The sequence below is a fragment of the Bubalus kerabau genome, chromosome 6 (assembly GCF_029407905.1).
Source record: "Bubalus kerabau isolate K-KA32 ecotype Philippines breed swamp buffalo chromosome 6, PCC_UOA_SB_1v2, whole genome shotgun sequence".
NCBI classification, from domain to species: domain Eukaryota; kingdom Metazoa; phylum Chordata; class Mammalia; order Artiodactyla; family Bovidae; genus Bubalus; species Bubalus kerabau.
This window is the reverse complement of record NC_073629.1, coordinates 10643452-10715540: the sequence shown is the minus strand read 5'-3', so window position 1 is coordinate 10715540 and position 72089 is coordinate 10643452. Positions and strand designations below refer to the sequence as shown.

The 72089-nt window shown below is 39.7% G+C and overlaps 1 protein-coding gene across 1 annotated transcript; it reads left to right on the top strand.

Annotated features, from left to right (window-relative positions):
- Positions 1-37437: 37437 nt before the first annotated feature.
- On the top strand, positions 37438-71701 carry LOC129655867 (serine/arginine-rich splicing factor 10-like). The gene is made up of 2 exons (XM_055586680.1): positions 37438-37620; positions 69363-71701. Exons 1-2 carry the CDS (start codon positions 37438-37440, stop codon positions 70176-70178), a joined length of 999 nt encoding a protein of 332 aa, XP_055442655.1. The 3' UTR covers positions 70179-71701.
- The last annotated feature ends 388 nt before the right edge of the window (positions 71702-72089 follow it).

The following is a 72089-nucleotide window of genomic DNA, read 5'->3' as shown; positions in this document are numbered from 1 at the left end:
CTTTGCTTCACAATTTTTGTTGAAAGGACATTTTAGGCAATAAATTAAAATAACACTGCATTCTGACTCCCCCACCCCACCCCACCCCCACACACACACAAGTTGCTATTGTTTTCTCTTGTTTGCTTACTAACTTGTCTGAACTAAATGTGTGTAGTCTATCTGCCCAACACCATGTGACAACTTTTTATATTTGTTCTTATATTTTTTCCTTGTTCTATTTTTAAGGCTGACTTCCTAAGGGTTACCCTGTGTCTGAATAGCTTACCATTCAGAAAAATATTGTTCAGGGCTTGTGTCCAAACCCTTGGGCCATTGGGTTTGCTGATGCATCAATGTGTAGGCTGGGGAGCACATTCAAACATCAGAATGTATTCAGATTTTCACTGGCTTTTCCTTTACACTAGGTTCTCTTACATCTTCTCCACGTAAGTGTGCAGGCTTCACTGGCAGAGACATGCAGGCAGTTTGGAACTACTTCAGTTGCTGTTAAATTGAGATATATGCAGACTTTATCAAACCCCCTCTAGAGTCTCACATTCCTGTTTAAATTCCCAGCTGACCTGTTGGTCCATTGGCTGTTCTAAGCAGGAGCACAGACTTAAGCTAGACAAGACAGTCATCCTCCTTGTTTGCTGGCCACTGAGATCACTATCTTAACTTTCAGTGCTTCTATCCAGTGAGTCTCTTCCAGCACTGGAAACCAGGCTTCTGGATTCATGGCCCACCCCACCACTTGCCAAGACATCTGAGAGGGACGAAGATGGGCTGTCTGAGACTGTTACACAGAGCGAAGTCAGAAAGAGAAAAGCAAATATCACATATTAATGCAATCTATTTGCTTTTCTCTTTCTGACTTCGCTCTGTGTAACAGTCTCACACAGCCCATCTTCATCCCTCTCAGATGTCACATATTAATGCAATCTATGGAGAAGGCAATGGCACCCCACTCCAGTACTGTTGCCTGGAAAATCCCATGGATGGAGGAGCCTGGTAGGCTGCAGTCCATGGGGTCGCTAAGAGTCAAGGCACGACTGAGCAACTTCACTTTCACTTTCCACTTTCATGCATTGGACAAGGAAATGGCAACCCACTCCAGTGTTCTTGCCTGGAGAATCCCATGAACGGAGAAGCCTGGTAGGCTGCAGTCCATGGGGTCGCACAGAGTCGGACACGACTGAAGCGACTTAGCAGCGGCAGCAGCAATGCAATCTAATGCAATTAATGGAATATAAAAAAAAATGGTTTGATGGTCTTACTTGGAAAGCAGAAATAGAGATACAGATGTAGAGAACAAATGTATGGATATCAAGAAAGAACGGGGCGGGGGTGCAATGAATTGAGAGACTGGGGTTGACATATATACATTACTGACACTACATAAAAAATAGATAACTAAGGAGAACCTATTGTATAGCTCAAGAAATGCTGTTTAATGGAGAACTCTGCTCAGTGCAATGTGGTGACCTAAATAAAAAGGAAATCCAAAAGGGGATATTTGTATGCATATAGACGATATTAAGAAGAGGTGGCAAGAATACACAGAAGAACTGTACAAAAAAGATCTTCAAGACCAAGATAATAACGATGGTGTGATCACTCACCTAGAGCCAGACATCCTGGAATTTGAGGTCAAGCGAGCCTTAGAAAGCATCACTACAAACAAAGCTAGTGGAGGTGATGGAATTCCAGCTGAGCTATTTCAAATCCTGAAAGATGATGCTGTGAAAGTGCTGCACTCAATATCCCAGCAAATTTGGAAAACTCAGCAGTGGCCACAGGACTGGAAAAGGTCAGTTTTCACTCCAATTCCAAAGAAAGGCAATGCCAAAGAATGCTCAAACTACTGCACAATTGCACTCATCTCACACACTAGTAAAGTAATGCTCAAAATTCTCCAAGCCAGGCTTCAGCAATACGTGAACCATGAAATTCCAGATGTTCAAAGTGGTTTTAGAAAAGGCAGAGGAACCAGAGATCAAATTGCCAACATCCGCTGGATCATCAAAAAAGCAAGAGAGTTCTAGAAAAACATCTATTTCTGCTTTATTGACTATGCCAAAGTCTTTGACTGTGGATCACAATAAACTGTGGAAAATTCTGAAAGAGATGGGAATACCAGACCACCTGACCTGCCTCTTGAGAAATTTGTATGCAAGTCAGGAAGCAACAGTTAGAAGTGGACATGGAACAACAGACTGGTTCCAAACAGGAAAAGAGGTACATCAAGGCTGTATACTGTCACCCTGTTTATTTAACTTATATGCAGAGTACATCATGAGAAACGCTGGGCTGGAAGAAGCACAAGCTGGAATCAAGATTGCCAGGAGAAATATCAATAACCTCAAATATGCAAATGACATCATCCTTATGGCAGAAAGTGAAGAAGAAGTAAAGAACCTCTTGATGAAGGTGAAAGAGGAGAGTGAAAAAGTTGGCTTAAAGCTCAACATTCAGAAAACTAAGATCATGGCATCTGGTCCCATCACTTCATGGCAAATAGATGGGGAAACAGTGGAAACAGTGGCTAACTTTATTTTTCTGGGCTCCAAAATCACTGCAGATGATGATTGCAGCCATGAAATTAAAAGACGCTTACTCCTTGGAAGGAAAGTTATGAACAACCTAGACAGCATATTAAAAACAAGAGACATTACTTTGTCCACAAAGGTCCATCTAGTCAAAGCCATGGTTTTTCCAGTAGTCAAGTATGAATGTGAGAGTTGGACTGTGAAGAAAGCTGAGCGCTGCAGAATTGATGCTTTTGAACTGTGGTGTTGGAGAAGACTCGAGAGTCCATTGGACTGCAAGGAGATCCAACCAGTCCATCTGAAAGGAGATCAGTCCTGGGTGTTCTTTGGTAGGACTGATGTTGAAGCTGAAACTCCAGTACTTTGGCCACCTGATGCAAAGAGCTGAGTCATTGGAAAAGACCTTGATGCTGGGAATGATTGAGGACAGGAGGAGAAGGGGACGACAGAGGATGAGATGGTTGGATGGCATCACCAACTCAATGGACATGGGTTTGGGTGGACTCCAGGAGTTGGTGATGGACAGGGAGGTCTGGTGTGCTGCAGTTCATGTGGTCACAAAGAGTCAGACACGACTGAGCGACTGAACTGAACTGAAAAGTAAGAAGAAATAATAGAACCACAATATGAATTTAACAAATCCATTGTTTATGCATGGACTATGACACAGCTCTCTGAAAACAGTAGATTAATTTTTAAAAAAAAAGATATCAAAGAATTCAATAAAATATAATATTAATCACATATACACATACATGTGCTTGTATATAAGAATATGTGACTATTCACAGGAAACAGACATTTTGACCATGTATCAGCCATAAAGCAAATTTCAACCAGTTCCAGAAAGCTGACATCATGTGTCACATCCACTGACTATAATATAATTAAAATGAAAAGCAAAAGCTAATAAATTAAACTCTCCATTGCCTCCAAAATATTATTTAAAGGAATGGTAATTTAAACAGAATAAATTAGAGTTACACCCAACAACACTTCAGACATGTACAAAAAGTATACACACAAAAATTTTAGTTATAAATGTATTTATTAAAAAGTATTTAAGTTTAAAATAAACAATCCATGCTTTTAATTCAAAAATCAAAGAGACACTGGTGAAGAAAATAAAAGATAACACAAAGAGATGGAGAGATATACCATGTTCTTAGATTGGAAGAATTAATATTGTGAAAGTGACTATACTATCCTAAGCTATCTACAGATTCTGTGCAATCCCTACCAAATTACCAATGGTATTTTTCACAGAACTAGAACAAAAAAATTAACAGTTTGTATGGAAACACAAAAGACTCCAAATAGCTAAAAAAATCTTAAAAAAAATGGAGCTGGAAGAAACAACCTTCCAGTAGTATAGATTTAAGACTATACTACAAAGCTACAGTCATCAAGACAGTATGGGTATGGCACAAAAACAGAAATAGAGATCAATAGAATAAGATTGACAGCCCAAAGATAAACCCATACACTTTTGGGCACCTATCTTTGACAAAGGAGGCAAGAATATACAATGGAGAAAGACAGCCTCTTCAACAAGTGGTGCTGGGAAAACTGGACAGCTGCATGTAAAAGAATGAAAATGGAACACTTGCTAATACCATACACAAACTCAGAATGGATTAAAGACCTAAATGTAAGGCCAGAAACTATAAAATGCTTAGAGGAAAACATAGGCAGAACTGCTGCTGCTGCTGCTGCTAAGTCACTTCAGTCGTGTTCGACTCTGTGCAACCCCGTAGATGGCAGCCCACCAGGCTCCGCCATCCCTGGGATTATCCAGGCAAGAATACTGGAGCAGGTTGCCATTTCCTTCTCCAGTGCATGAAAGTGAAAAGTGAAAGTGAAGTTGCTCAGTCATGTCCAACTCTTCGTGACCCCATGGACTGCAGCCCACCAGGCTTCTCTGTCCGTGAGATTTTCCAGGCAAGACTACTGGAGTGGGGAACCATTGCCTTCTCCACATAGGCAGAACACTCTGACATAAATCACAAGTTCCTCTTTGATCCACCTCCTGAAGGAAATAAAAACAAAAAATAAACACATGGGACCCAGTTAACTTTAAAACTTCTGCACATCAAAGGAAACTATAAACAAGGTGAAAAGGCAACCCTCAGAATGGGAGAAAATAATTGCAAATGAAACAAACAACTGAAAAAGGATTAATCTCTAAAATAAACAAGCAATTCATGAAACTCAAGACTAGAAAAGCAAACAACCCAATCAACAAAATGGTCAGAAGACCTAAAGAAACATTTCCCCAAAGAAAACCTACAGACGACCAACAAACATATGAAGATGCTCACGTGGCTCAATATTAGAGAAATGCAATTCAAAACTACAATGAGGTATCACTTCACACTTGTCAGAATGGCCATCAAATAATCTACAAACAATAAATGCTGGAGAGGGAACCCTCTTGCACTGATGGTAAGAATGTAAATTGATACAGCCCCGGGTTCGATCCCTGGGTGGAGAAGATCTCCTGGAGAAGGAACAGGCAACCCACTCCAGTATTCTTGCCTGGAAAATCCTATGGACAGAGGAGCCTGGTAGGCTACAGTCCATGGGGTCTCAAATAGTCGGACATGACTGAGTGACTTCACTTTCTTTCTTTCACTGTGGAGAACAGTATGGAGGTTCCTTAAAAGTTAGGAATAAACTATGATATTACCCAACAATCCCCCTACTGAGCACATACCCTGAGAAAATCATAGTTGAAAAAGACACATGTAACTCAATGTTCATTGCAGTACTATTTACAATAACCAGAACATGAGGTGGATTTTTGGTAGAGCCATAGATGAATGGATAAAGAAGTTGTGGTATATATACACAATGGAATACTAGTCCAGCCATAAAAAGGAACAAATTTGAGTCAGTTCTAGTGAGATAGATGAACCAGGAGCCTCTTATACAGAGTGAAGTAAGTCAGAAAAACAAATCCCATATATTAACACACATAAGTATGGAATCTAGAAAAAGAGTATTGATGAACCTATTTACAGGGCAGGATAGGGATCCAGACATAGAGAACAGACTTGTAGACACAGCAAGGGAAGGTGAGAGTGGGACAAATTGAGAGAGCAGCACTGAAACAAATATTACCATATGTAAAACAGATCTTACCATATGTAAAGAGATTCACCATATGGAAACACATCTACTTCTGCTTTGACTACACCAAAGCCTTTGGCTGTGTGGATCACAACAAACTGTGGAAAATTCTTCAAGAGATGGGAATACCAGACCACCTTACCTGTCTCCTGAGAAATCTGTATGCAGGTCAAGAAGCAACAGTTAGAACTGAACATGGAATAACAGACTGGTTCCAAATTGGGAAAGGACAATGTGAGGCTGTATACTGTCATCCTGCTTATTTAACTTATATGCAGAGTACATCATGAAAAACACCAGGCTGGATGAAGCACAAGCTAGAATTAAGATTGCCAGGAGAAATATCAATAACCTCAAATATGCAGATGATACCACCCTTATGAGAGAGAGCGAAGAAGAACTCTAGAGCCTCTGGATGAAAGTGAAAGAGGAGAGTGAAAAAGCTGGCCTAAAACTCAACATTCAGAAAATAAAATCATGGCATCCAGTCCCACCACTTCAGGGCAAATGGATGGGGAAACAGTGGAAATAGTGACAGACTTTATTTGGGGGAGGGGGGGCGCTCCAAAATCACTGCAGCCATAAAATTAAAAGACTCTTGCTCCTTGGAAGAAAAGCTGTGACGAACCTAGACAGCATATTAAAAGGCAGACAAAGGTCTATCTAGTGAAAGCGATGGTTTTTCCAGTAGTCATGTATGGATGTGAGAGTTGGACTATAAAGAAAGCAGTGCCAAAGAACTGATGCTTTTGAACTGTGGTGTTGGAGAAGACTCTTAAGAGTCCCTTGGACTGCAAGGAGATCCAACCAGTCCATCCTAAAGGAGATCAGTCCTGAATATTCATAGAAAGGACTGATGTTGAAGCTGAAACTCCAATATTTTGGCCACCTGATTTGAAGAACTGACTCATTGGAAAAGACCCCGATGCTGGGAAAGATTGAAGGCAGGAGGAGAAGGGGCCAACAGAGGATGAGATGGTTGGATGGCATCACCAACTCAATAGACATGAATTTGAGTAAGCTCTGGGAATTGTTGATGGACAGGGAAGCCTGGCATGCTGTAGTCCATGGGGTCTCAAAGAGTTGGACATGACTGAGTGACTGAACTTAATGGGAAGTTGCTGTACACAGAAGGCTAAATGTATAGTTACGCTTGCTTCATGTTGATGTATGGCAGAAATCAGCACAATATTGTAAAGCAATTATCCTCCAATTAAAAATAACTAATTTTTTTAAAAAGATAAAATCATATGCTGGACACACTTTTACTCATATCGAGAAGATTTTGTCCAGATCAGAAATATTATTCATGAGAAAACAAACTATTTTTCACAAATATAAGTATCCCAATAAGATGGGAGCTATTAATAATATATTAATTCAGTTCTTGTCTTTAACAGAGTTGGGAAAATAAAATGTATAGAAGCTTGACCCCCACACACACAAAAAAAATAAAAATTTTTGAAAAGCAAGGAAAATGCAAAAAAAAAAAAAACTCTCACAGAAAATAACATGAAAGTAGTAGTGATGATAAAATCAAATATTATTAAAACAAATAAAACAGACAGAAACTCAGGTATTAAAAGCAAAGGCAGATTACTGAAAAAAACATCAGTAAAGTAGACCATATGTTTGAATCAGAAAAAAAGAAGACATGAATAAACCATAATAGGAATGAGAAAAGAGATAAAACTACAGAGCAAATACTACTATATAAGTTTATACTATACTGACAAAATGAAATCTAAATGAATCGGACAACTTCTAGGAAAATATGAACTTTCAAAACTGGAGAAAGAATAGAAATAAATGTTAAAAGACCAACATTATAGAAGAAATTGAAAAGTCTACAAAGACCCATTCCCTTTAAAATGCACTGGTCCCAGATGGTTTATGGATAAATGCTCGGTTACTGCTAAAAAATAAATCCTTCCCAAAATATGCCAACTGTATCAGACTATAAAAAAAGACAAAAGCTAAATAACTCATTTTATAATGCTAATATAATGATACAAATTCCAGACAAGAAGAGAGTAAGAAAGCTGTACACTGATCTCATGTAAGAATGCAAACATAAAAATTTATATAAATATTAACAAATCAACTTCATCACTACATTGAATGGAAAGTATGTGCATTCCTTATAACCAGACAGCATTTATCCCAAGAATGCAAGAATGTTTTAACAGGAAAAAAACATTAAAATACTCTACCTAATTAAGTGAGCAAAAGAACATATTAAGTGACTATACTGAGAATTTAATAAAACTTAAATCCTCAGTTAAATTAACAAGTTAGCAATAGACAAGAACTTCATTTGAGAAGAATATTTAACAATAAATTTGCAAATATTCTTAACATGGAACAAGCATTACAAGTCAGGAATAAAAGAGATGTCTTCTCTCACACCTACTATTCAAATTATTTAGTGATCTAAGCAATAAACAATAACAAAAACAAATTATAAATATTGGGAAGGAATATACAAAACTAAAATTGTTTGCAAAGGATAGAATTACTTATCCAGAAAATTCGAAACAACCAACTAATAATTAAAAGAGAGTGACAAAATACACAAGTCCCCCCCCAAAAAAATATATTCCAGTTCAAAAGCAACATTAAGATAGTAAGATCTTTAATAACAAAGAGCAAACTACAAAAATAATTATATAGTATAAAAATTAAAATAAAACTGTAGGAACTCACTTTACCAGGTATCAAAACATAAAGTCTATTATCTAGCATAGCATATTACTAGGGCTATAACAGACAGATAGAGCTTGAACACAAGAGATCCAAAAATAAATAAATATAATCTTTGGTAAAGGTTGCATTCAGATTTGTAGGCAAAAAGACACATTGGTCAATAGACAGTATTGACACAATCAGCTACGATTTAGATACAAAATAGTGTCCAAGTTCACAATATTCTCAAAAATAAATTATCCATATAAGCATGCTGCTGCTGAGTCACTTCAATCGTGTCCGACTCTGTGTGACCCCTTAGACGGCAGCCCACTAGGCTCCCCCGTCCCTGGGATTCTCCAGACAAGAACACTGGAGTGGGTTGCCATTTCCTTCTCCACCATATAAGCATAGAAACATTTAAATTATAAAAATATATATGAAACTAGTTTATGATTTGGTTTTCTTAAAAGGTCTAAAAACAGAACTAAAGTTAAAATTTGATATATTTGGCTACAAAGATTTAACTTCTGAAGACATCATTAAAACTTTAAATGACAAGATACAGAGGAGTAGAAAACACTGGCAAAGCCTATAACTTACAATTTGCAACTAAAAATCTAAAAGAGCAATAAGACGGCAAATGAACCAAGAAAAAAAAATGGGGAAAACCTTTATAAGTGCTTTATAAGGAAATACCTTATAAGTATGTACAAAGAGCCATGTACATGGATAGTTGTAAAATTATGAAGGATTGAGACCAACTGTCTCTAAGGAGGAAAATTTCAAAATAGTCATGTATACTACAGAACACTAATACTATAAAAAAAAAAAATACTATAAGGCAATTTTTTAAAGTGAGCTGGCCAAATTTGCATTCTCAGGGGAAGATCTCCAAAATATATTGTTAAGTTTAAGGAAAAAAGAAAAGGTGCTGAAAAATAACTACACTTTTATATATGTTTAAGAGGAGAGAGGATCTGGGAGGATACATACAAAAGTAATAAGATAAAAGTGCCTCTAAAAGGGGTAAAAGGATTAGTAGAGGTCATTAGTGATTTTTGTTCTTGTTTGTTTTTAACTTCACCTATAAATTCATTGTCACCTGAATTGTTGACAATGAAAATGCATTCATTAGCAGCTAAACAACAATCATTTTGTACAATCTTATTAAGAAAATGTTTAAAAAGAAGATACATACCCAGCCCCACATGGCCCAGTTGCAAAGCAAGTAAGCAACATAGCTAAGAGACTGCATATGTGCCTCTCTTTTTCTTGTGAGTTCTTATGAGAATCTGTATTTGTAGGATAAAAATCTGCAGTGACCCTGGGAGAAACTAATGGGCTACTCCTCGTGTTCTCTGGTTTGGCAAATTAGGAGGATATGAAAGTGGGATCAGCCAGAAAATTTTGAACTATGTAATGAGATCATCCTTGGTTAGTCTGCAATGCAGTCCCGTAAGAGTTTCAGAAAGGATCTTCTTGGGAAAGGCCACCTTTGGTTCTGGAGGGGGAAAAAAAACCACTTGAAGGTCCTTTTAACTTTCTGATGTATTTTTAAGCCCCCCATTGAACTTGGAAAAGATGTTGAAATAATCAAATGTATAATGTTTCAGCTGAGCAGGCTGTGCTCTGTAAGGGATGTAAATTGCATGTGTCATTTAACATATCTTTATCTTTGCAGATTGTATTCTAATAGGTAAATTTATCTTCCCTGTGTGTGAGTTTCTTACTGATTTTTGGGAGGTCTGTGTGCAATTTTTCAAGTCCTTACTCACCAATAGAGGAGACTAGAAAAGATATTCACATTTACTGTTTCATCATTGGAGAACAGTGAGAAAAAAAAATTAGGTCAGATTGTTGCCCTGAGTGGACTTATGTCCCTTAAGTGATGTTATTTAAGACAAAATAATCCAGATAATGTCAAAGGGACTTATGTCTGTCTACCACGGGAAGCCTAAGGATAAGGCCACACATCAGAACCTGTGTGTATTTCAGCTTCCCAAAGTAAATGAGCAGCAACACTTACCCTGGCAGGTGGGCAAGTTTTCACAGGTGAATTGGGGCTTCACCTAAAGAGTCAAGTCACTCAGTCGTGTCCAACTCTTTGTGACCCTATAGACTGTAGCCCTCTGGGCTCCTTTGTCCATGGGATTCTCTAGGCAAGAATACTGGAGTGGGTTGACATTTCCTACTCCAAATGTGAAGAGATTTACACCTAAAGAGAGTAGGAAACTATTCCATGTCCTGTGCTTCTGGAAGTTGGCTCCTAGATTAAAAAGGTTTAGGTTCAAAAGTGCACTCATTGAGGTGGAGAGGGAGGGTACTCCTTTAATATGGGCTCAGGGGCATCTACACAGTAGAACCCACAGCCAGGCAAAGACTGGTCCAATAGGGCACACTTATAGAGTAACCTGTGCACCCAGACTCCCAAACTAGGTTCACCTTGGGTCTATTTACCTTCCCTGTATATTTGTTAATCTGTTTTCTTATTCTCTAAGTTTCAGGTTAAAACTGGATATTTCCTTGCATGGAAGGTTTAAGGCAATAGTCAAGAGATTTTGTTTTTCTGGGGCTTGGGAATTGTTTGGATTTTTAGCTTGAAAATCCTCTAACAGAATTTAGAAAAGTCTGCGAACCTTCTCATAATTGCTAACATAACTTCTGGCATATTATAAATATTGCCATTTTTAAATCCAATTGTTATGTAATTTGTTAAATACATTCCACAGAATATTAAGATTTCATATACTTTATCCATTAAAACATTAACAAGCTCTATTTTAACAGTCAAAACTTTATATCATTTCTTTTCCTCCTAGAACTTATATTTTCAACATACTTACCCATAGAAATTTATCATAATGTAAATTTTATGCTTGAAAGTATTTTACTGACCACCTGATCATAATTCTCTGCAACAAAAGTATATTAATAAAAATTCATTTCATTTCCAGTGGCTGTAAGGATCTAAACCCTAGAGTTTCTTCTAATTAGGATATTATGCTAATTTTTATTTGTAGGTGATTTTGATAAGTAATTTCAAATTTCAAATGTATGTTTTGGCAGGGAGTGCATTTCTTAATGAGATCAGATCAGATCAGTCACTCAGTTGTGTCCGACTCTTTGCAACCCCATGAATTGCAGCACGCAGGCCTCCCTGTCCATCACCAACTCCCGAAGTTCACTCAGACTCACGTCCATCGAGTCAGTGATGCCATCCAGCCATCTCATCCTCTGTCTTCCCCTTCTCCTCCTGCCCCCAATTCCTCCCAGCATCAGAGTCTTTTCCAATGAGTCAACTCTTCGCATGAGGTGGCCAAAGTACTGGAATTTCAGCTTTAGCATCAGTCCTTCCAAAGAAATCCCAGGGCTGATCTCCTTCAGAATGGACTGGTTGGATCTCCTTGCAGTCCAAGGGACTCTCAAGAGTCTTCTCCAACACCACAGTTCAAAAGCATCAATTCTTCGGCGCTCAGCCTTCTTCACAGTCCAACTCTCACATCCATACATGACTACTGGAAAAACCATAGCCTTGACTAGACGAACCTTTGTTGGCAAAGTAATGTCTCTGCTTTTGAACATGCTGTCTAGGTTGGTCATAACTTTCCTTCCAAGGAGTAAGCGTCTTTTAATTTCATGGCTGCAGTCACCATCTGTAGTGATTTTGGAGCCCAGAAAAATAAAGTCTGACACTGTTTCCACTGTTTCCCCATCTATTTCCCATGAAGTGGTGGGACCAGATGCCATGATCTTCGTTTTCTGAATGTTGAGCTTAAGCCAACTTTTTCACTCTCCACTTTCACTTTCATCAAGAGGCTTTTGAGTTCCTCTTCACTTTCTGCCATAAGGGTGGTGTCATCTGCATATCTGAGGTTATTGATATTTCTCCCGGCAATCTTGATTCCAGTTTGTGTTTCTTCCAGTCCAGCGTTTCTCATGATGTACTCTGCATAGAAGTTAAATAAACAGGGTGACAATATACAGCCTTGACAAACTCCTTTTCCTATTTGGAACCAGTCTCTTGTTCCATGTCCAGTTCTAACTGTTGCTTCCTGACCTGCATACAAATTTCTCAAGAGGCAGGTCAGGTGGTCTGGTATTCCCATCTCTTTCAGAATTTTCCACAGTTGTAGATGTGGCTTTTTAAAATAAGTTCATATATACATAGATGAACATTTTTCGTTAAAGAGACAATTTATCAATTTTATTTATATATATATATATATATAAGTAGGTGCAAATGCAAGGAGTTTTATTATAATAATGCCCTTCATTTTCTTTCATTCTTTACAAGATACATACAAAAACAATAACCAACAAAAATTAAATCACCTATCCACTGACAACCCCTATAAAGCTTCCTTCAGCTTCAAGGGAAGAAGAATTGAAACTATTTGAGTTGCAAAATGCTTTGCTACCAATCACTGCAGCCATTCACTTTCTCAATACCAGCACCAGCATTCTCAAGCGCCCCCTTGGTGGCTCCCTAGAAGCTTTTCCATCCCAAGCCAATGCTCATAGTAACACCTAGAATGGATGAGACTGATGCCTTTCCTTAACAAAGTGTAAAAGTAGAAGAGTGAAAGGGGTGTTGGAAAAGAGAGTCTAAAGACCACTGGCATATTCTCAGGCAGATCAGTTTTATGAAAGTATACAGAAATTGAGAATCCAGAATCATCATTCCTGTTACTCCTTGGAAGGCCATAATGTACCACCAGGGAAATATTTACCCTAGGTTGAAAACAGGTGGAACAGGTGAAAAGGATAACACCTTGGTCTTGGGATAGATAAATGCTAACTACAGAATGGTTGAGGCACAGATGCCTACCTGAGGTGGCAATGATATTGAGTATATTTGCAGAACTATTTATCATTTAGAGATTCCCAGAAATATTTGGTGATAAAAACCGGGTTTCTTGCAGAATATGTGACAGGATCCCAGAGTATTTCAACGTGTAATGGAAACAACATCTGATTTTTTAAAACAAGAAAAAAGCTGTTCTCCTTATTCTCTCAATTACCCAAAAGCAAGAAGAAAAACAAAATGGCAAACTCTACCTTTGATTAAACCTCAAGATATCTGTAACTGAACACAATATAAGAAGTGTGGCTGCCATATGCAATGAAGATAAACCTGGGGTATAGGAAGATACCAAAGCAAGATGCATGTGGCTTCAAATGAGAAAAAAAGGTAGAGAAAGCATCTTGGAATATACTTAAAAAGGCAAAAGAAGAGAAACACTGAAAGGTATCAGTTCAGTTCAGTTGCTCAGTTGTGTCTGACTCTTTGCAACCCCATGAATTGCAGCACGCCAGGCCTCCCTGTCCATCAGCAACTCCTGGAGTTCACTCAAACTCACGTCCATCGAGTCGGTGATGCCATCCAACCATCTCATCCTCTGTCATCCCCTTCTCCTCTTGCCCCCAATGCCTCTCAGGATCAGAGTCTTTTCCAATGAGTCAACTCTTCGCATGAGGTGGCCAAAGTACAGGAGTGTCAGCTTTAGCATCATTCCTTCCAAAGAATACCCAGGACTAATCTCCTTTAGGATGGACTGGTTGGATCTCCTTGCAGTCCAAGGGACTCTCAAGAGTCTTCTCCAACACCACAGTTCAAAAGCATCAACTCTTCGGCACTCAGCTTTCTTCACAGTCCAACTCTCACATCCATATATGACTACTGGAAAAACCATAGCCTTGACTAGATGGACCTTTGTTGGCAAAGTAATGTCTCTGCTTTTCAATATGCTATCTAAGTTGGTCATAACTTTCCTCCCAAGGAGTAAACGCCTTTTAATTTCGTGGCTGCAATCACCATCTGCAGTGATTTTGGAGCCCAGAAAAATACAGTCTGACACTGTTTCCACTGTTTCCCCATCTATTTCCCATAAAGTGATGAGACCAGATGCCATGATCTTAGTTTTCTGAATGTTGAGCTTTAAGCCAACTTTTTCACTCTCCTCTTTCACTTTCATCAAGAAGCTTTTGAGTTCCTCTTCACTTTCTGCCATAAGGGTGGTGTCATCTGCATATTTGAGGTTATTGAGATTTCTCCCAGCAATCTTGATTCCAGCTTGTGCTTCTTCCAGCCCAGCGTTTCTCATGATGTACTCTTCATATAAATTAAATAAGCAGGGTGACAATATACAGCCTTGACATACTCCTTTTCCTATTTGGAACCAGTCTGTTAAAGGTATACTGTATTTTTAAATAGGAAAACTCAACATGACAATTTCAGCACTTTCATAATCTATATTTTTGTACAATCTTAATGAAACTATGAATATGCCTTAAAATTAGACAAGCTGATCATAATGTTCCTACAGGAGACAACAGAACCAAGAATAATCAAGATTCTATAAAGGGAAAACAATGAGAAAGAAATGCTCTAAGAGATATTTAGCCACATTATAAAGCTAGAGTAATTAAAATGCTGCTGCTGCTAAGTCGCTTCAGTCGTGTTCGACTCTTTGCGACCCCATAGACGGAAGCCCACCAGGCTCCCCCATCCCTGGGATTCTCCAGGCAAGAACACTGGCGTGCCTTGCCATTTTCTTCTCCAATGCATGAAAGTGAAAAGTCAAAGTGAAGTCGCTTAGTCGTGTCCGACTCTTAGCAACCTCATGGACTGCAGCCTACCAGGCTCCTCCATCCATGGGGTTTTCCAAGCAAGAGTACTGGAGTGGGGTGCCATTGCCTTCTCCAGAGTAAATAAAATAGTGTGGTGCTAATACATGAAAAGACAAATCAATGAAACAGATTAGAAAGTCCAGAAAAATCCCATACAGGGATTAAAATAAAAGTTAGTTTTCAATTTGGAGAAAATATGGATTATTCAATAAATGGTGTTGGGACATCTGGATAGTAAGAAGAAAAGAAACATTTGGCTTAATACTGCATACTATATAACAGAAAAAAATCCAAATTGAACAAATATTTAAATTTTAAAACCAAAACCATAAAAGCACTATTTTTTAAAAAATGGAAGAATATTTTTATCATCTCAAAATTAGAAAGGTCTTTCTACAGGTGAAGTCACGAAATAAAATAATGATAAAACTGAACTCTGCAAACATAAATATGCATACATGGAAAAGCCACCATCTATCAAAAGATAACTGACAAACCTGGAGAAGTTATTTCCAACTCACATTGTATTCAAAAGCCTAAGTTCTTTCTTGTATAAGAAACAAAAATGATGTCCAAAGAAACCAAGCATGAACAAAGGCTAGCAAAAGATAATTGTTCACAAAAAGGAAAAATCAAACAACTCTTAAAAATTAAGGGGTATTCGACCTCAGTCTCAATAAAGAAAATGCCAATCAAAACTACAAGCTCTAAGTTTGCACTTGTCACATTCAGTTCAGTTCAGTTCAGTCGCTCAGTCATGTCCGACTCTGTAACCACATGAATCGCAGCACGCCAGGCCTCCCTGTCCATCACCAACTCCCAGAGTTTACCCAAACTCATGTCCATCGAGTCAGTGATGCCATCCAGGCATCGCATCCTCTGTTGTCCCCTTCTCCTCCTGCCCTCAATCCCTCCCAGCATCAGGGTCTTTTCCAATGAGTCAGCTCTTCACATGAGGTGGCCAAAGTATTGGAGTTTCAGCTTCAACATCAGTCCTTTCAATGAACACCCAGGACTGATCTCCTTTAGGATGGACAGGTTGGATCTCCTTGCAGTAAGAGTCTTCTCCTCAAAAGCATCAATTCTTTGGAGCTCAGCTTTCTTCACAGTCCAACTCTCACATCCATACATGACCACTGGAAAAACCATAGCCTTGACTAGACGGACCTTTGACACAATTAGCAATGGGCAAAAACTGGGGTGCACTAGTGATCTTTGAGTTGTCTTCTGACTTCAGTTCCATCCTTCCAGACTCTGGAATGTTGGAGCTGGGGCTGCTCACCACATCACTGCTTTGCTATCTGGCGCCCTGGTAGGCTCTGCCGATAGAAGGTGCTGGAGGGAAAGTAGGGTGGGGAGGCTGAAAGCAGAAGAATAGATTGTCCACCCTCTCGACTTCCTGCTCCTGCCAGTTGGCCCAGCAGCTTTTTTTCACTTGCAGCATTAGTGCTTAATCATCGCAGTAGTTGAATCCAATTTGTGGTTTTTCCATCACTTCAAATATAGCTAATGGGAAGTTGCTGTATAACACAGGGAGCTGAACCCAGTACTCTGTGACAAGATAGAGGGGTGGGATGGGGGCTTCCCAGGTGGCACTAGTGGTAAAGAACCACTCTTCTAATGCAGGAAAGACCTAAGAAATCTAGGTTCAATCTCTGGGGTCGGGAAGATCCCCTGGAGGAGGGCATGGAAACCCATTCCAGTATCCTTGCCTGGAGAATCCCTTGGACAGAGGAGACTGGTGGGCTACAGTCCAAAGAGTCAGACACAACTTGAAATGACTTAGCAACAGGCAGAGGGGGAGGATGGGGTAGAGGGCAAAAGGGAGGTTCAAGAGGGAGGAGACATATGTCCACTTATGGCTGATTTGTGTTGTTGTATGGCAGAAATCAATACAATGTTGTAAAGCAATTATCCTCCAATTAAAAATAAAATAAATTATTTTTAAAGTTGCCGCTTCACCTTTTCTTTCTCAGTGAAGCATCTCTAACCAATTAGTGCTCCCTCAGTTGCAGTTTGGTCAGGTCCCCAGGGTCCTTCCTCCAAGCTCACAGCACCAGCTGAACAATATCCTCCTCCAAAGAGATCTGTATTCAATACTGTGAGGTTCCCTCCTCTAAGCTTCTAAGTTTTAATTATTTCAACCTCTTCACGTGCTCCTCCAGCCTTAGAGATGGCAGCTGCTTTCTACAAGTGCTACTTCTGTGATAATTTAGTATTCTCTCCTTGTCTTAATTCTCTTCTTCACAGCTTTGTACCATGTTAACAATTCTTCACATAAAACTGTTTAAATAATTGGTATGGCATATTATTGAGCTTCCCTGATGGCCCAGAAGTTAAGAATCCTCTGGCCAATGCAGGAGATGTGGGTTCGATCCCTGGGTCAGGAAGAGCCTCTGAACATGGAAATGGCAACCAACTCCAGTATTCTTGCCTGAAGAATCCCATGGACGGAGGAGCCTGGTGGTCTACAGTCCATAGGATCACAAAGTCTGACACAACCAGGCAACTAACACTTTCACTTCATGATTGGATCTTAACTGGTACCATGGCTAAAGGTGTGAGGACATAGGCAGTCTCATACATTATTGGCATTAACTGAAGCGCACAACCACACACACAAGAAAACTGGCAATTTACCATTAATTTCACATCTAGGAATTTATCAGATGTATTCATTTCTGTATGAAATACTGTGTATGAAAGGAAGTTCATTGTAGCTTTGTTCATAAAAGCAAAAGATTAAAGAGAAAAGTGGATCAATAAAGGAATGTTAAATAAATTACAACGTATTCATTAGTGAAACATTTTGCAGAATTTTTTTAACTTTTTACACATATTTCTTGTTTATTTCTTTGTTCCAGTATGACAGTATCAACATAATTGACCCTGAAACTGATATGATATATACTCAATAGTGATCTTTCTTTCATTTGTTCTGGTTAGCAAAGAAGAGGTTCTTTGTTGATGCCTTCCTAACAACCACTCATATCTGGAATTTATGTAAATGGCATGCAGTGATAAAGATTTAAAATAAATGTTGGCAGCCAAAGACACATTTTTTCCCTTCCTTCCTTCTGTCACTCAGCTGCACATCAACTCAGGATACCTAACATATCAAGGATTGTGTTGTTGTAAAAGTAACACCAGCACAAAGAACCTTCTTTCCAAGGTGAGATGTAAGTATTCTAGGGAGATTTCCAGTTAATAACCTCTTGTTTGGGATAGAGTTAGTACTTTCTCTTTAAAAGTGTGTTTTCAGTAGCTCACTAGAAATAATGAGTTCATATTTCAGGCAAGAAATGTATTGTCAAATGTTTGCCATGATATCACTTGTAGACCCTTGATATGAATCCTAGTCTTAGGCTAGCTGGAATCTGGATGGTTTCTAGCATGAGGGAGAATTAAAAATAATTTTTAAAAAGTTCTTTGCTGTATCAATATGGAATGATCTCCAAGAAAATGGTAAATGCAAAACAAAAGTGTAAAACAATGTTTTTGTGTATCTGTTTTCATTTTTTAAATTAAAAAGAATATATGTTTGTGTAGAATAGTTCTAGAAGACACACAAGAAACTGGATACCTAAGGAAGAGGGATGGGAGAGAGACATAAATTTGCTATATACCCTTTCGCACCTCTTGAATTTTGTAATATGTACATATATTGTATATGTATATATATATTAGTATATGTACAATACTAAAAAAAATGTATTCCAAAAATCATTAAAATATAAAATGAGGGGTGGAATACAGAGGATTTTCTGGTTCAAAATTGCCAACCATGCAAAAATATTTATCTACTCTCTCTGTATCTCAAAGCCACATTAGAAAATGCTAAATTCACAACAACGAAGAGAACAGGAGGGAAGCTATTAGCAAGCAAAATATATCTAAACATTTCTGGAAAAGGAAAAAGCAATGAAAGATTCTGAATCTGGGCAAAGGAAACCATAACCTGGAATGTATGAGGGAGGAGAAGGGAGCTAAGGAGACTAGAAGAGGCAAAAGTCTACCCAGGAGAATCTAGAAAGACTCCAGGCTGCCTTCATGGCTCTGGGCAGCACGTGCAGTGGAAACTAGAGCCTGAAAACCGTTAATACTATCATCCACAAGAATCTCTTGCATAATGGTTTGACCAGAATAGTTGGCAGATACGTATGTTACATCCAGGCCAAAAATCATTACATAAACAACGGGCAGTTTTCTAAAAGAAACTCATCAAAATAGAATAAAAGGAGCTAGTCATGGTCCTGAGGTCCCAAAGGTCTAAAAGCCCTTTAGATTGTGTTGCTTGAGAATCCCCGAGCCTAATGACTGGCTCCCCAGTCACCCAAAACAGAAAGCCCACCAATGAATGCACACGCACACACACACACAAACTTTTTCTCTAGTCTTAATTTTTAAATATGATGCATAACAAAGTATCATTTTGTATTTGGGAAAGAATAAAGTATGAAAGAAGAGTGCCATAACAAAAAGTAACTCTGAAAGCAGCACAGATTATTTAGGGGGCAGAAAAGAGAATTTAAAAAGGAAACTAATATTCTCAGACATTATAATCTCATAGAATGAGAAGAGAATCATTGGTTCCCACGTCTGAAGTTCTCTAGATGAAATTGAAAACTGACCCCTGAATACAGAAGGCAAAGAGAGACTGAAGAAAGAGGCAGACCACTCCAGATTGGCAGATGGAAGATTTAGCAAAGAAACTTATGCAGAGGTCTGTTTGGGGCATCCACAAGATGAGTAGATCTCCAGGCCTGCCCACCAGAATCTTGAAAATTTCTATAGATGTCTTAATGGGAGTCAGTTGCATTTCTAGTCCACATGGTCTCAGCAACACATTGCTCTTTCCAGGCATTTCAATCCTTGAAAATGCCCCTAGTGTGGGAATGGTAGGCTGAAGGTACCTTCCAAGGACAAAGGAAGGGTGAGGAGTCTCTGATTGCCTGAAGCCAGCTCCTGGATCAACTGGTGGTCACGATGACCTCCCCCAACATGAGTGTTATGGAAAAGGCGTAATCAGAGAACCCAAAACAAAACACCTAGAAATAAATATATATAATTGCCAAATTGAAAAATATTAACAAAAAATTACAATATAAAGTAAACTCTCTCTGAAAATAGAATCCAAACACAAGGAGACAGAAAATAAATTCATAAAAACATCAACCCAGAAGTTCCACAATCAAACCATTGCAAATTCCTGAAAGAGAAAACACAGAATGGGTAATTATTAAAGAACTAATGTAAGAAATTCCCAGAATTAGGTAAACAACTTTCCAGAGTAAGACAGCACACTAAATGTGTAATACAATAAATGAAGAGAAAAATACCCACATTCAGTCCCACATTCTTCAGAACCCCATGTGTCAAGCTGCTGCTGCTGCTAAGTCGCTTCAGTCGTGTCCGACTCTTTGCGACCCCAAAGATGGCAGCCCACCAGGCTCCCCCGTCCCTGGGATTCTCCAGGCAAGAACACTGGAGTGGGTTGCCATTTCCTTCTCCAATGCATGAAAGTGAAAAGTCAAAGTGAAGTCGCTCAGTCATGTCCGAATCTTCGCGACCCCATGGACTGCAGCCTACCAGACTCCTCCATCCATGGGATTTTCCAGGCAAGAGTACTGGAGTGGGGTGCCATTGCCTTCTCCACCGTGTGTCAAGAGACTAGCCTAAAATTTCCTGAAGGGGAAAAACAGTTCACTCAATAATGAGAAGCAAATTGACATCCGACTTGGCAAATCAACATGTATTTTAAAAGATAAACCTTCCAAAGTAATAAAGCAAAAATATTTTCAATTTAGAATCTGACAGTCAATCTATCAATTCAATATGAGAAAACAGTAATAACTTTTTTTTTCCAGACATGTAAAGACCCAAAACATTTATCTCCCTCATATCATACCCTTTCTTGGGAAACTACCTTAAAACATACTCCAACAATTTAAAAGGTAAACCAAAAAAATATACATATGCAACCAAAAAACTGGGACTCCAACGTAGGAGGGTAACAAGAGAGGAAGACTCCAAGTGACATATTTTCAACGAACCCAAAGAGTAATCAGCTCAGATTAGAGAGGAAAAAAAAAAAAGATAGTTGGCTCCAAAAGAGAGGTATCAATAAACCAGGGTGGTAAGGATAAAAAGATATCTTTGGTTCAACAGTATCATTATGCTACAAAGACAGTCACAATATAAGAAAAAATCAAATAGAAATTCAAAAAAATAAATCTAGAAGGGAAATATACTCATACCATATAATTTGGCTCTGAAGTGAACAATAGTCACAAAATCATAATCATATACGTACTCTTGAGTTTCAGCTTTAAGAATCTATAGACAAAGCTCATAATCTTTATTATGTTAATATACTTTAAGTATTATTAAAATTTAGTGACCTAAAAGTATAGACAATGAAAGTGAAAAGAGGGAAGAAGTAAAAGGAATGTAGGATATTAATTTTTTTATCCTGTAAAATATAAAGTAAGGAGTAAAGAAATAATGATGTATAATATCTCTGCTCACTAGAATTTCTAAGTAAATATTACAAAGTAAATATTACTGTTGGCTAACACTCTACCTAAAATGGTGATGTACCTTCATGTGGGGGAAGTGGTGAATATGTGCAGTCTTGACTCTAAGGGAGTCTATAAATAATGTTTAAAATTGATAAAATAAGAAATAGCAATGCAAGACTTTTATAGACAAATAGAGGCTACCTCCATAAAAACTTAAATAGTCTGAAAAGTTCAAAATGATTGCCTTTGTGGAGTGGAGCTGGATAGAGAATGGTGAGGCAAAAGACCATTGCTTTTCTTTAAAACTCTTCTACACTCTTTTATCTTTTAATTACAAGCATATATTAGTTGGATAAAATGTAAATATATCCAGTAATTTTAAAGGAAGTGTTACTTCACATATTTGTGAGGTTTGGGGCATTAGGGTTTCATATAGATGTGAAAAATGTGAACAGGACTAGTAAATATGTTATGAGATCATTTAAACTGAATTAATAATCTTTCAGACAATCATTTTCTTCAAGGATCGCAGTAAGAAGAATGGATCATTTGATAATTGTATTGAATTTCTTAGCAACTCCCAAATAAAATTGTTCTTTCAATTCCCAAAATGTTAGCGGGTTAAGATAGTGGGAAAAAAAAAAAAACACCGAATAAGATATGAAACCAGGATTTAGGGCCCACATCTGAATCTGACCATACGACTTTTAGAAAAGCCTTTCTCCTTCCTGAGTTTGGTAAGCTTCTCTGCAAAATGAGAAGGTCACTCTAGATTAGTGGATCTCAAAGGAGGTGATATACTATGGGTAAGTGGATAAAAGAGTAAAGGGGTTCCTGAAAAATTCAAAATGCATTCCAGTTTTCATTGCTCTCATTCTTAGCATTTCCTCACAGGCACATCATATCCTTCTACTCATCTGTAACTTACAATGTCTTCTTTGTGTCGCGTGTGCGGCCACATTTACAGCGGGGATTCCTACCACAGTAATCTCCTGTAGGCAGCTGCTTATCTCCTCTGCACTACAGATGTCAGAGAAAGCAACCCCTTGTCAGTATCCCCTCACGTCTTGTCGTGATGCCTCTAGAAACTGCTTCCTTTTTCTCACCATCCTTTGAGTGCCCCTGTGTTTTTCACTGTGGATGGAGCTGAAATGGAATGAGGCGTCTTCCACACTAATATTTATCCCCAGCATTTTGCCTTTCTTGTTCCTTTTCGTCATTTTCTTTTCTTTCGCTCTTCTGTTGCTTCCTACAGCTTGACCCTAGTTCCGCTCTCTCTGGGTCTACTGACAGAAGGTCATCCTGCCCTCGACACCAAGTGTGTATAATTCTATACTCCCTCCTGCAAAAACTAGGAGAATGGCTGTTCCCAGTGTTTTTGTATCTTCTATAAAGCCCCTCTTTTGCAGAGTCATCCTGAGTTCCCTTCCTCAGTTCTGGAAACTCCCCCAGATGTTGATCTCTCCCATTCTCTCAAGAGAGGCCACAGAACACACTCTTTATCTCTCAGGAAAAGCTATATTTAACTTTCTGTCAGAGAAACTGCAGGCTTATTGTTGATGAACACCCTAGACCTGAATCTTAATCCCAAACATTCTTCCAGTGCTGTATTTTCTCTTTTTCAAGCAAAAGGCCTCTATACCATCCTGGGCACAATTTTGAACTTACAATTTTGAGCTAACAATACATAAAATGCCACTATAAGCTAGTGCTCCTGGGGTGCCTTTAGTCCACTTAACATCTCAAGAGAAAAAATACTACTGAAGCCTTACCTCTGATACACGGGATCAGAATCAAAAGATGTTCTAAATAGCAAGCATGAATAAACTCACCTCTATGAAAGAAAAAGAGAAAAAGGTAAAGGAGAAAATAAGTTCTAAGAAAAATACTGAACACAAAAGGCAGAATAAAAGCAAAAAACACACATTTCTAAAAATTTGCACCGAGAATACATTAAACTATTTGATAATAGCCTATTTACCCTCTGATAGAAACAAGAGAAAATTAGGTCCCTAGCTTGATGGACAGAGAAGGCAATGGCACCCCACTCCAGTACTCTTGCCTGGAAAATCCCATGGATGGAGGAGCCTGGTAGGCTGCAGTCCATGGGGTCGAGAAGAGTCGGACATGACTGAGCAACTTCACTTTCACTTTTCACTTTCATGCACTGGAGAAGGAAATGGCAGCCCATTCCAGTGTTCTTGCCTGGAGAATCCCAGGGATGGGGCAGCCTGGTGGGCTGCTGTCTATGGGGTTGCACAGAGTCGGACACGACTGAAGCGACTTAGCAGCAGCAGCAGCAGCAGCTTGATGGAAGGCAATCTTTAAACCTTCCCAAGTTTTCTTCACTTTATTCATGTTTAGACCTCTACTTCCTTTTTTCTCCTAATTATAAACTTTTGTGATTATACCCTATCCTACACTCTACACTTATTTCCCTTTATCTCAGGGAAAGAATCTAGATCAGTGCTATCCAATAAGAGTAGCCACATATGACTATTCAAATTAATTAAAATTAAATAAAATGTAAAATGCAATTCCTCAGTCACACTAAGCCACATTTCAGGGGCTCAGTAACCACATATGTTGAGTGGCTGCCGTACTGGACAGTGTAGATTAAAACTTTTCTATCATTGCAGGGCTTCCCTGGTAGCTCAGTTGGTAAAGAATCTGTCTGCAGTACCAGATTTGATCCCTGGGTGGGGAAGATCCTCTGGAGAAGGAAATGGCAACTTACTCCAGTATTCTTGCCTGGAAAGTCCCACGGACAGAGGAGACTGGCAAGCTACAGTCCATGGGTTTGCAGGGTTGGATACCCCTTAGTGACTAAACCACCACCATAATTGCGGAAAGTTCTACTGAACAGTGCTGGTTTAGAGGAATTTTCATTTAATTCAAGCCTGACTAAAGCCCCTTTGTAATAATGGTATAGAAAGGTAACATTGCCACAGAGGATTTGAAAAATTTGGAGCCAACATGCCTTGCCCTTTTAGATGAGGCAAGTACCAAAAATTTAAAAAAATTTTGGTACTATAAAACAAGATGCAAGCAGTCCACATATAAAAGGAGCACTAACTTGGATTTACACACTTATGGAGACTGTGAGATGGAACAGGAAAACAGTCATTGAAATATTGATAAATAAGTCTGGTATATACGAGCTGAATGGAAGGTATTTGTGTTCTGGATCAGAGTTCTTGGCCTCCTTAATCAAAAGAAATTGATGAGACCAGACAGGGAATTCAGGCAAGGCTTCATTAGAACTCAAACTGCAGCAAAAATAAGTAATAGGTTCCCTTGCTCACTACCCAAGGTGGGAGTATCCTGCTTTTGCTCCCAGCTCCTCAAAAGTGGCAGTTGGGTTTTTGGTCTTTTTGTATCTGATTGGTTATAATTTGCCCCAGTGACACGTGCACAGTTATCTTCAGTCCCTATATAGTTTTGTATTCAATACTTTGTTGCTCATACTGATGTTTGTCCAGGTTTGACACTGCAAAAATGGTCTCAGGTCCCTCAATGAATATTCAGGCTTGATTTCCTTCAGGACTAGTTCTTATCAAAGATCACCCCTCCCCAAAAAAAGTGATCTGCTTCTGCTACAGAATGATGCTCACCTCTATCCCCATAAATTGTCCCTTCTCCACACTCCTCCTCACAATGGGCCTCCCATCCACCCAGAGCCCTGTAATTCTCAAAGGGACCCTCAACTTCCAGATGTGCAGCAAAGCAAGAATGGCCTAGAGATTTGGAAGAGGGCTGCCATCCCACTCAGTGAGTGCTATAGACATCAGTCTTTTCCCTTACAAGGGAGTCTTTTTAGCCTGGGCCCAGGTGTCACAAAGAGGCTGCACCCCCAGGCAGGCAGTGTAGACCTGGACTGAATGATGAAGACCATTGGTTTCTTTTTTTTTTTTTTTTTTTAATTTTAATTGGAGGCTAATTACTTTACAATATTGTGGTGGTTTTTGCCATACATTCACATGAATCAGTCGTGGGTATACATGTGTTCCCCATCCTGAACCCCCCTACGACCTCCCTCCCCATCCCATCCCTCAGGGTCATCCCAGTGCTCCAGCCCTGAGCGCCCTGTCTCATGCATCGAACCTGGACTGGCGATCTATTTCACATATGATAATATACATGTTCCAATGCTATTCTTTCAAATCATCCCTCCCCTCACCTTCTCCCACAGAGTCCAAAAGTCTGTTCTTTACATCTGTGTCTCTTTTGCTGTCTCGCATATAGGGTAATCATTATCATCTTTCTAAATTCCATATATATGCATTAATATACTATATTGGTGTTTTTCTTTCTGATTTACTTCACTCTATATAATAGGCTCCAGTTTCATCCACCTCATTAGAACTGATTCTAAAATATTCCTTTTAATAGCTGAGTAATAGTCCACTATATATATGTACCACATCTTTCTTATCCATTCGTCTGCTGATGGGCATCTAGGTTGCTTCCATGTCCTGGCTATTGTAAACAATGCTGCAATGAACACTGGGGTATAATTGTATCTTGCAATTCCAGTTTCCTAAGTGTGTATGCCCAGCAGTGGGATTTCTGGGTTGTATGGCAGTTCTATTTTCAGTTTTTTAAGGAATCTCCACACTGATCTCCACAGTGGCTGTACTAGTTTGCATTCCCACCAACAGTGTAAGAGTGTTCCCTTTTCTCCACACCCTCTCCAGCATTTATTGTTTGTAGACTTTTTGATAGCAGTGTAGGAACACTGACCAGCATGAGATGGTATCTCATTGTTCTTTTGATTTGCATTTCTCTGATAATGAGTGATGTTGAGCATCTTTTCATGTGTTTGTTAGCTACCTGTATGTCTTCTTTGAAGAAATGTCTGTTTAGTTGTTTGGGCCATTTTTTTAATTGGGTCATTTATTTTTCTGGAATTGAGCTGCAGGAGTTGCTTGTACATTTTTGAGATTAATTCTTTGTCAGTTGCTTCATTTCCTATTATTTTCTCCCACTCTGAAGGCTATCTTTTCACCTTTCTTATAGTTTCCTTCGTTGTGCAAAAGCTTTTAAGTTGAATTAGGTCCCATTTGTTTATTTTTGCTTTTATTTCCATTACTCTGGGAGGTGGGTCATAGAGGATCCTGCTGTGATTTATGTCAAAGAGTGTTTTGTCTATGTTTTCCTCTAGGAATTTTATAGTTTCTGATCTTACATTTAGATCTTTAATCCATTTTGAGTTTATTATTGTGTATGGTGTTAGAAAGTGTTCTAGTTTCATTCTTTTACAAGTGGTAGACCAGTTTTCCCAGCACCACTTATTAAAGAGATTGTCTTTTCTCCTTTGTATATTCTTGCCTCCTTTGTCAAAGATAAGGTGTCCATAGGTGCATAGATTTATCTCTGGGCTTTCTTTTTTGTTCCATTGATCTATATTTCTGTCTTTGTGTCAGTACCATACTCTCTTGATGACTGTAGCTTTGTAGTATAGTCTGAAGTCAGGCAGGTTGATTCCTCCAGTTTCATTCTTCTTTCTCAAGATTGCTTTGGCTATTCAAGGTGTTTTGTATTTCCATACAAATTGTGAAATTATTTGTTCTAGTTGAAGCAATGAAAAATACCATTGGTAGCTTGATAGGGATTGCATTGAATCTGTAGATTGCTTTGGGTAGTATACTCATTTTCACTATATTGATTCTTCTGAGCCATGAACATGGTATATTTCTCCATCTATTTCTGTCATCTTTGATTTCTTTCATTAGTGTTTTATAGTTTTCTATATATAGAGAAGACCATTTGTTTCTTTATCTGTGCTTATCCAGTTACATAGGATTTCTCTCTGTGTGTCATTCTCTCTCTCTGAAAAAAAGAGAGAGAGGGTACAAGTCTCTCAGTCATGTCCAACTCTTTGTGATCCCACGACCTATAGCCCATCATGCTCCTCTGTCCATGGGATTCTCCAGGTGAGAATACTGGAGTGGGTTTTCATTTCCTTCTCTAGGGGTTCTTCCGACCCCAGGAATTGAACCCGGGTCTCTTGTATTACAGACAGATTCTTTACCATCTGAACCACTGAGAAAGCTCTATCTTTCCCTGGAAAACAGAAAAGCCTTTTGTGCCTATGTCTGTGGAAGTAAAAAGAGAAAGAAATAGGAAATTGAATGATCTGAAATTATCACAATATTGTTAATTGGCTACACCCCAATACAGAATAAAAATTTCAAAAGAGAAAAAAAAAGAAATTGAATTACAAAAATAAAAATAAAAAGCAGAAATTGAATCATCTATTATATGTATTAAGGAAAATAATGTAAACTAGAAATTTAGTCCACCTCTTCACCTTGCAATCCTGTGGATGCTCAGCTCCATTCACTCTCTCCTGTGCCCACATAAAGTTTATTGAAGTTATAGCCTGGTGGACCAGAGCTCAGGCATGGGCTGGGTTGCAAACAGACTGCTGGTCAGAGGCCCAGGGCATGGATGAGGACTAGGAAACAGTGAGAGCTTTGCCAGTTTCACTCTTCCTGTTGTTGTTCTGGACAGTGAGGATGTTCATGGCTGAGTTCTCAGAACTTAAATGCCTTAGATAACCTCAACTCCAGGTATTGGCTAATGTGTGAAACACTTTCCAAACCTACCTCTGAAGGCTTTGTTTTGGTGGCAAAGGGAACAGGATCATTCCCAAGTCAGGAAAATGACAAGTTTTCTATTAGAGATTTCAGGCATTTCTGGAGCTTCAATTCTCTATAGTCATGCTTGAAAACACAGGAAAAATTCATTCTATCTGCCAGTTTAAGTGAATCATTCAAAATACAAAAAAGATTTTTAGCACATGTATTATTTAGAGAAATAGGCACTTAGACCAAATATTTATGCTGCCCACTGATTGAAGCCACAAATCTGTCAATTGCTCTGTAATCTAACCACCAGTTAACATTCCCCCTTAAGGCCTACTCAGATCTACCTGGGTCTCTCCAACATGAATGTCTTAGACATACACCAGCTACTATCACTTCCCACCTAGATTTCCAACAATGCTCTTATTGTTCTCAAAGCTACTCGTCCCCCTTGAAAACAGCTTTCACAAAGGAGCTGGAATAATCATTCTAAAACAAAAACATCAATTCTCACAATTAAAACATACTATTAGCTCCCTATATTTTAATTTTCCAGTCACAATAGAAAAATAAGACAAGAAAAAACAAGCTTGGGATGGGTTTTATGTGAGCCAACTCCCTTAACTCTAAGGACCTTAGCATCCGTTGCAAGCTTCTCACCTATTGGAGCTGTGTTTAATCCTCTAACTTCATTTCTGTCCACACCTCACCCTGAACCCTAGCATCCAAGGCTGGTTGATCTTTCAATTCTTAAAACATGCTGGTATCTCTCTTAACCCCAATGTCTGCACATGTTGTTCATCCTTTTCATTTTCCACGTTATTGATTCTGACTCACATCCTCTTTTGACCAGCTAACACTCGCTCTTTTTCCATTTTCAACTTAAATGAAACATCCTCCAAGAATGATTTCTGCACCTCCCAACTCTAAATAAGATGACTCTCCCAAATTTATCAACTGTGTTGTCATTGGCTGTTGATTTGTATGTATTGTTCACTATGACAACGTCCTTGAAAACGGTAGTAAGTCTCTGTCATGTATGCTATTGTCTCAGTGCCTAGTCCAGAGTCTGTAGATAACTGCTGAATAGTTATGTGTCATTCACTGCTGAATAAATAATACAGGGATACCCCCTGAGATATTAATTTGCCATTGCTGATGCTGAATGTGTTCTATTTTAAGTAAGTAGCATAAAGCTTCCTTGTGTCCGATGAAGGTTCATAACAGTGAGCAACCAACGCTGTTGGAGATGATCTCCTATGGAACACATGTTCACCAAAACCCTGAGCTCTTGCATTGCTTATACTGGGAGCTGAGGGAGGCAGACACATGACACATGGAGGCATCCAAGGAGAATGAAGGGAACCCCAGGTTAGAAGGTTAGAGACTGGCAGGCCCAATGTATACCAAGGACCCTGGCTCTGCTATCTGCCAGCTCTCTGTGGAGGGAGCAGAGTCTCTGAGAGGATGTATGCTAAGTGTACATTTAGATCCTTGGGACTCCCACCCTAGACCAAATGCCTGTGATCCATTTGGCAGAAGTAGCAGAGTTGCAGACTTCAAGGAGAGCTTGAACAATGGGCATCTCTGCAGTACTCAGTGGACCTTCCTGACATTTGAGTGTTAATGTAAGACTCTCAGAACCTTTACCTGACCTTGGGTCATTGGAAAGGGAACACCAATAATGACTAAGTTAGAGTGTTCAATAACTCTATGGGACATAAGCCCAGGGACTTACTTAACTTGATTTAAAGCAAATAGAGGTGTGACATTCTTGCTCACCTGAGTTTATTGAATAAGATTTATATTCACAACATAAATGAATGGCTTGATGATTTATACCACCTACATATGATGGATGAAATAAGTAGTCATTCAAACTAACAGTGTCATACCCAAAGAGAAATAAGCCTCACAATGACAAAGTTCTATCAAAGGTGCTTACTACCTGGTTTTATTCTCTCTGAACATCATTATTTTAACCTAAAAAATCTGGATCCATTCTGTCATGCTTTCTCAGTACAAGAATTTCTAAAAGATCTTCAAAAATCTTCAGAAAAATAGCAAATGGATCCACTGAGACTGACTGAACTCACATTCCATGATGAGGAAAAATATGTTTATTGGTTATAACTACTTGGCCTTTCAGGTTAGACCACATGTAATGATTTTTCTCTTTTGTTTCACCTTCTTACTGGAGAATAAGAGAACACTTAATCCATGAAAGATAATCAACTATCATCTGTCCTGGTCACATCTAAATGCTCTTTCTTGAATCCCCTGATATTCCAAAACCTCATACAATTTGATCTACTTAATTTTGATGACTTGATTATCAAGTCTCAGTACGTGCCTATGCACCTGCTCAAAAGAAAGCCTGGGAAGGCTCGTTCTCTATTGATTTATCTGAAACATCTGGCCTTTCCCAGACCTCGTCAATCTGGGAAAGAGAATTGAATCTCATTAACTGAAAGCCTTTCGCAACCCTTTCCCTAACCCCAGAGCTGCTGCTGCTGTTGCTAAGTCACTTCAGTCATGTCCAACTCTGCGTGACCCCATAAACGGAAGCCTACCAGGCTCCCCCGTCCCTGGGATTCTCCAGGCAAGAACACTGGAGTGGGGTGCCATTGCCTTCTCCGAACCCCAGAGCTACACTCAGCTATTTCTGAGGGTCCTAGCAGTGCTTGTAGGAGTTTAGTTCCTTCTTGGACTTCTATGATCATTCATTTTTCGAAAGCTCACCAAACCTCTCTCTCTTGAGTTTTGCTCTCACTGAAAACACTGTCCTCTTTGAGAAGACCAATAAATATTCCAAGGATGCCAGGGCTTCCAAAGCGGCCCTCACCAGGTGCCAAAGCTGGGTGCTCTCTCTTCTGTCCTCAAGACAGCAAAGTTTTGCTATCTTCCCCCATGAAGTAGGGGAAATTGATATCTCCCCAGCTCAACAGAGAACCAAATATGCTTTGATTGTCCCCCATAAGGTTGGACAAAACTATGGCTTATTTGGTTTCTACCTATCACCCCAAATCTCCAAAATGTTCAAGAATGGATCAATGGACCCAATGAGAAAAATAATCTGACATATACACCCATCTCCAGTTATTCTACCATCTCCAGTTGTTCCCCAAATGTCCCAAGCAAATACTGTCTCTTCTCTGTAGGAGCAAAAGTCCTGAGGCAAGTTAACTCCTCCTGGTTCTGTTTCTGTTTTAATAGACACTTCCTAATGCCATTTTACAATCTTTGCTATATACGAAAGCTATAACTTGCTCTAATTTTATAGTAGACCATTTGTTTTTACTTCCCTAGTTCTAATCATCTATCCTTGTCTATTTCTAAACTATAGACACAGAAGCAAGAGTCTCCTCTGACAACCAGAATCCCCTAAGATTTACCAAAACTTTACTTGATATTTGCAGAGTATGTGTGGTTTCTATCGTCTAGCCTTTCTGTGGAAAATTCTAAAGCTGTCGAATGAGTCTTTCTCTTGTAGGTCCTTTATACAAAATTGGACAAAGTGAAGTGATCTAAAAATTACATATCAGTGAGACTTCCTTGGCTGTCCAGTGGTTAAGCTGCCATGCTTCCACGGCAGGGGGCAAGGGTTTGATCCATGGTTGAGAACAGTTCCTGCAAGCCACACTGCCAAAAAAAAACAAATAAATAAATTACATCTCAGAACCTCAAGAGTTTCTCTGTAAATTGATCACAAAATATTGACTCATTTATTTTAAGAAGCCATGTCCTGCTCATTATAACTTTTTCTCAAATATTCCTCACAAGGAAAAAAATGTGTTTGTCCTCAAGTTCTATTCAAAATCTCACCACCCTTGAATACCTTCTTGACCCACATACCATCCACAACTTTTCCCTCCCTCGTTTCAAAAGAAAAATAAATCACTCTGTTAGTTCTTATCTCCTATAGTTCATTATTTACTAATATATTACATTTCTCTTTAGAATATAACTGTTCATGTGTGTTTTCCTCATCTGTAAGCCACAAAGACAGAGGCTACATCATCTTCATTCATTCATTTATTCAGTCATTTATTCATTTATATCTGGTTTCACTATGTGCCAGTCACTGTATCAGGCCTCTATCTCACTAAGAGACATTAAATGACTAGCTTTTGCCTGAGGAAAGAGGAAGAAATGGTCAATTAAGAAATAAATAAGGACTTTCTTGGCGGTACAGTGAATAAGACTCTGCCTGCCAATGCAGAGGATGAAGGTTTGATCCCTGGTCAGGGAAGATTCCACACGCCTTAGAGCAACTGAGCCCATGGGCCACAGCTACTGAGCTCACATGCTGCAACTACTGGAGCCCATCTGCCTAGAGCCTGTGCTCGGCAGCAAGCGACGCCACTACAGTGAGAAGCCTGTGCGCCACAACAAAGAGGAGCCCCTGCTTGCTGCAAGTAGAGAAAGTCCTCGCACAGCAAGGAAGAATAAATAAATAAATAATAATAAATTAATTAAATTTTTTTTAAAAAAAAGAAATAAATAACTTCCCAAAACCTCCAAAAAATGATTTTCCATTCTTGGGTTGCTTCTTCCTAGTGCTTCTGCTGTGACATTTTAAGTTGTTCTACCAGTGTATGACATTTCTCACCTCTTCAAATCACTTAAAGACTACAAAAATATTTTTTAAAGTTATATGCAAGGACACTGGATTTGGTAACTCTAACTCTGGTTCCCTGAAATTCACATTCCTGAGAGGCTCCTTATCATCACTGCCTAATGTTCTCAATTCCCCTCTCTCCACCTTTTGACTGACCCCTCACAATGGTCATAAATCCTTCCCTCAATCATCCATAACAGAACTAAGCCCATACTGTTATATTTAGAAAAACATTACTAAATCCTCAAAGGTAATGCAAAATTACTCAAAGTTCTTCGATCTAGTACCTGGCTATGAACATTCTCAGAGCCTACAGGTTTGGTTTATGCTCCTCAGATGGCCTTAGTCTACTTTTCTTCTGTGATACTGTAATTTATAATAAGAAATATATATTTGGTTTTGTCTCATTTCCTTGGAATTTCTTGAAGGGAGGAATAAAGGTGCCTTTGTTATGTTAATGAGGGGACTTTTGCACCCCACCTAAGGATAGGGGCAGTTTGCCACTGGAGCCAAGGGGATGATTGGAGGGTTGGCACTTCCAGTCCCACACCATGACCTTAGGGGAAGGGAAGGGGGCTTGGGGTTGAGTTCAATCACCAATGGCCAATGATTTAATCAATTATGCCTATGTAATGAAGCCTCCAAAGGAAAAAAAAAAAGGCAGAGGGACTGGGTTCAGAGAGCCTCTGGGTTGGTGAGCATTTAAAGGTTAGGGAGAGGAGGCCCCTGGAGCTCCAGGCTCCTTCCACATACCTTTCCCTATGCATCTCTAACAATGACATCTGAGTTATGTCTTTTCATAATAAGCCAGTGAACTAGTAATGAAAATGTTTCTTTGAGTTCTGTCAACCACTGTAGAAAATTAATTGAATTCAAGGTGCAGGTCATGGGAACCTCTGATTTATAGCCAATTGCTCAGAAGCACAGGTAACAGCCTGAGTTTGTGATTGCCTTCTAAAGGGAGGGAGAGGAAGTCTTACAGAACTGTCTCCCCTAACCTGGAGGATCAGTTGCTTCCTCCAGGTAGGTGAAATTCAGACCTGAGCAGAACTTTTTTGATTTGTGGGACACCCAGCTGGAGTCCTGACCTTTGCTTGTTGGTATGGGGAACACACACACACACACACACACACACACACACACAGAAATATGGTCCAGAAATCCAAAAAGATCTCTCAACTCAAAGGATGCCCCCAGGCAAGAGCCAAGGAATACCCTGACACATTTCTATCTTCTTCCACTCAAGTCTAGGCCCGATGGGCGATGGCCTAACATAAGAATGAGTTCCCTCTCCTTCCTGCTAAGCTCCATCTTCATCTTCCTTTGAATTACGATCATGCCATAATAATCAACACTGGAAACCTCTAGACATTCTGTGGGAGAATCAAGATCCTACTTTTGTCTGGGCCTTATCTATGAACCCAAACTCCCAATATAAGAATAACCCAAGCTTGGGACAAGAAATAAGCACACATTAAGCTATGAAATTAGAAGATGCTTACTCCTTGGAAGGAAAGTTATGACCAACCTAGACAGCATATTAAAAAGCAGAGACATTACTTTATTCACAAAGTCCATCTAGTCAAGGCTATGGTTTTTCCAGTGGTCATGTATGCATGTGAGAGCTGGACTATAAAGAAAGCTGAGTGCAGAAGAATTGATGCTTTTGAACTGTGGTGTTGGAGAAGACTCTTGAGAGTCCCTTGGGCTGCAAGGAGATCCAACCAGTCCATCCTAAAGGAGATCAGTCCTGGGTGTTCATTGGAAGGACTGATGTTGAAGCTGAAACTCCAGTATTTTGGCCACCTTATGTGAAGAGCTGAGTCATTTGAAAAGACCCTGATGCTGGGAAACATTGAGGGCAGGAGGAGAAGGGGATGACAGAGGATGAGATGGTTGGATGGTATCACCGACTCAATGGACATGGGTTTGAGTAGACTCTGGCAGTTGGTGATGGACAGGGAGACCTGGCGTTCTGCGGTTCATTGGATCACAAAGAGTCGGACACAACTGAGCGACTGAACTGAACTGGGGCTTCCCAGGTGGCTCAGTGGAAAATAATCTGCCTGCCAATACAGAAGATAGGAGTTCGATCCCTGGGTTGGGAAGATCTCCTGGAGAAGGAAACGGCAACCCACTCTAATATTCTCACCTGGAGAATCCCATGGACAGAGAAGATTGATGGGCTACAGCCCATGGGGTCAAAAAAGAGTTGGGCATGACTTAGTGACTAGACAACAAAGGATGATGGAGGATATTTTTCTAACACTGTCACCTCCTGAAGGCTGCTTCTCCTTCCCAGTGTGTTATTCTATTTTTCTTCTCTTGTCCATTAATCTTACTTCTTATATGTACCTTGCCCCTTGACTGTGGACTTGCCTCAGACTAGTTTTCTCAGCTTCAGCTTCAGAACACCCAACCCAGAGAACTTGGCTTGTACATGCAACACATGCATATGCGCCCAAACCTTTAAATAGGTAAGAATAAACACATATCCCTCAGGAGCCCCTGGAGTGCATCATAAAACAAGCCTGCTGCAAACATAAAATATACTAGTTTTGTGCTTTATCCTAAAATGAGTGCATATTTGTACTCTAATTTCTATTATATTGATCTTTTTTCATATTCATTTTAGGTTTAAAATTACTCAAAATCACATTAAACAACCCAACCGTGTTCCACCTGTCTTACTGCCCTGCAGGTAAGAAGTTGATGTACTAAGCATGTCACTTTTAATATCTGGACCGAATTGAATTGAACTGGCAGTTGATAAATCAAATTCAGCAACCAGGCAATTGCTTTTGCCTGTCTGGTTATCATAATATTTCAAGAGTCTAGGATCACTCATGTAGATACAAATAGAATCAGCTTTTGGTGGTGGGGGTTATATGAGGAGAGAGGCTCTTTGTTTTAATGTTTGATAATCATGTCTGAGTGATCACACAGATGACATATCAGGAAACTGTCAATAACCCACCAACATGTACAGCTTGTAATTGGTAAAAATTGTGATCAACATATTTTCTTACTGAGAAATTAAGTAGCTTTTGTCATTTGTTCAGTTAAAATACCTGCTGGTCCACCAGACAGTGTATTTTACTATTTCGAGAAAACACTTCCCAAAGGAATGATGTTGTTCCTTATTTTACCACCAAAGTTATCATTTTCATCACACACATGAATAAGGAGTTTCAAATGATTCAGTCTCCACAATCATCTTTCTTTAATCAATCTCAAAAATCATCTTCATTTCAGTATGTTTCTTATATGCCATAAAAACTTTAATAGTTTTGCCTTACACTTATTTATTAAGAGTATTCAGGCTCTTACAAATTGTTGGATAAGTCAAATTTGTAGCCCTTCTATCAATGATTAAGATAAAAATTTAATCAATTCACACTGTCTAGCTACTTATCCATTCTGGAGGGCATCTTTTTTCTGTACAGTTGAGTAATAAATCAATCTTTAATTTATAAACTCTAACCTACATCTTCTCCAAAGAATTTAGTATATAGTATAAATATACATGGCTAGCAGGGAAAAAAAGTACTTTCAAAACTATTTCCTTGTTCATAATAAATTTCCCTTAGAACATAACTTTTATTAAAAACTGAAAATGCAGCTACATTTTTAAAATTTAAGTTAATTATTTGGAGGGATAATTTTTCCCTTACAAAAATTTCTCAAGTACAACAAATGACTGTGTAAAAAATATAATCAAACCTAAATTAAATAAGTTACTTTTAGTGAAATAACTTGAAAGCAAAACTATGCAAACTATTTCAAATTTTTACAGGAAAAAATTATATTTGGGGAGATAAATACATGTGAATATATCCTGAGTTTTAGAATGGAATCTCCAAAAGCTAAGAGTGTGCAGATTTTTAAAGCAGCTACATGCCAATAAAGTTTTTGAAAAAGAATGTGTAGATTTTATCATATAAGAAAAAAACATTTTATTTTCATTCACTGCTGCTGCTAAGTCACTTCAGTCGTGTCCTACCCTGTGCGACCCATAGACGGCAGCCCACCAGGCTCCCTCCTCCCTGGGATTCTCAAAGCAAGAACACTGGAGTGGGTTGCATGAAAGTGAAAAGTGAAAGTGAAGTCGCTCAGTCGTGTCTGACTCTTAGCGACCCCATGGACTGCAGCCTACCAGGCTCCTCCGTCCGTGGGATTTTCCAGGCAAGAGTACTGGAGTGGGGTGCCATTGCTTTCTGCGATTTTCATTCACATTTAAACATAATAAAATCTGAATTTGAATAGGTTTACAAGGGGTAAAGCGTCTGCCTACAATGCTGGAGACCTGGGTTTGATCCCTGGCTCGGGAAGATCCCCTGGAGGAGGAAATGGCAACCCACTCCAGTACTCTTGTCTGGAAAATCCCATGGACACAGGAGCCTAGTAGGCTATAGTCCATGGTGTCGCAAAGAGTCGGACATGACTGAGAGACTTCACTTTCACTTTCACTTTACAAGAACATCCTAAAGCTTTTAATTTGGATGCTCGATGGACATGAGTCTCAGTGAACTCCGGGAGTTGGTGATGGACAGGGAGGCCTGGCGTGCTGCGATTCATGGGGTCGCAAAGAGTCGGACACGACTGAGCGACTGATCTGATCTGATCTGATTCATTCTGACAAGGGGTAGTTTTGCTATCTTTTCTGTTTAGTTCATGTTGAATGTTTATTTCACTTTTTTTTTTTTTTTTTAATGTAGACTTTGATGGCCGCCACTGAGGTGCCCCGGCGCCGCTCCCCGGCCTGCAGCGCCTCCAGCACCATGCGCAGCACTGGAGGGTGGCGGCGTGGCGCCCGGACGGCGCCCCGGGCCAGGCCTGGCTTTTCAGACCCTGACGGCCTGGACGACCCCTCTGCGGAGGCCGAGGAGGCCGAGGAGACCGAGGAGGTAGAGGAAGAGGTGTCACTGGAAGCGACGCTCCCGGGAGCCATTTTGCAGGCAGAAAGGTACAGGCGGCCCCCTCAACTGGCGTCTTTATTTCACTTTTTAAAAAGTAAGATAAAACTTAAATTCATATTACAAAGTAAAAGATGCCATTATGAAAAGGCTACATACTATATGATTCCAAGTATATGATATTCTGGAAAAGGTAAAACTATGAACACAATGGTTGCCAGAGATTGGAATTTGGCAGGGAGGGATGAATAGACAGAGCACAGAGGATTTTTAAGGCAGTGAACTGCTCTCTATGATACTATAATGATGGATACATACATTTATCCAAAGCCAAAGAATGCACACCAAGAGTGAACTTTAATGTAAACTACAGATTTTGAGTGATAGTGAGTGTCAAAGTAGGTTCATCATTTATAACAAAAGTATCACTCCAGTTCAGGATGTTAATAGTGGAGGCAGTTGCTCAGGTGTGCAGGCAGGGGATAAACAGAAACTCCTTGTACTTTCTGCTCAATTTTGCTATGAATCTAAAATTGCTCTAAAAAATAGTTTATTAATCTTTAGAAAGCAGGTTATATTTATTCTAGAAAATGCCAATGATTTTTTTCAACTATCTGCAATTTCTTCCCCTCCAAGAAAACCAATTTGAACATTTTAGTGTGAATCCCTTTTGTATTTTTCTAAGCCTATACACACCTGTGTGTGAATGTATGTGCTTTCCTTATTTAAAAAAATGGGGAAATATGGGTATTGATACTCATACTTTCAAATTAAATGCATGTGTGTGTGTATGTTTATATCAAAATATTGAAAAATACCCCAAAGTAAGCTTTATGCACAATTCCCTTGGTGGGTCCTATGCATTTCTTCAGCTGATATCTCTTTGGAAAGATGAAGTACATACTACATTTCTCAGGCTCCTTTGCGGCTCTGATTCTAGATGTGAATAGGGTTCTACCAGAAGGAAGCCCTTTTCCTCCCTTCTTTCAGATAGATTTTGCTGGCTAATAAAATCATGGAGACATGAGATTTCCTTGGGGACAGGATTCCAGTGCCCACTCTTCAGTGATCTGGGCATGGAGAAACAGCTGCCACTATATCTTGATTCTAACTCTCTGACTCTTGGATGGTAACTGACAATGTTGGAGAGGTTTGTCTAGTTTTTGTTTGTTGGGAGGCTTTCCAATTTTATTGAGTTATATTTGACATACTGTTGTATTAGTCTATGGTGCTCAACATTATGATTTGATATATGTATATACTGAGAAATGATTTCACAATGTTTCGTTAGTAGCCATCACTTCACATAGTTATAATTTTATTTTCTACTCTCTTGTCAACTTTCAAATATATAGTGCAGTATTCTTAAGTATATTTACCATGCTGTACATTACACTGGCTTGAAATTCAACATTAAAAAGACTAAGATCATGGCATCTGGTCCCATCACTTCATGGCAAATAGAAGGGGGAAATGTAGAAGCAATGACAGGTTTTATTTTCCTGGGCTCCAAAATCACTGCTGACAATGACTGCAGCCATGAAATTAAAAGATGCTTACTCCTTGGAAGGAAAGCTATGACAAAGCTAGACAGCATATTAAAGAGCAGAGACATCACTTTGCCAACAAATGTCCATATAGTCAAATCTATGGTTTTTCCAGCAGTCATGTACGAATGTAAGAGTTGGACCATAAAGAAAGTTGAGTGCTGAAGAATTGATGTTTTCAAATTGTGGTGCTGAAGAAGACTCTTGAGAGTCCCTTGGACTGCAAGATCAAACCAGTCAATACTAAAAGAAATCAACCCTGAATATTCATTGGAAGGACTGTTGTTGAAGCTGAAGCTCCAATACTTTGGCCACCTGACGCTACAAACTGACTCATTGGAAAAGACCATGATGCTGGGAAAGACTGAAGGCAAAAGAAGAAGTGCGCAGCAGAGGATGAGATGGTTAGAGAGCATCACTGACTCAATGGACATGAATTCGAGCAAATGCTGAGAGATTGTGGAGAACAGATGAGCCTGGTGTGCTGCAATCCATGGGGTTGCAAAAAGTTGGACACGACTTAGCAACTCAACAACAACAACAACATAACATCCCCAGGACTCAATTATCTTATAACTAGAAGCTTATGCCCTTTGACTACCTTAATCTTTCTCTCAAATTCTCTCAATCACTAGTCTGTTCTGTTTCTCAGTTTGGGGGGTTTTGTTTTTCTTTTTTTAGCCTTCCCATATTAGTGAGATTATACCTTTCTCCTGTCTGATTTCTTTCACTTAGTATAAAGGTCCATCCATGTTGTTTCAGAGGCTTCCCAGGTGGCTTAGCAGGTAAGGAATCCACCTTCAATGCAGGAGACATGGGTTCAGTCCCTAGGTTGGGAAGATCCCCTGGAGGAGGGCATGGCAACCCACTCCAGTATTCTTGCCAGAAGAATCCCGTGGACAGAGGGGGTTGGTGAGGTACGGTCCATGGGGTCACAAAGAGTTGGACAGAACTGAAGCGACTAAGCACACACGTATGTTGTTGCAAATGGCAGGATTCCCTCTTTTGTGGCTGCATAATTTATTTATTTTTATTTATGACTTATTTCCTTTGGATATATAAGCAGAAGTGGAATTGCTGGATCATATGGTAATTCTAGTTTTAGTTTTCTGGGGAACTTCCATACTGTTTTCCAAATGTCTTCACCAATTTACATTCCCACCAACAGCATACAAGCAATCTTAAGCATGTCCTTGCCCACATTTGTTATCTCTTACCTCTTTGGTAATAGACATTCTAACAAATGTCAGGTGGGATTGTGTTCTTGAACTTGGAGTTCCAGCAATGGCCTCAAAGGAGACCCTGAGGTGTCACTTTTTGATTGGTCTAGGAGTCATTCCATTCCCAAGAACCTACTTTTTCAGTTATTCCAATAATTTTGCAAATACTTAATTACCTGTTTTAAATCCTTCCACACTTAAAATATTTAGAATGGTTTCTCTTTACAACATGGAACACTGACTGACATAATCCCAACACCCTAAAATTTTTATAATAAAGTAATAATGGAGAATCCCCACCTTTGCCTATTTATTGCAACATGAACATGTTTCCCAATATCTATCTTTGATCTCTCTATCTGCTTATATACCTATCATCTGTATACCCATATACATGAAAATATTTTTGTGCTGTGAAATGGAATTATGCTGCACATGCTGGTCTATGACATTTTTCCTCCTAAACCCTTTTCCCGAATGTGAATGTATCTCATTCACATTCACATGTGGATATATCTTGTTATTTTTTCATAACTACACAATGTTCTGTAGGATATTTGTAGCATAATTATTCAACCAATCCAAAAATTCCCCCATTGATGAACACATGTGTTTTTCCAAATGTTTGCTGGGAGAATGCTATAATGAATATTTTTGTACATATTTCCTTGGGAGTTTTGATTTTATTGAGGTAGGATAGATTTCTGTAAGCAGAATTAACTCAAAGAATATGAGTATTTCAAAATTTTAACAGATAATGTCAAGTTAAATTCCAATAAACTTCCACAAATGTACACTCCATGCACAAATACATGAAGCTGCTTATATCTACATAACCTAGTTATAACTGGATATTAATGACTTTTTGCCAATCCAATAACATTTAAAAAGTAATGTACTTTTAATGTTTATAAAGTAACATTTTAAAAGTATCATCTCCAAATTTCCTTTCTTGGATTGCAAGTAAGATGGTGTCATTTCACATTTTTACTGGCTGTTTGCAGTGTGTGTGCTGTGACTGTTCTTTCACATGTACCCTTTGCCCAGTGAATTAATGTTCTCATCTATTTGTAAGCACTTTTAGTATATTAAAGATATTATCAAAAAAAAAGATATTGTCCCTTTATGTTCTCTCTCTCTCTCTCTCTCTCTGTCTCTCACACACACAGAGAGAGAGAGAGAGAGAGAGGAAAGAGACTATTCTCCCAGTTTGTTGTTTGATATTTGTTGTTGACTTTTGCTAAAGCAAGTTTTTTTATGTAGCATGGGTTTATTGTGTTGCTCAGAAAAGTCTCCATGGCTTTGATATTTTGCAAATATTTTTACTGTTTGTCTTTTGTTGTTTATAATTAAAAGTTTAACCCACCAAATTTTTAATTGTCTGTATTATATAAAATCAAGATTTAACTTTATTTTAGTTCAGATGGATAGATAACAGTCCCAGCAACAATTACTGTCTAAGCCATCCTTTCCTCAATTGAAATTAATTGCTTAACTCTGCATATACCTGGATCCATCTCCAAGTTTTTATTTGTGTTTCACTGGACTATTTTCCAGTTCCTATTCAAATGCCATACTGATTCATCACACTTTTTATAGATAGTAAGCTCTGGCATCTTTTAAAAAAGAAGTTTCCCTTTACTGGGTATTTTTTTCTTTTTGAAATATTTCTTGCCATTCATAGCATGTTTATTCTTCAAGATCAATTTCAGGTTTATTTTCTTTTATTAAAATAGGCTGGAAAATTACTCAAGTTAAGTTAAATTTATATATTAATTTAGAAATGATTGACATTCTTGGAATGATTGCGATTTTATGATATAAAGTCTCACCATCCAGGAACATGACATGTCTTTTCCTTCAATTGATTCATGTCTTGTCCTTCAATAATAACACTTCTCTTCCTTCATATAGATCTTGTGACTTCTATTGAGGTTCTTCCTAAAGAGATTGACAGTTCTACAGAATATGACAAACTAGCGTGGACTCATGGCTCTTTCCCTTGAACCAAATCTTAGAGAAACCACCAAAGTGAGAGGGAGGTAACTGGATCCCAGTACAAAAATATAATGGGAGAAATTGTTGGGAAGATGACATGACTGAGCCCAAGCATGAAACTGAAGAAGGTCTGAGCCAAAGGAAGCCATGCCCCACAACTTGGGGAGTGATGGGAAGCAGTTGTCTAAAAGGGCCTTTTATTCTCTTTCCCACATTGCCTTGGGAGTGAAAGCAAGTAACTCAGATTGGAACTTGAACTCGACCAAAACCTGTGGTCGTCCAACTGAGATCGCACATGTGGTTTCAGGACTTAATTAAGCTCAGGTTCTTGATGTCTCATTGCAGAAAAAAATCAGTGAGAGCCAAAGTGATATTTAAGAAGTGGGTTTCTTTAGAGAGAAGCACACTCCACGTGCAGAGCATGGGCCATCTCAGAAGGCAAGAGCATCCTTGAAATATGGCGTGGTCAGTTTTTATGGGCTGGGTAATTTCATAGGCAATGAGAGGGAGGATGATTCCAACTATCTGGGGAGAGGGGCATAGATTTCCAGGAATTGGGCTACCACCCACTTTTCCGCCTTTGATGATTGACCTCAGAACTTGTTGCTTGTGAGTGTGTCATTTAGCCTGCTGTTGTGTTACAATGAGCATATAGTGAGGCTCAAGGTCTAGTGAAAGTTGACTTGCCTGCCATCCTAGACCCATTTAGTCTAATAAGTTTATGTCACGCCCTTAGACTATGTCATTCTTTCAAAGGTTGTGCCCTGGCCCCTTCCCCCTGTTTCAGGAGGATTGTTGCCCATTTCTTCACAATGACTTGCTAAAAAGCAGCATCACTAACCCAATACTAATTCCAATGCTAAGTGGCAGGCTCACAGTAGGGTGACTCTAACTGAGTGAAGAGTTGATAACAAGAAGTGCACAGAGTCTGGTCAGTCACTAAGCATTCCTTTCTACATCCTTCCCTCTATCTCACCCTGTGGAAGCATCAGTCACGATAGAGGAAGAGAGCCTCTGGACAGCATAAGTACTTACGGCAGAGATATTAAACAGATAGGGGATGCTGAAGGACAGGGTCCCCTTGTGGGTGGAATGAAGTAAACAGAAAATGGTTGAGATCACATTACAATACTAGAAGCTCTCTACTCTGGAACATATCCCATTTCCACTCTCAACCTCACCAATAGGAGAACAGGGCAGGGCAGAGGATCTTATCCCCTCATGAAAGTACATGTTACCTATCAAGGTAGTTGATAGCTCCCAAAGAATATGAGCTTGCACAGAAAAATGTTAGCAAAATAGACCTGAGACTGTTATACTTAGAAAGGCCTGTTTGCAAGGCTGAACCTTCTCTTTCACCATAAGAAGATGTAAAGGTATTAAAAAAACACACACACATACACACGTAGCAAACATAATACTTAATCATAAATTATTTAAAACATTCCCCTTGAGATTAGGAACAAGAAAATGGATGGTGACAATTATCATTTCTATTCAAGTGTAAGTGTACACTGTCGAATGAAACCAAAAATAATATATGAGTCTATACTGATATAAATAAAGGAATGAATTAATGAAGAGAATGGAGAGTTTTTCCTTTAGAGCAGAATGTCATTAATAAGCTAGAAGGAATGATGGAATTAGAAAATCACCATTTGATAAACTATCACAGTAATAATTAATTCAGCTAAGAAACACTGATAGCTGCTAAAACTAATGAGTGAAAGCTTGATGAGGAAAGGTGTATGTACATACTCTTGATGCATTTCCTCACAACATATCTATTAATTGCAAAGAGAAAAAGAGTAACTTTAGGGACTTCCCTGGTGGCCCAGTGGGTAAGACTCCATGCTCCCAATGCAGGGTGCCTGGGTTCAGTCCCTGGTCAGGGAACTAAGTCCCATATGTGCAGTCAAATAAATAAAAAAATTTTTAAGAGTAATTTAAAATGGAGAAAGCCAAATAAAGCCACTTTAATAAAATGATGAAGTAATGAGACAAATAAAAATGTGTTCCTCAACCAAAATTGAAAAACACACATGTAGCCAGTGTTCACTCAGTTCAGTTCAGTTCAGTCACTCAGTCATGTCCAACTCTTTGCAACCCCATGAACCACAGCACACCAGGCCTCCCTGTCCATCACCAACTCCCAGAGGTTACCCAAACTCATGTCCATTGAGTCGGTGGTGCCATCCAACCATCTCATCCTCTGTCATCCCCTTCTCCTCCTACCTTCAATATGATTGAACATCAGGGTCTTTTCAAATGAGTCAGTTCTTTGCATCAGGTGGCCAAAATATTGGAGTTTCAGCTTCAACATCAGTCCTACCAATGAATACCCAGGACTGATCTCCTTTAGGATGGACTGGTTGGATCTCCTTGCAGTCCAAGGGACTCTCAAGAGTCTTCTCCAACACCACAGTTCAAAAGCATCAATTTTTCTGCACTCAGCTTTCTTTATAGTCCAGCTCTCACATCCATACACGACTACTGGAAAAACCATAGCCTTGACTAGATGGACCTTTGTTGACAAAGTAATGTCTCTGCTTTTGAATATGCTATCTAGGTTGGTCATAACTTTCCTTCCAAGGAGTAAGCGTCTTTTAATTTCATGGCTGCAATCACAATCTGCAGTGATTTTGGAGCCCAGAAAAATAAAGTCTGACACTGTTTCCACTGTTTCCCCATCTACTTGCCATGAAGTGATGGGACCAGATGCCATGATCTTAGTTTTCTGAATGTTGAGCTTTAAGCCAACTTTTTCACTCTCCACTTTCACTTTCATCAAGAGACTCTAGTTCTTCTTCACTTTCTGCCATAAGGGTGGTGTCATCTGCATACCTGAGGTTATTGATATTTCTCCCAGCAATCTTGATTCCAGCTTGTGCTTCTTCCAGCCCAGCGTTTCTCATGATGTACTCTGCATATAAGTTAAATAAGCAGGGTGACAATATACAGCCTTGAAGTACTCCTTTTCCTATTTGGAACCAGTCTGTTGTTCCATGTCCAGTTCTAACTGTTGCTTCCTGACCTGCATACAGAGCCAGGTCAGGTGTAGCTAGGACATGGAAGCAACCTAGACATCCATCATCAGATGAATGGATAAGGACATATATACATACATACAATGGACTATTACTCAGCCATAAAAAAAAAGTATTTGAGTCAGTTCTAATGAGGTGGATGAACCTAGAGCCTATTATATAGAGTGAAGTAATTCAGAAAGAGAAAGACAAATATAGTATATTAATGCCTATATATGGAATCTAAAAAGATGGTACTGATGAACCTATTTACAGGGAAACAACAGTGAAGCAGACATGGAGAACAGACTTATGGACACGGGAAGTGGGGTGAGGGGAGAAGGAGAGGGTGAGATGAATGGAGAAAGTAACACGGAAGCATACACACTGCAATGTGTGAAATAGATAACCAATGGAAATTTGATGTATGACTCGGGAAACTCAAACTGGGGCTCAGTAACAACCTAGATGGATAAGAAGGGATGGGTGGGAGGGAGTTTAAAGAGGGAGGGGACACATGTATACCTATGGCTGACTCATGTTGATGTACAGCAGAGGTCAATACAACATTGTGAAACAATTTTTCTTCAATTATAAATAAGTTTGGAGGAAAAATGTGTTCCTTTTGTTGGAATGCAGTGAGAAGTATAACAGCCTCGGTTCTGAGATATTTCTGCCAAAAATTTATAACCTGAATCTAATCATTAGAAAAGATCATGTAAATCCAAACTGAGGAATATTCTGGCCTATAACCTTTGAGTGTTAAGATTATGAAAAAAATAGGAAACGCTCCAAATATTGAAAGAGACAAACAACATGCAACACTGTTCCTGGATTGTACCCAATTATCTATTGTTAACAGCAGAAAAAGACTGTTACTCATTATCCAATTATACAAAAGGTTAAGTTGCAACTTAGTGCAGATGCCCACTGACAGTGCACCCTGAGGGGAATTTAGGATGGAAAAAACCAAGATGAAGAACTCTGTGCTTTGGATAAACAGGCCCTTATATATTTAGATGAACATCTCAGAAAACATTTCAATGACTACAGATGCTTGCCTCTTTCCAAAAATAGAAAAGTACTAAAAATATGAACTTGAGATATGTGTTCTTTGTGATTAGCAGTAATATTTTACCAAGATGTATCCTTGACTACCTATATTTCCTAGCTAAAAACAAAAAAAAGCACATAGGCTGGCTCCTTCTCTACCTCTTCAGTGCGGTTTCTCAGAGCTACTGAGAGGCTGTCTCCCAGACTGTAGTCCCCAATAAGGCCCCTGAATAAAACTTAACTCATAACTTTTATGTTGTGTGTTTTTCCTTAAGTAAAAACTATACAGGACATGACTGGGAGAATTGGTGAAACTTGAATGGAATCTATAAATTAGATAATAGTAATGCATTGCTGCTGCTGCTAAGTCACTTCAGTCATGTCCGACTCTGTGCGACCCCATAGACAGCAGCCCACCAGGCTCCCCCGTCCCTGGGATTCTCCAGGCAAGAACACTAGAGTGGGTTGCCATTTCCGTCTCCAATGCATGAAAGTGAAAAGTGAAAGTGAAGTCGCTCAGTCGTGTCCGACTCTTAGCGACCCCATGGACTGCAGCCCACCAGGCTCCACATTAGTATTTCCTAATTTTCATGGTTGTATTGTGGTTATGAGACAGGTCTTTGTTTGCCTGAATTACACTTTAAGGGCTCCCTGGTGGCTCAGATCATAAAGAATCTTCCTGCAATGCAGGAGACCTGGATTTAACCCCTGGGTCTGAAATATCCCTTGGAGAAGGGAATGGCTAGCCCCTCTGGTATTCTTGCCTGGAAAATCCCATGGACAGAGGAGCCTGGCTACAGTTCATGGGCTCTTAAAGCGTCAGACACAACTAAATGACTAATATTTTCACTTTCCACTTTCACACTCTAAAGAAAGTGTCCCCAGCTCCCAGGCCACAGACCAGGTCAGTGGCCTATTAGCAACCAGGTCACACAGCAAGAGGTGAGAAGCGGGTAAGTGATCAAAATTTGTATTTACAGCCACTCCCCATCACTAGCATTGCCACCTAATCTCCCACCTCTTTGGAGCGGTTTCTCAGAGCTTTCTGAGATGCTGTCTCTCAGGCTTCAGTCCTGATTTTGCCCCAAATAAAATGTAACTTGCAAGTCTCACGTTGTATATTTTTTTAAAGTCAGTGGAAATTTTTGGAGATTTGAGATGGTCTGCAATTGACAGATTTCTCCTAAAGTTATCTGATCGCTCTACTTTCTATTCCATTCATTCTTAGTAATTTTTAAATTTCCATCTTCTTCCTACTTTATTCTCAGAAGCATACTGTTGAATCAAATGCAGACTCCATGGCCATTCCCTCCCTTCTCTAAGAAGCAAGCTATCACACATTTATAACAGACCATTCTGTGAGCAAAAATACAGTTTTACAATCTCTCACTCTTTTAAGTATTTCTTCATTCTCAGAAGCATCCAAATCATTTCTTCACTGCTGCTACCTCCTCCAGAGTTAGTTAATTCATCAAATATTTATTGACAAAATACTATGACCCATACCATTCTAGAACCTGGGAATTCCTTCTTTGGAAAGAATGATGCCAAAGCTGAAACTCCAGTAATTTGGCCACCTCATGCGAAGAGTTGACTCATTGGAAAAGACTCTGATGCTGGGAGGGATTGGGGGCAGGAGGAGAAGGGGACGACAGAGGGTGAGATGGCTGGATGGCATCACTGACTCGATGGACATAAGTCTGAGTGAACTCCGGGAGTTGGTGATGGACAGGGAGGCCTGGCGTGCTGCGATTCATGGGGTCGCAAAGAGTCAGACACGACTGAGCTGACTGAACTGAACTGAAGAGAAAACATACTCTAATCACCCCTGCCTCCAGACAGGTCATAAATTCTTTCTGTATCTATCGGAGTGTAACCGCAGGCTTATTGATTATTAACTGTTTGAACACCTACCACTTGATAACACTTGAATAATGGGGTTATTTGTGATGGTATTTATGCTTCCTTTGTTTTATGTAAGTCTCAAGGAAATTGGGGTGGTGGGTTTGGATACGTACACATGGGGTATAAAAGATTTTCACAAATGCTGGTCAGGGTCCTTGGCTAAGAGGAGACTCTGCCTTGGGCCAGCCAGTGTAATAAACTGTACTCCACTATCTGCATTGTCCTGAGTTTGTTTCCCGGAACGCATGGCTATAACAGCACCTGGGCAGAGTGCAGCAGGGTAAGGGAACCCGGGAGGACTGCTCTGCCACGTGGCTCACAGTCTTGGGTTTATGGTGATGGGATTAGTTTCCAGGTTGTCTCTGGCCAATCATTCTGACTCAGGGTCCTTCCTGGTGTTACGCACATGGCTCAGCCAACCAGAAGGAATCCAAGAGGACAAATGGACTGGGAGTCTCCTGTCTCCTTTTGATCTTTCCAGGATTCTTCTGATTGATGGTGGCTTGTTAGTTCCATGTTCCTTACCAGGACCTCCTGTTGTAAAATAATTATGCACATGGCTACTGTGATGCCTGACCAGGGTGGATGGTTTCAGTCAGAGATTTCCCCTAAGATGTTTGTGGAAGAAATGAAAAGGAAACATGGCAGGAGGGCTGGGAACCTGGAGCAAGTAAGAGATGTGTGAGGCTGCGACTGAAGGAAACAGAAGTCTGAAATCACAGAGCTTTGAGCACCAGGAAAAGGGTTGTAAATTATTCTAAGTGCAATGGGAAGCCTTTGCAGGTTTTTCCTCTGGAGAGGACTTGTTCTTATTTACATTTGAAAAGATCATTCTCTCAACACCAGCCTGTGTGGCAATGCTTCCTCTTTGAGGCTGACCTCCCATCAAGAGGTCGGAGGACTCTGAATTTGTGAGGTGTAGTTAGTGCTTGCAAAGCCTTGCTCTCACAGGAGGTCAGCTGTGACCCCCTTTCCTCCAGTCCAGCTCCGCCCAGCCACCACCTTCTGAAGATTTAGAGTTTCCAGGCCTGAGTTGACTTGGGCTATTCAATGATACAAAAACCTTTCTTTCCACCTTCTTTTCCTCAGAAGTTTGATCTGATGCTGCTTCCTCTAACATCCCACTTCCTTTCTCTCTGTTCTTTTGAAGCAAGCTGACTGCTGAGCTGTGAAAGGTGAAGCCAACTGCTCACACTAACCCTGCTCCTTTTACTCCCTGTAGAACCAACACAGCAGATCACAGTACCTCCCTTTCCTTTCCCACTTACTTTTGTTTTGACTATAAAATAAAGTCTGTCCTTTAGGTTGATTTCATTCTCCCTGAGTTTCTGATCTCCTAAAAAATCCAACACTTCTGACCACATGTGAAATTCTGAAGCCCCCTCACCCTTCACTGCCACCCACATTCTGTTGCAGGAAGGGGGACTCTTTCCGGGGCCCAAGAGTGGACGCTTGTCTAACACTCAGAAATGAATTGTCCAAGAAGACACTCATGCTCACAATGCAAGAGATTTTATTGGGAAGGGGCACCTGGGCAGAGTGCAGGAGGGTAAGGGAACCTAGGAGGACTACTCTGCCACATGGCGCGCAGTCTCGGGTTTATGGTGATGGGATTCGTTTCTGGGTTTTCTCTGGACGGTCATTCTGACTCAGGGTTCTTCCTGGTGGCTCATGCATCACTCTGCCAGGATAGATTACAGCAAGAAGGATGCTGGGAGGCAGAAGGGCACGTGGAGTCTCCTTTTGACCTTTCCTGAACTCTCCCAGTTAGTGGCTGCTTGTTAGTTCTGTGTTCCTTACTGGGACCTCCTGTGGTAAAATAACTCACAAAAATGGTTACTATGGTGACTGGCCAGGGTGGGCAGTTTCAGTGTGTTTTCCCAAACAATTCCACTGCAGAGCAAACCTATTCCCTATAGCTACAAGCATCTGAAGCAAAGATCTTTCAAAGGTTCCCCTTTTTCCTTAAGTCTGTGATAATTTCCATTTTTTTTCCTCCACCACAAGCTGACAAACTGTTCACAGACTCAGAGTCTTCTTTCTTCTGTATTTATTCAATGATGAATCCCTTCAACCTACTGGATCTCTAATCCAGACCCTGGGCTTTGAAATCCAATTAGAAACTGAGCAGGACCCTATGAAGCTCCTGGCCTTTAAAACAGTTGCTAATCAAGGAAGGGGAAGGCAGAGACAGCAAGGAGCAGCCAAGAAACAATCATGCTGTCTTGGGTCAGGGTCCTAGTTCTGCCTTGAAGGATACATATAACAGTATCTTTGAGCTCTCTGTTGGCTTCCCTGATAGCTCAGTTGGTAAAGAATCCACCTGCAATGCAGGAGACTCCAATTTTGTCGCAGGAAGGGGGACCCCTTCCAGGCCCAAAACTGGGCTCTTGTCTAACACTCGGAAATGAATTGTCCAAGGAGACACATGTGTTGACAAAGCAAGAGATTTTATTGGGAAAGGGCACCCGAGTGGAGAGCAGTAGGGTAAGGGAACCCAGGAGAACTGCTGTGCAGCGTGGCTCGCAGTCTCCGGTTTTATGGTGATGGGATTAGTTTCCAGGTGGTCTTTGGCCAATCATTCTAATTCAGAGTCTTTCCTGGTGGCGCACGCATCACTCAGCCAAGATGGATGCTAGCGAGAGGGATTCTGGGAAGTGGACGGACAACCGGTGTCTCCTTTCAACCTTTCCCAAACTCTTCCAGTTGGTGGTGACTTATTAGTTCCGTATTCCTCATCAGGATCTCCTATCATAAAACAACTCATGCAAATGGTTACTATGGTACCTGGCCAGGGTGGGCGGTTTCAATCAGTGCGCTTCCCCTAACAGTTTGATTCCTGGGTCAGGAAGATCTACTGGAGAAGGGATAGGCTACCCACTCCAGTATTCTTGGGCTTCCCTTGTGGCTCAGCTGGTAAAGAATCCGCCTGCAACGCAGGAGACCTGGGTTGGATACTTGGGTTGGGAAGATCCCCTGGAGAAGGGAAAGGCTACCCACTCCAGTATTCTGGCCTGGAGAATTCCATAGACAGTACAGTCCATGGGGTCGCAAAAAGTTGGACACGACCGAGTGACTTTCACTTTACTTCACTTGAGCTCTCTATAAAACTAAAACCACCAACAAATGGAATATGTTAGCATTATTCATTCTAGAAAATGTCAGAGTTTGCTAACTTCGAGAAGTTCATCAAGAGACCACCTGAAGCCAGATTTTAAAAGTGCAAGTCCTATATACCCTAATCCTTATCAGCAACTCTGCACTTGAACTGTTGCTATAAAACTCACCAAGTCTGCATGAGTTAGGACACACAGTTTTAAGGAGCACAAGCCCACCATGTCCCTCTTTGCCTGGAAAAGCAATAAAGCTATTCTTTTCTACTTCACCCAAAACTCTGTCTCTGAGAGTTAATTCAGTGTTGGACTACAGAGGCCAGATTTGACTGTAACCCTGTCGCTAAAGTTCGCAGACCCTCTCTGCTGTCTTGTGAGAGGTTGTCCATTATTCTGCTCAAGCCTGAAGTCTGCTCAGCCCCACTTCCTACCGTTTGTATATTGTTCATTCACTGTCATGTCTGACTCTCTGAGACCCCATGAATTGCAGCACTCCAGGTTTCCCTGTCCTTCACTATCTTCCTGAGTTTGCTCAAACTCATGCCATTGAGTCAGTGATACCATCCAACCACCTCATTTTCTGTAACCCCCTTCTCCTCCTGCCCTCAATCTTTCCTTTTTCAGGGTCTTTTCCAATGAGTTGGCTCTTTGCATCAGGTGGCCAAAGTATTGGAGCTTCAGCTTCCACATCAGTCCTTCCAATGAATATTCAGGGTTGATTTCCTTTAGGACTGACTGGTTTGATCTCCTATAGATCTGATTATAGGTGTGGAACCACAAAATATAGAGCTATCAGAAGAGAAGCTTCTGTCTGTCTTCATGCTCCTGTTAGAGCTCTGAAAGGAAAATCTCATCTCCCTGTGTGCTCTAAAGGAATTGAGCAATAAACATAGGACTCAGGAGGGATCACAACATCAGCCCTGTGGCTGGTGTTAGGGAAGGGAAACAGTTCCCTCTACCCTTTTAAGTTCTTCTGGCTGGTCTAAAAATTAAATTGGCATGAGAAAAATTAACAGGAGAAAACCAAATTTAATTGTGTATGAATAAAGGTCCCATAAGAAAAATGAGGCACAAGGATTAGTTAGGGAATTGTGGCTTATAAGCCACTGAAAGAAGGAGAATGGGGTAGGAATTTGAGCCTTCAAAGGGGAAAAAGATATTTCACATAGAGATAGAAAAACAAATGTTTGCTATGCCATTCAGAGACAATGGGACACAATGAGGGTTTTGGTCTCCAAGCCCTGCCACGTTCCCCCTACTGAAACAGAAGGGAAGGGGGCAGCACACAATTAAAAGAATAACATAACTTGAGGACATGACATAAACTAATTAGAACCAAATAGGTCCAAGATGGTGGATGAGTCAACTTCCAGTAGACCTTGAGCCTCAGCATACGCTAATTGTAACACGTCAACAAGCTAAGGGACACACTCACCAGCATCACCATCAAAGATCAAAAAGTAGGTGGGGCTCAATTCCTAGAAACCTCTGCCCCTTACCTGAAATAGTTGAGATAATCCTCTCACTCACAAGCCTATGAGATAACCAAGCCCATGAAAACTAATCACACCATATTTCAGGCCCTTTTGCCTTCTGAGATGGCCCACACTCTGCAGAGTTTTTTTCTCTCTAAATAAATCCATTTCTTACATATCACTTTGTTTCTCACTGAATTCTTTCTGTTCTGAGGCACAAAAGAACCTGAGCCTCAGTAAGTCCAGACACCAGGTGAGTGATTCTAATGAAAAGACCATGGGTTCAAGTCCCAATCTAAGATGATGATTTTGGCCATTTTGGCAAGTTATTAAATTTTTCAAGTTTTTCCTATGTATAAATTAAATTTTTGTTTTATTTTCTCCTGTTAATTTGTCTAATGTCAATTTAATTCTTAGGCCAACAAAACAGCCTAGAGGCATGGAGGAAAAATTCTTCCTCCTTAACACAAATATGAAGGATAGGTTTGAAGAAATAAAAGCTCAAAATGTAAGGATGAGGGACACACATAAAAGTAATCTGGGTGATAATAAACAAGAAGAAAAAATAATGGAAATTTCACATAATAAAAACTGGTGATCCTGAAGAATAAAATAGAACAAATTAAACAGAAACAACAACAAAAATGCCTTTTTCAGTTTTTGAATATTCAAACTGAAAGGATTAAAGAATTAAAGATAAATCTAATATTTAATGACCACATCCTGCTGGTGGAAGCAGAATGCTGGAAAAATTCTATTCCTGTATTCTTTAGATAATTTAATAAAACACAATAGATGGGGTTGGTGTGCCTGTGAAAAGGAAATGAAAATATTGGCAGGACTACAGTTAAACACACTCAGTCTTTTAGGAGAAAAGTCAGCCCACTTGCTCTTAAACTATGATTAAAATTCAGTGGCTCTCTACCCCCCCTGAAAGCTGGAATTACTTGAAGAGCTTTAATAAACACTGATGTTTGGGTCCCACACCCGCCTCCCAATTCAGGTTTAATTAGCTTAAGGTATGGCTTGGTAATTCTAATGTGGAACCATGTTTAAGACCCTCTTCTCAGCACTATCCCATGTGCTGACAGAAAAAGAGTGGTGAAAGGAGAAGGAAATACACTCCCCCGGGGCACAAGGGGTCAGTGAAACATCAGAGCCAGAAACACAGGAAATGTAAGGTGTAATCCTCAGAAGGCATCTTCAGGATTAGTGAAAGGGCCTCAGGGCCATAGGTGGCATTTGGCCATAGGTGGCATTTGTCACCATGTTTTTTTTGTTTGTTTGTTTGTTTCACTTGAGCACCTGCCAGTTAAGGATGTTAGGACTGAAGGTCCCACCAGCACAGACACTGCTAATCTCTTCTGGCAACAGCACAAAGTCTTACATGTTCATACCTCAAATGTCTCCCATCAAACACTGGTTTTTATCAAAACCCCCAGTGAACACAGACTGCTCCTTTCCCAGGATGATGCTGTCCTTTGCCCCCAAAGAGGTTCCCTCTTCCAGACTCCTCCTCACCATGGGCTTCCCATCTACCCAGAGCCTTGTGATCTCAGAGGCAAACTCCCAGATCATACAGAAGTGCTTTGGTGCAGGAGAACCCTCAGGAGACTTGAAAAAGATGTCAGCTCCACCCATAATACACTGTACCTGCCAGTCCCTCATTATGTTGAAGAGGAGAATCTCATTATGCTGTTTTCTTGTGGTGTAAGAGAAGAGGCTATAGTTGAAGGTCAGGTCAGTAAAGATGTGCAGGCACATGTGAAGGCCTGGAGTGGTTTAGTTAAGTGTGAAGTCAGTGTCACATAGGAATTATCCGACTTTTGGGGGAACACAAAGTCCTTTGTGTGCATATCTTTAGGGTGAAAAAACGAGAAGGGAAACGTCAACAGTGGAGCTTTGTTAAAAATCAAAATTCAACTGAGTAAATCTAAAGATATAATTGTCATTATTCAGTGATTCATGAACTGGGCAACATCCCATCTAGCTGATAGAAAGGAATTTCAAAGAGCTGTACAAAATTTAAGACTTTTATAGACAGAAAAGAATTGGAAGAGAACTTTTTATCAAAGAGTGGGTTATTTCAGTGGTCTATTTAGCAAAGACCTATGACAAGGTCACCTTCTAATGGGGAAAAAATGGCATCTTATTGGGTAGATTACCTCATTAGAGAGGCCAGGTAATTCCAGACCGACAAGGTAAATGTCACATTTCTGGGAGAGGCTGAAATTACAATTAGAATAGTTATTGCACTTTGACTTGCTAACATGGGGCTTAGCACAAGTGATTCCATTTCCAAACAGTTGTGTCTCTCTCTCTCTCTTATTTTTTCTTAACAGTTCCTCCCTTTTGATCAGCCTGAGATGTCTCCAGCTGGTATGCAGGACCAGAAGTCAAACGGAGCCTTCTGTGACTACGAGATGTGTAACTAAGGTTCAAGTCCCTGGATTTTACCTGCCATTTGGGTAGAGAGAAGGATCATGAGTCCCTTCCAAAGAGATTCAAGGGCAATCTTTTTTCTCAGTGATTCCAAATCAGAATGGGAGAAAATGGAAACATGTCTTTGGAGATTTATAGCCAAATTCATTAGGAAAATAGAAGAATTCGGGACCCAATCCAACTTGTAGATATATAACAAAATCTCAAAGATAATCAACAGGATTAGAACTTAATATCTACAAATGTGCACACATAACTTTTTTCTCTATAATCGTTCCCATTTTTATTTTATAATCATTTTATAATCACCCCCATTTTTAAAAATCAAAGATAACCACAGTGCAACTAATTTATTTGCACTAAATTTGGCCTTTGTTGCTGTTGTTGTTGTTGTTGTTGTTGTTCAGTCACTAAGTCATGTCCAGCTTTCTGAGACCCCATGGATTGCAGCACACCAGGCTTCCCTATCCATCACTATCTCCTGGAGTTTGCTCAAACACATGTCCACTGAGTCAGTGATGCCATCTAACCATCACATCCTCTCCCCTGATTCTCCTCCTGTCCTCAGTCTTTCCTGATTATTTACATAAAGGCAGCAAGGATAGTGATTTACCATGCAAGCTCTTTTGAAGACTGCTCTGTTGAAACCTTGTAAGTAAAATACCAGGCCATTTTCCCAAGGGACTTTATTGACTCCAGAGAGTAAACCTTAATTCCTTAAAACTCATGGTCATCTGAATAGCAAAAGCAATCTTGAGAAAGAACAATGGAGCTGGAGGAATCAACCTCCCTGCCTTCAGACTATACTACAAAGCTACAGCCATCAAGACAGCATGGTAGTGGCACAAAAATAGAAATATAGATCAACGGAACAAGATAGAAAGTCCAGAGATAAATTCATGCCCCTATGGGCACCTTATCTTTGACAAAGGAGGCAAAAATATACAATGGAGAAAAGACAGTCTCTTCAATAAGTGGTGCTGGGAAAACTGGTCAGCTATGTATAAAATCATGAAATTAGAACACTACCTACCTCTATACATAAAAAATAATCTCAAAATGGATTAAAGACTTAAATGTAATGCCAGAAACTATAAAACTAGTAGAGGAAAACAGAGAGAACACTCTTTGACATAAATCACAGCAAGATCTTCTATTACCCACCTCCTAGAGTAATGGGACAGGGGAGCCTGGTGGGCTGCTGTCTATGGGGTCACACAGAGTTGGACACGACTGAAGTGACTTAGCAGCAGTAGCAGCAGAGTAATGGAAATAAAAACAAAAATAAACAAATGGGACCTAACTTAACCCCAAAACTTGCACGATGAAGGAAACTATAAGAAAACTGAAAAGACAATTTTTAGAGTGGGAGAAAATAATAGCAAAGGAAACAACTGACAAAGGATTAACCTTCAAAATATACTAGCAGCTCATGGAGCTCAATACCAGAAAAACAAACAACCCTGTCAAAAAGTGGGAAGATGACCTAAACAGACATTTCACCAAAGAAGACATACAGATGGCTAGTATACACATGAAAAGATATTCAACATCACTCATTATTAGTGATATGCAAATCAAAACTACAATGAGGTATCATCTCACACTGGTCAGAATGTCCATCATCAAAAAGTCTACAAACAATAAACGCTGGAGAGGATGTGGAGTAAAAGGAACCCTGTTGTTCCATTAGTGGGAATATAAATTGATACAGCCACTATACAGAACACTATGGAGATTCCTTTAAAAACTAGGAATAAAACTACTATATGACCCCAAACTCCCACTACTGGGCAGATAGCCTGCAGACACCACAACTGAAAAAGACACATGTACCCCAATGTTCATTGAAATACTGTTTACAATAGCTAAGACACGGAAGCAACCTATATGTCCATCAACAGATGAATGGATAAAGAAGTTACAGTGCATTTACACAATGGATTATTCAGTTCAGTTCAGTTCAGTCACTCAGTCGTGTCTGACTCTTTGCGACCCCATGAATTGCAGCACGCCAGGCCTCCCTGTCCATCACCAACTCCTGGAGTTCACCCAACACACGTCCATCAGGTCGGTGATGCCATCCAGCCATCTCATTCTCTGTTGTCCCCTTTTCCTCCTGCCCCCAATCCCTCCCAGCATCAGAATCTTTTCCAATGAGTCAACTCTTTGCATGAGGTGGCCAAAGTACTGGAGTTTCAGCTTTAGCATCATTCCTTCCAAAGAACACCCAGGACCGATATCCTTTAGAATGGACTGGTTGGATCTTCTTGCAGTCTATGGGACTCTCAAGAGTCTTCTCCAACACCACAATTCAAAAGCATCAATTCTTCAGAGCTCAGCTTTCTTCACAGTCCAACTCTCACATCCATACATGACTACTGGAAAAACCATAGCCTTGACTAGACAGACTTTGTTGGCAAAGTAATGTCTCTGCTTTTGAATATGCTATCTAGGTTGGTCATAACTTTCCTTCCAAGGAGTAAGCGTCTTTTAATTTCATGGCTGCAATCACCATCTGCAGTGATTTTGGACCCCAAAAAAATAAAGCCTGACACTGTTTCCACTGTTTCCCCATCTATTTGCCATGGAGTGATGGGACCAGATGCCATGATCTTCGTTTTCTGAATGTTGAGTTTTAAGCCAACTGTTTCACTCTCCTCTTTCACTTTCATCAAGAGGCTTTTTAGTTCCTCTTCACTTTCTGCCATGAGGGTGGTGTCATCTGCATATCTGAGGTTATTGATATTTCTCCCAGCAATCTTGATTCCAGCTTGTGCTTCTTCCAATTATAATGGATTATTACTCAGCTATAAAAAGGATGCATTTGAGTCAGTTCTAATGAGGGAGATGAGTCTAGAGCCTATTATACAGAGTGAAGTAAGTCAGAAAGAGAAAGACAAATATATTAACACATGTATGTGGACTCTAGAAAGATAATACTGATGATCCTACTTGCAGGGCAGCAAAGGAAAACACAGACATAAAGAACAGAATTTTGGACACAGTGGGGAAGCAGAGGGTGGGGTGATTTGAGAGAGCAGCATTGAAACATATACATTACTATATGTAAATTAGATATCCAGTGGGAATTTGCTATATGATGCAGGGAACCCAAAGCTGGTGCTTTGTGACAACCTAGAGGGGTGGGATGGGGAGGGAGTTGGGAGGGAGGTTTAAGAAGGAGCGGACATATGTGTAGTTACAACTGATTCATGTTGCTGTATGGCAGAAACTATCACATCATTGTGAATTAATTATCTACTAATTAAAAATAAAAATTTAAAAGAAACAGTCATATCCGAGTCTATGCACATCTCCCTCAAATATGACATTTCAGCTAAAACCTTGGTAATATAACCCGTATTTGTAGTTGTGTTACAAATCTGTTACAAGGAGAACAGATTCTTACTAAATTTATGTAAATGACTAACCCTAATGCCATGAAAAGAATATTCAAGAGTTTTGGGGAGGGATCAGGTAGAGAGAAAAAGTAAATGTTTCATCTTTGTTTACAAAGGTATACTTTGCCAAATTGCTTTAAGTCATAGACAGCTTAAGAAAAAAGATTTTCTGAAATTTGGAGAAAAAAATATTAAGGAACCAGCAATATTTCAAACAAAAAAATTATAATCTTCCTCCTTAATCCATTCAATCCTATGTAATTAATATTTGTTTGCTCAAATCCAGCTTTTCCATTAGTTCTGTAAATTTTTACTCAATTCAGTTTTATGATCTTAAAGCTAACAGAAACCTGTACTTGTCAAAGTCCTTTCCACTAATCTTCTTGAAGATGAAGCACATTTGAAGAAATACTTTTGCAAAAGCATCTGAGTAAAACAATAACTGTCTGTAAATGACAAAAAAACTTTAAAATGCCCATCATTAAAAATCTGTTGAGAGCTCATTTTAATGGCATTGACAAGGAAATTTGCATATTTCTGTGATATAAAATGTTTTAAGATAACTGGAGTTAAGACTGATAATCATACCAGAATATGTCAGATTTCTAGGAATTTATCACAATTTTACAAAATTTATAACTTATACAAATACAACATAAAGAAGGCTTAGTACTACTTCTTATTTGACAATGCTTCCAATATGATTTAATATATCAAATAAACCAAATTGTTTAACATTTCCTTTTATACAAAGAGAGAACAAGTGTTTTAAAATTTTGCAGGGAACCTGTAATATCCCAAAGTTAGTTTGAGGTCAAAATGACTTCATTTAGAATTTGACCTGGGGAAAGTTTGTCAAAGAAATCAAAAGATTTTAAAGTCCTTGGTCAAGCAGGATCATAAATCACTGTGAAAAAATACTGTTATCCATTTAACAATAATAGCAGTTAAAGACTTCAAAGGCAAATGCAGGAAGTTAAGTAATGCTAAAGAAAAATGTAGCTCTTTTACTAAAGAAGACTCAGCTTTCTTAACTAATCAAAAGACCCAATAAAGATAGCACAGGGAATTATTCTGATAAGACACAAAATCTTTCTTTTCTAGGCAAATTACTTAAAAGGTCAGAAAAGAAAACTTTTACAATCTCTTATCAAGAGCGGAACAAGAGTTCAATAAAACCTTATTGTTTTCACAGAGGGGGAAAGCACATTCTAACTTTATAACTGCTTTCTTTTGATATTAAAATTTATTCACTAGAATTCATTTCCATCTTAGCCAATCTCAACCATGTATAAAAACCCTTACCAGATTCCTTTTCCACAACCCTTATACAACTTTCTTCTTTATTTATTTTTATTTTTCTTAAGATTTATTTGCTTATTTATTTGGCTGCACCAGGTCTTATTTGTAGTATTCAGACCTTCAATCTTCACTGTGGCTGTGGGATCTAGTTGCCCGACCAGCGATTAAACCTGGGCCGCCTGTATTGGGAGGGCAGAGGCACTCTTACAGCTCTTAATTGCCTGAGCACAGCTTTCAACTGCCTGAGCCATGTTGACCAATTATATGGGGTTTTTTTCTTTTTTGCTTTTATGATTCTCATTAGCAATAGCCTTTACTTACTAGACCCAGTACAGCTTAAGTCGAACTCAGTACAATCTGAAACCCAGTCTAGTTTTTCAGCGGGACCTAGTCCTGCTCCAGCTGTTCACCTGATGTGGAATTTGTGGGGTGGATAAAGAACTGAACCAGCAGGTCCCCAACTATGAATTGCAGACTGAGGTTCCACACAATGGAGAACTTCAGACTGAGCCATCGATCATTCCCAACATGGAATCTGAGGACAGAAACAAGGGCTGAGATTTCAAATCAAATAGGGAACTGACTAGCAAGCCAATTAGACCAGGAGCTTGATACAAAGAGAGCAGAGCTCAGAACTTGCCCAGGGCCCCACTCGAGATGACCAAACCAAAAAAACTCCAAAGAGACCACACCCATGTCTCTTGTTTTGAAAACTCTTGAAAGAAATCTTTGAAGTCTTGTCACTGCCTCCAAATCTGCTAAACTGAGTAAATGGAAAGATCTAATTGGCTTTAATTCAATGATTCATGAAGCAGGCAACCTCCCATCTAACAGAAAGGAATTTCAAAGAGCTTATCCAAATAAAAGCCTTTTTTAGGCAGAAAGCGGTAAGAAGCAGAAGTTTCTAGCAAAGGGTGGATTATTTCAGGCAAGGTCACCTTTCTGTGGGGGAAGGAAGGGTTTTATTGGGTAGATTACCTCATTAATCCTGATCATGTAATTTCAGATTGACTGGTGAAAGGTCACATTTTGGGGAGAGGCTGAAGCTGCAGTTAAGTTAGGTATTAGGTCTTGGTTTGCTGACTTGGGGGTTAACACAACTGACTCCATCTTGGGCCCGTTGTCTCTTTTCTATCTTTGTTAGGCCACAAAGATGCATTCTTTTACTATGTACAGGAGATTGTACTTAAAAACTGCAGCCTGCCTTCTTTGCCACATCACAATCCCTCCCCAATGCTGGCTATTTTCCCTAACTTGGCTTTGCACAGACAGCCCTGATACAAGAGCCCAGCTACCACCTGAAGCAGCACCTACCTACCTGAGAAAAAGCACTAAAGAGGATAATGATGACCAGAAAACATGGTGACAACTTCTCCATGTTCCTTCCTGCAGTCACTGTGCCCAGAATCTGGGTTATCCTCCTGGAAAGAGCAGCATCAGTTGGGCTATCTGGGGCTTGGGTGTCTGAGATCCCTCTGACTCAGGTCTGCCCCCTTTGACTTTATATGTGCAATAGTCAGATTGTCTCAGCTGATGGGTAAAAGATTTTCCAAAACTGCTCCTTAGAACCATAAATCAAAGCTCTAAGGGCAAATAAACCAATACAAATCACAAAACGGGAGACCAACATGGGTTATTTTTTAGCGACTCCATGTAGCCTACTGGAGCTCCAATAGCTCTGCATTGCAGTGTTTTGTGAATTAAAACAGTCACATCTTATGAGTCCATTCTGGAGAAATGTTGCTAAAAATTTGGGGATGGAGGAGATATTTTACTCACAAAGGCGACCACCTAGGATCATGAAAAATTAGAAAACAAAGGCATGTTTAAGGAAACTGTATACATCTACAATCACTAAATAGAATGGATAATTGTTTAAAGTATTGGTTGTGAACTTTATCCTACAACATGCAAAAAATGCTTATAATAGTATAATATGAGAAAAATAACATAAATTTGTTTATATACAATTTTTTAAATGAAGTAACTAGTTCAGAAAAAAATCTAATAGGAATAACCCCCCCACCACCACCAAAAAAAAAAAAAAAAGTGTGTCCTTATCATGGTAATGAAATTATGAAGAATACTTTTCTTTCATTAACATTTTCATAATATAGTTATATTGCTTATAAAATAAAGTGTGTGTGTGTGTGTGTGTGTGTGTGTGCATGCACGGGTGTATGTGTGTAATTAAGAAGCAAGGAAAGAGAGAACAGAATAAAGATAAGTAGCCCATGAAGCTTCAAAAGCTACAGTTTCATTTTATGAATAAGACACCCAGCTTGTGGCTATTTGACTTTAATCCAAAAACATTATAATTTCACATAAAAAGAATCTTAAGTGTATTCATCATGAGTTTTCCCATTGTAGTCAATAAGAATGGCAAACCACTTCAGTATTCTTGCCTTGAGAAACCCATGAACAGTATGAAAAGCCAAAAAGATATGAAACTGCAAGGTGAACTCCCGAGGTCAGTAGGTGCCCAATATGCTACTGGAGAAAAGTGAAGAAATAACTCTAGAACGAATGAAGAGATGGAGCCGAAGTGAAAACAAAGCCCAGTTGTGGATGTGACTGGTGATGGAAGTAAAGTCCAATGCTGTAAAGAGCACTGTTGCATAGGAACCTGGAATGTTAGGTCCATGATCAAGGCAAATTAGAAGTGGACAAACATGAGATGGCAAGAGTGAACATTGACATCTTAGAAATCAGTGAACTAAAATGGACTGGAATGGGCGGATTTGATTCAGATGACCATTATATCCACTACTGTGGGCAAGAATTCCTTAGAAGAAATGGAATAGCCATCATAGTCAACAAAAGAGTCCAAAACGCAGTACTTGGGTGCAATCTCAAAAATGACAGGATGATCTCTGTTCATTTCCAAGGCAAACCATTCAATATCACAGTAATCCAAGTCTATGTCCCACCAGTAATGCTGAAGAAACTGAAATTGAATGGTTCTATGAAGACCTACAAGACCTTCTAGAACTAACACCCCCAAAAGATGTCTTTTTCATAAGGGACTGGAATGAAAAAGTAGGAAGTCAAGAGATACCTGGAGTAACAGCAAATTTGGCCTTGGAGTACAGAATGAAGCAGGGCAAAAGCTAATAGAGTTTTGCCAAGAGAACGTGCTGGTCATAGCAAACACCCTCTTCCAACAAAACCAGAGAATACTCTAGACATGGACATCACCAAATGGTCAATGCTATGCTAAGTCACTTCAGTCGTGTCCAACTCTGTGTGACCCCAGAGGCGGCAGCCCACAAGGCTCCCCCATCCCTGGGCTTCTCCAGGCAAGAACACTGGAGTGGGTTGCCATTTCCTTCTCCAATGCATGAAAAGTGAAAAGTAAAAGTAAAGTCGCTCAGTCATATCCGACTCTTAGCGACCCATGGACTGCAGCCTACCAGGCTCCTCTGTCCATGGGATTTTCCAGGCAAGAGTACTGGAGCAGGGTGCCATTGCCTTCTCCAAAATGGTCAATACCAAAATCAAATTGATTATATTCTTTGCAGCCAAAGATGGAGAAGTTCTATACAGTTAGCAAAAACAAGACTAGGAGCTGACTGTGGCTCAGATCATGAACTCCTTATCGCCAAATTCAGAGTTAAATCAAAGAAAGTAGGGAAAACCATGAGATCATTCACATAGGCGCTAAATCAAATCCTTTATGATTATACAGTGAAAGTGACAAATAGATTCAAGGGATTAGATTTGATAGACAGAGTGCCTGAAGAACTATGGATGGAGGTTCATGACATTGTACAGGAGGCAGTGATCAAAACCATCCCTAAGAAAATGAAATGGAAATAGGCAAAATGGTTGTCTGAGGAGGCCTTACAAATAGCTGAGAAAAGAAGACAAGCGAAAGGCCAAGGAAAAAAGGAAAGATATACCCATTTGAATGCACAGTTCCAAAGAATAGCAAGGAGAGATAAGAAAGCCTTCCTCAGTGGTCAATGCAAAGAAATAGAGGAAAACAATAGAATGGGAAAGACTAGAGATCTCTTCAACAAAATCAGAGATACCAAGGGAACATTTCATGCAAAGATGGGCACAATAAAGGAAACAGTATGGACCTAACAGAAACAGAAGATATTAAGAAGAGGTGGCAAGAATACATAGAAGAAATACACAAAAAAGATCGACACGACCCAGATAACCACGATAGCATGATCACTCACCTAAAACCAGACATCCTGGAATGTGAAGTCAAGTGGGCCTTAGGAAGCATCACTATGAACAAAGCTAGTGGAGGTGATGGAATTCCAGTGGAGCTATTTCAAATCCTGAAAAATGATGCTGTGAAAGCGCTGCACTCAGTATGCCAGCTAATTTAGAAAACTCAGCAGTGGCTGCATTTTCATTCCAATCCCAAAGAAGAGCAATGCCAAAGAATGTTCAAATTACCACACAATTGCATTCATCTCACACGCTAGCAAAGTAATGCTCAAAATTCTCCAAGCCAGGCTTCAACAGTATGTGAACTGTGAAATTCCATATGTTCAACCTGGATTTAGAAAAAGCAGAGGAACCAGAGATCAAATTGCCAACATCCATTGGATCATCAAAAAAGAAAGAGAGTTCCAGAAAAACATCTACTTCTGCTTTATTGACTACGCCAAAGCCCTTAACTGTGTGGATCACAACAAACTATGGAAAATTCTTCAAGAGATGAGAATACCAGATCACCTTACCTGTCTCCTGAGAAATCTGTATGCAGGTCAAGAAGCAACAGTTAGAACTGGACATGGAACAACAGACTGGTTCCAAATTGGGAAAGGAGTACATCAAGGCTGTACATTGTAATCCTGCTTATTTCACTTATATGCAGAGTACATCGTGCAAAATGCCAAGTTTGATGAAGCACAAGGTGAAATTAAGATTGCCGGGAGAAAGATCAATAACCTCAGATATGCAGATGACACCACCCTTATGGCAGAAAGTGAAGAGGAACCAAAGAGCCTCTTGATGAAAGTGAAAGAGAAGAGTGAAAAAGCTAGCTGAAAACTCAACATTCAGAAAACTAAGATCATGGCATCTTGTCCCATCACTTCATGGCAAATAGATGAGGAAACAATGGAAACAGTGACAAACTATTTACTGGACTCCAAAATCACTGCAGATGGTGGCTGCAGCCATGAAATTAAAAGACTCTTGCTCCTTCGAAGAAAAGCTGTGATGAACCTAGCTGCTGCTGCTACTGCTGCTAAGTCGCTTCAGTCGTGTCCAACTCTGTGCAACCCCATAGATGGCAGCCTACCAGGCTCCCCCATCCCTGGGATTCTCCAGGCAAGAACACTGGAGTGGGTTGCCATTTCCTTCTCCAATGCATGAAAGTGAAAAGTGAAAGTGAAGTCACTCAGTCGTCGTGTCTGACTCTTCGCGACCCCATGGACTGCAGCCTACCAGGCTCCTCCGTTCATGGGATTTTCCAGGCAAGAGTACTGGAGTAGGGTGCCATTGCCTTCTCCGATGAACCTAGACAGCATATTAAAAAGCAGAGACATTACTTTGCCGACTAAGGTCCATCTAGCCAAAGCTATGGTTTTTCCAGAGTCATGGATGGATGTGAGAGTTGGACTGTAAAGAAAGCTGAGCCTCCAAGAATTGATGTTTTTGAATTGTGGTGTTGGAGAAGACTCTTAAGAATCCCTTGAACTGCAAGGAGATCTAGCCAATCCATCCTAAAGGAAATAAGTCCTAAATATTCATTGGAAGGACTGACACTGAAGTTGAAGCTCCAATACTTTGGCCACCTGATGCCAAGAACTGACTCACTAGAAAAGACCCTGATGCTGGGAAAGATTGAAGGCAGGAGGAGAAGGGGACACCAGAGGATGAGATGGTTGGATGGTATCACCAACTCGATGGACATGAGTTTGAGCAAGCTCTAGGAGTTGGTGAGTCACAGGGAAGCCTGGCATGCTGCAGTCGGGGCGTTGCAAAGAGTTGGAGTGACTGAGCAACTAAACTGAACCAAAGTCAATGAGAAATCGATATTAGATATTATTTCTTTCTTATTTGACTGGAAGAAGTGACATGTGGGTAGCATATTCTAAACTCCCAACAGAAAAGATCTATTACAAATGACAGTACATTTCTGGAAAGGTTTCTCTTCTAATGATGTATTAATTAAAAATTCCTTTTAATTACCCTTTCTCAAACTTTTTGCATCTTATTTTTAAAATGTAAAACACTTAAAGTAATTGCTTCAAAAGCTTCTCTCTTATTCCAAACATTTGTCCAATTAAAGAAATATGCATACTTTGAACAGAAATTATAGGTAAAACATTAGGACAAAGAAGGAAAGTGTTTTCCAAGTACCTGAACTGCCTTCTCATTAGCATTTGTTTTCCCAGGTTAAGTCAAAAGAAGGCAGCTGCAAGTAGGATGGCAGGACTCTGGAAATGTTATTGATTTCAAGGAGCTGACCAGGTTATCAGATCTGTGTCCATAACGGGTATTCTGAACAAGGCTTAAAATTGAAAAAGAGAGAGAGAGGGACATAAAAATAGAGAGAGTGAGAGCTATAGAAATACAAAGAGAATCGAAAGAAAAAGGAAGACAGAATTTGAGAGACTTTCCTGTGAACCATTTCACAAACCACCCCTAGTTCCAAGAATCTGCCCAAGCAACACTGTGACCACTCACACCATGGGACAGAAGAGAGGTATGTGCAATAGACCAGATTACCTTGTGACGTTTTCCCTGCTCAGATATGTTTGCTTGGGTGTCCTCTCTTATCTTTTACAGCTCATAATAGCCCCATGAAAATTTTTAAGGATCTCAGCTTTTCTAGACATCTTGGCACTTTGGTTTCTCCCTGATTTAAAGCCCCAGTACATCAGAAAAACACTTCGTTTAGAGACTCCCAAGTATCAACTGGGGATAAAGAAAAACACTGTAAGACAAACAACATTTGTTATCTTGCTACCACAGTGCAGCTTTATTGAATAAATAAGAGCCTGGTAAATATAGACCTATCAGTTTGTTTAATCCTCAAGGACCTATAACTCTAGATTCCAGTGTTTAAAGAGAAAGTTTGGTGTGCCCCACAATTCAATCTGAAACCACTATAACATGGTGAAAAGAGAAAGCAAGGGACATGTCAGTCAGAAACAACCATAGATCCAGTCAGAGACAAGAGTAGCCTTTTCAAAGCTATCACTCAGCCTAGAACAGTGGTTCCCCAGCCCCCACTGTTGGAGACTCGGCTGCACATTGTAATCAACTAAGGAGCTTCAAAATTACTAATGTCTGTATACCTAGACAAAACTATAACTCCAAAATGTACATGTACCCCTGTGGCCCTAGCAGCGCTATTCACAATAGTCAAGACATGGATACAACCTAAATGTCCACCGATAGATGAATGGATGAAGTAGATGTGGTACATATATACAATGGAATATTACTCAGCCATAAAAAGAACAAAACAATGTCATTTGCAGCAATATGGATGCAACTAGAGACCATCATGATCACTAAGTGAAGTCAGAAAAAGAAAGACAAATACCGTATGATAGCACTTATATGTGGAATCTGAAATAGGCCACAAATAAACCTATCTACAAAGCAGAAAACAGGCACAGAGCACAGACTTGTGGTTGCCAAGGAGGAGAGAGTGGGGGAGAGAAGGACTGGGAGTTGGGGATTAGCAGATGTAAACTATTATATATAGGATAGATAAACATCAAGGCCTTATAGTATAGCATGCGAGCACGTTAAGTCGTTTCAGTTGTGTCCAACTCTGTATAACACTATAGACTGTAGCCCCCAGGTTCCTCTGTCCATGGGATTCTTAAGGCAAGAAATACTGGAGTGGGTTGCCGTGCCCTCCTCCAGGGGATCTTCCTGACCCAGGAATCGAACTCACATCTCCTGCGGCTCCTGCATTAGCAGGTGAGTTCTTCACTACTAGCACCAACTGGGAAGAACTACAGTCAATACCCTGTGATAAACCATAATGGAAAAGAATATATAAAAAAAGAATGTCTATATGTATATAAGAGAGTCACTTTGCTGTGCAGCAGAGATTGATTGACATGACACTGTAAATCAACTATACTGAAGTTAAAAAGAATAAAAAGCTTTAAAAAATACTGATGCCTGGATCTCATCACCAGAGAATCTACTGTAATAATATGGGATGTGACCTGGGAAACTGGATTTTTAAAAGCTCCCTCAACTCGTTTCATATATGCTATTTTACATGTTTCAATGCCATTCTCCCAAATCTTCCCACCCTCTCCCTCTCCCACAGAGTCCATAAGACTGTTCTATACAGTTCGATGCATGATACTGGATGCTTGGGGCTGGTGCACTGGAACGACCCAGAGGGATGGAATGGGGAGGGAGGAGGGAGGAGGGTTCAGGATGGGGAACACATGTATACCTGTGGCGGATTCATTTTGATATTTGGCAAAACTAATACAATTATGTAAAGTTTAAAAATAAAATTTAAAAAAATAAAATAAATACTAAAAAAAAAATAAAAATAAAAAATAAATAAATAAAAATACTTGTTGCTCATTTGCTAAATTAAAAAAAAAAAAAAAAAGCTCCCTCAAGTGATTATAATATTAGCAACTAAACTTGAAAATTGCTGGCCTAGAGAATTTCTCATATGATTACATGCCATTAATGAATACTTCCTAGACCATGAAATGATGTCTAAGGGCACAACTAACAGTGGAAAAGATGGGGGCTTCCAAGTCAAAGAAGAGCTTTGACAATGTGTCAAGGGCTTCTGTTGTTATTCAGTCGCTAAGTTGTGGCCAACTCTTTGCAACTTTATTGGCTGTAGCACATCAGGCTCTTCTGTCCTCCACTGTCTCCCAGTTTGGCTCAAATTCATGTCCATCGAGTCAGTGATGCGATCTAGCCATCTCATCCTTTGCTGCCTTTTTCCTTTGGCCTTCAATCTTTCCCAGCATTAGGGTCTTTTCAAATGAGTCATCTTTTCACATCAGGTAGGCAAAATACTGGAGTTTCAGCTTCAGCATCAGTCCTTCCAGTGAATATTCAGGGTTGAATTCCTTTAGGATTGGTTGGTTTGATCTCCTTGCTGTCCAAGGGAATCTCAAGAGCCTTCTCCAACACCACAATTCACCACGTACTCCAGCCGCCCGTGTGCGCAGGCGCACGCCTAGTGATCTCGCGGGAAAGAACCGTTGCAGGTCCCGGCGTGGAGCCCAGGATCCGGCGCTAAGCTGCGGACGGTTTGCTGAGCCCGTTAGTGTCCCTGCGGAGACTCAACGCCGGCGTCATGTCCCGGTACCCGCCCCCCCAACACGTCTCTCTTCGTGAGGAACGTGGCCGACGATACCAGGTCTGAAGATTTACGTCGGGAATTTGGTCGTTATGGTCCTATAGTTGATGTGTATGTTCCACTTGATTTCTACACTCGCCGTCCAAGAGGATTTGCATATGTTCAATTTGAGGATGTTCGTGATGCTGAAGATGCTTTACATAATTTGGACAGAAAGTGGATTTGTGGACGCCAAATTGAAATACAGTTTGCACAGGGGGATCGAAAGACTCCAAATCAGATGAAAGCCAAGGAAGGGAGGAATGTGTATAGTTCTTCACACTATGATGACTATGGCAGATACAGACGTTCTAGAAGCCGAAGTTATGACAGAAGAAGATCAAGAAGTCGGTCCTTTGATTACAACTATAGAAGATCTTATAGTCCTAGAAACAGTAGACCGACTGGAAGACCACGGCGTAGCAGAAGCCATTCCGACAATGATAGATTCAAACACCGAAATCGATCTTTTTCAAGATCTAAATCCAATTCAAGATCACGGTCCAAGTCCCAGCCCAAGAAAGAAATGAAGGCTAAATCACGTAATAGGTCTGCATCTCACACCAAAACTAGAGGCACCTCTAAAACAGATTCCAAAACACATTACAAGTCTGGCTTAAGATATGAAAAGGAATCAAGGAAAAAAGAACCACCTAGATCCAAATCTCAGTCAAGATCACAGTCTAGGTCTAGGTCAAAATCTAGGTCAAGGTCTTGGACTAGTCCTAAGTCCAGTGGCCACTGATAGTATAAACCATGATATTTTTAGGCATGTATCATTCATTTACTCATAGTTTGGTTTACTTAAATTATCAGGAATACAATGTTGCAATGATGCTTAAAAACACTTGTCAGTTTTCCCTGTACCAGGCAATGGTTATAATTAAAATGATATGCTGTTGAGAAGCCACTCTTAAGAGTCCAGTTTGTTTAATGTTATGGGCAGCTACCAATTCGTGGTGTCTCTGTATATTTTTGTAAAGATTCTCATTTTTTATGCTTGAAGTATTGGTGAAAAGATGTTGGTTGACCATAATTTGCAACATTGTCTTATTAAAAATAAACTTTCATATCCATATTTGGTAGAACTGTTAACCTAGAAATGTAGCTTGCTAATAAGATAGAATGATAAAAAGTGAAGTTGTAGCCACAGTAAACACTGACCGACCAGACACATTTAGGTTCAGGGTGGACCTTTTTGTCTTGTCCAGATGTCTAGGCCCGTGATGATAATTTATGGCACAGTGTGGAATAGTTCTTTTGTTAACCCCCACTGTCTTGGAAAATGACAAGTGGGTTAAGTAGCATTTTCAGGCAGACTGTTTGAAACAAGGAGCCTTCACTTTCCTGGTTTCTGTGAAGATTTGGAACCATACAAACGTCGGAAAAACTCACCTTAAAATTTGGGCAGGTTGATGATGGCAGAAATAATTTTAAGGGGAAAAGAAAGCTCTTATGTAGTTACTTTAAGGAGCGTTGTTGACCATAATATTGCATAGTTTTCTTACTGCTGTTAAAAGCAAGTAAAGTGTTTCAAAGGAGGATTTGTTTGTGAGTGTCCGTAGTGTAAGAGGACTGAATTTTGATGCTTAAAGCACTTGGTGTGTGCATTTGTATCAAAATGTGCCCATCTCTTTATGAAGGAAGCTTGTTCTTCACACTTCAGTTTAACGTGAGGCAAGTTAAAAAACAACACTCCCATTCTAAGTGATTCTCTGGTGCCATGAGATTTAAAATAACTTTGGAAAAAATTAATTTCAAGAAAGTCACATCTCTTTGAGTTTATGATTGATTATCAGTATAGTACCTGATAAAAATAAGAGAATAATACCCTACTCTTTATAAAAATTTCTAACATCTCTCTGTGATATCATGTGGGGGCAATAAAAAGTGACTTGATATGTCCAGTCTCATTTCAGAGTAAAAGCTAGCATCTTTAAAATTTTAGATTGCTTGCTTACAGGCATAAGTAAGAAATGTTGTAGGGAAACTATCCCTTTTAGAGGATTACTTTTTTCAGTTTTGGTTTTAGAGATCTAGGCCTTGCCTGTAAAGAACAAAAGGTGGTTTTTAAATACTGTTTGTGGAATGTGTTTCAAGGATTGATTCTAGAACCTTTGTATATTTGATAGTATTTCTAACTCATTTCTTTACTGTTTGCAGTTAATGTTCATGTTCTGCTATGCAATCATTTATATGCACGTTTCTTTAATTTTTTTAGATTTTCCTGGATGTATAGTTTAAACAAAAAGTCTATTTAAAACTGTAGCACTCTCTGACATACATCACAGCAGGATCCTCTATGACCCACCTCCCAGAATATTGGAAATAAAAGCAAAAATAAACAAATGGGACCTAATTAACCTTAAAAGCTTCTGCACATCAAAGGAAACTATTAGCAAGGTGAAAAGACAGCCTTCAGAATGGGAGAAGATAATAGCAAATGAAGCAACTGACAAACAACTAATCTCGAGAATATACAAGCAACTCCTACAGCTCAACTCCAGAAAAATAAATGACCCAATCAAAAAATGGGCCAAAGAACTAAATAGACATTTCTCCAAAGAAGACATAAAGATGGCTAACAAACACATGAAAAGATGCTCAACATCACTCATTATCAGAGAAATGCAAATCAAAACCACTATGAGGTACC

Coding starts and splice junctions, on each gene's coding strand:
- LOC129655867 (XM_055586680.1), top strand. CDS start 37,438: ATGGCCGCCACTGAGGTGCCCCGGCGCCGCTCCCCGGCCTGCAGCGCC. Junction 37,621..69,362: donor AGGCCGAGGAGACCGAGGAG/GTAGAGGAAGAG, acceptor TGAGCCCGTTAG/TGTCCCTGCGGAGACTCAAC.